Source organism: Cyanistes caeruleus, chromosome 6, assembly GCF_971803275.1.
Source record: "Cyanistes caeruleus chromosome 6, bCyaCae1.hap1.1, whole genome shotgun sequence".
NCBI lineage: Eukaryota > Metazoa > Chordata > Aves > Passeriformes > Paridae > Cyanistes > Cyanistes caeruleus.
In genome coordinates, this window is record NC_141706.1 from 7,031,599 (window position 1) to 7,103,687 (window position 72,089).

The 72,089-nt window shown below is 39.8% G+C and overlaps 1 protein-coding gene and 1 long non-coding RNA gene across 4 annotated transcripts in view; both read left to right on the top strand.

Moving 5' to 3' along the window:
• The first annotated feature begins 497 nt into the window (after positions 1-497).
• On the top strand, positions 498-58,272 carry LOC147652395 (uncharacterized). The gene is made up of 8 exons (XR_015287717.1): positions 498-573; positions 843-969; positions 2,579-2,934; positions 3,692-3,787; positions 3,873-3,925; positions 6,527-6,726; positions 55,882-55,956; positions 57,012-58,272. It is a non-coding gene; the product is annotated as an uncharacterized LOC147652395 (long non-coding RNA).
• Positions 58,273-70,031: 11,759 nt separating this feature from the next.
• The window catches only part of LOC111930550 (uncharacterized), a 211,447-nt gene continuing 209,389 nt past the window's right edge, over positions 70,032-72,089 (top strand). Inside the window, exon 1 of one of the 3 annotated variants that reach the window (XM_086892072.1) lies at positions 70,032-70,423. The gene's annotated coding sequence lies outside the window, so the exon portion shown is untranslated. The remainder of the gene's footprint in view (positions 70,424-72,089) is intronic. The other 2 variants (XM_086892071.1, XR_015287719.1) reach the window with 2 other exon arrangements.

The following is a 72,089-nucleotide window of genomic DNA, read 5'->3' on the forward strand; positions in this document are numbered from 1 at the left end:
CATAATTGCAGATGCAAATTGGCTTGTGCAGCAAATGAGGTTATTTTGCACAATCCAAACCCACCTTTCTACTGCCTGTGAGTGTTTGTGCCTTGGTCATTTGCTGCATAAGTGACTTAGCTCTCTGCTTCAAACAAAAGAAATGCTTTGTAAATACCAGTCCTCATGTAATAGAAAACAAATAGTTGGAAATGAGAATTGTCAGTTTAATGAGATGGATGAAAGAGCTTTAGAAACTGTCTCATTTGTGACCTCTTTGCTGGATCCACTGTGTGAACTCAGAAAAATAATTAGATTTCCTGTGTTGCAGTTTACTAGTCTGTACAGCCTAGATAAACTACCTAGTAACTATATATCATTAATTAATATTAGAAAAATACATCCCTGCTGTTACTGAAGTGCTCAGAGGGTGTCAGAAGATTAATAATATTAATGTCAAATATTATCTCTTAAAAACAAGTAACAAGACAACTCTAGTTTTCAGAGTTGTGTATAAACTTTGCGTATAATATGTGCTTGCCTTTCTTTCCAGACTTTCAGATATGTAATTGCCAGCTTTACTGAATAACCAAGGTAATAAAACCAAAATTATTTCAAATCTTTCAGTGTGATCTGAGAGGACAGATGGCCTGATCAGTTTAAAAATAATTTTTCCTTCGGTATCCATAGATTTTTGCACTACCCATTGTGGATTAGGCTCAATAAAATGGGAGTGTTGTCTGGGCACATTTATTTTCTTAGTAACCTAAAGAAATGTGGATAGGTATGGAAACAGAGAGAAGCAGGGATAGTAGAAAATCTCAGACATCCTCTGACTCTTTGGGTTTCCTTTTATTTTGTAGAAAGAGCTAAAATTCCTTTCCCAAAAGCACTGAAAAATATTCTTAGAAATGGTTCCTGAGGAAGTAGAGATGGTGAAGGCTCTTTTAAGTAGGAAGTCATATCAAAATAGAAAAAAGCCCCTAGAAGGTAAGAAATTACTTATGGAGTGAGATCTTTTGATCATTTATGTCAGTGCTCTCTCTGACAATGATGACAGGAAATCCTATTTAGGGAGAATATTCAAGCCTGGCTATTTCCTCCTATCTAACACCAGGCCTGGATACTTCCTTTCATTTAGTACCCCATTATTCAGAATTATCCTTAAGGTTGTGAGAAGACGCATTCCAACATAATCCTGTTAGCATTCATCATGGCCCTGTTGTCAATGAATCTCTCTGATTCCTTGTTGAATATGCCGATGCCATCTGCCTCTGCAGCTGCCCATGGCTGTGAGATCCAGAAATGCACTATGTAATGAGTAAATAAATATTTTTGTATTTTCTGTTTTAAAATTGTCTCCTACTCTATTCATAAGATGGCCCTTATTTCTAGGAGTACAGGATGTGTCAAAAGAAGCTCACATTCACTACTAAGTAAAACCTCAGTCATATCCCTCCTTGGTCACCTTCTCACCAAACTGGTAACTCCGAGATTGATTTCCTGGCTGGTGGTTCTAACTGCCAGTTGGATCATCCTGAGCATCAGGAAGACCTGCTTTGGACTACTTTTCCCTAAGTGGACAATTTTAATTATTTTCCCTCTCTCGTTTGAACCACTATTTTTTCACTGGAGGTGACCAGGGTGTTTAGAAACTTGGGTTTCTAATTGTGTATTTAGGAGCTGGATTTTCAGCTTTAAAAACATCAGGCTAGTCTTCTTGTTAGTACTGAATATTATTTGAGTTAGCAGGAGTGTTCAGAAAATGACATTTCTGAAAGTCAAGAAATTGTCATTGTACTGAGGAAAAAGTTTTACCTTCTCAGCAAGTATAAATCATTATTATGACTATTACTTAAATCACTGATTCTTATTAATTAAAGATCTGTACCCAGGAATATTCAGCTGTTTTGCTAGCTTTGTCTTGTTCTCTGAAGAAATTAATCTAATGGCAAAAAGTTGAATTTCATCCCATGAAGAACATTGATCCTGTCTTTGCTGAGTTTTAACCACAAAAGAGATCAGAGATACCAAAGAATATATTTTTTGTGAGAGATGAAGATACAAGTCTTCATCTCTTGTTTTTATAATATGGAGATACCATTCTCTATTGTGTTTGAATATTGTGATGGGGTATTATCTGTCATTTTGATTAAGAAGCTTAGTTCATGAAGATTCAAATCAAGAAAAAGGTCGTTTACATTTCTTAAAGCAAGAAAAAGTTTTGTCTCAAAGATTGGGTTTAAAATTTAAAGACAAGAAGCCTGTCTCTGTGTACTTCAGGAGAGATTTAAAGTTATCTGTTATAATTCCTTTATTTCTGCATGATCTCAGTTTTGCATATTTTATGATATATATATATATTAGGGTAGAATTATATTAGGATATTATTTTGTAATTGTTCTCTGTTATGATATTTCATTCACATCTATATTCTTCCCACCTGTTTAGTGCATTTATAACATTGTAGTCTTTATTTTTTAAAAAATTGCACTCCCTTGAAGGTAGATTGGTATCTCTTGTATAAAGTTCAGAGCAGAATCAGTATTTCCAAGAAAAGAAGGGAGAATTTGACATGTTCTTGGTGTCTTCCACCCAGATATTGGGGAGTAAAATCCTCCTGAAGTCTGCTGTCTCGCTCCAGTCAGACAGAAATCATAGGACATCCATTGACTTTGAACAACTCAAGAGTAAACAGCTATTACTTGTGCCAAAATGAGCAAACTATATAAAGATGGACAAATATATCCTGAAGTGTTTTGTCTCTTTACTTCCCTGAACCCTTTAATCAGAAAGCTTTAGCTTTCCTTTAGCACTGAAGAAAATCTTACAGCAGTGTGAACTCCTAACCTGTAAGAGGACATCCACTGATTGTATTTTTGTCAGAGTACAAATTATGGAATTGTCTAAAATGTATATAATTTATTTCTTCTGTACTAATAGACACCATGCCAGGTAGGCAATTTTCTTTCACAAATCCATTTTGTTGTGTTTTACTTGTTTTCACTTTCTTTACAAGTGCTTTACAAGCACTGGGAGGGTGGGGGGGACCTCTGTGTGATGAGGCCAGGATCTGCAATAAGGATTTCTGATAACTTCATGCTTCACACTCAGAGAATATTCTAGGAAATTGCTTATAAATTTGCTTGCGGCATTTTAACACAATTGCTTCAGTCTATGAAATTTGCTACTGCTATTTTAGGTTGCTTTCAATTGCTTATTTTTGAGTAGAACTTATATTAAACTGCACGAATAAGAGATGTTCTTTAAAGTACAATAGAATTCTGGGGTTCTCGCTACTGAAATTCTGGTGTGTTGATTAAACTCTAAATAAAACAGGTGCTAGAGTAATGGCTTTTACAAGTTAATTAATCTTCATTTTCAAAGGATGAGCTACCATTTGGCTTAGGTTTATTATACGTAAGTGTAAATTACAATGTGATTTACTGTTCTAAAGAAAAAGCCACTCCCTAAGGACAGGTCTTGCCAGTAAACTGGCATTGTGGCACATGGTGTGAGCAAATTATGCACACTTCTGGTTGAAAACATTTCCTTAAATATATGTACAATCTGATTAATTGCTTATCCAAGAGATTTTGCTGAGAATATCAGTTTGAGGAAATACCACCTATTTAAATACCTTCTAATCTCCAAAATAATATTGAAATTCCTCTTAAAGTCTTTATAACCTTGATTTTTTTTTCTGTTACAGGACCAAGATATTAACTGTATGTATGTGAACCCTTGGAGAGATTTAATTTACAGTAAACTAAGGAAGAGCTCTTTGACATCATATAGTATTGAAAAGGTAATATATCCCTCTCATCCTCACTGTATAATATATGTACAATCAGGCACCTTTTGGGAGGATTGATCTAGTTTCTGTTTTTCAGATCAGAACAGTCAAGCCTGCTGAGGAGGAAAAAGGTGTGTTCTACAAAATGCAGTGAGTCTAAGCCACAGATTTCTGTATTTTTCTGACAAAATTCAGTAAAATTTTCACTTTAAGCAGAAAGTTGTCCTTTCTTTTCTCTTTGTTGTGCACCCACTCAGTAGCAAAGTCAACTTCATTTGCAAATTGTAATAGTCACACTGTTTTTATTTGATGTGCTTCAAACCTTTTACAAAGTCCCAACTGCTTTCTGGTCCTCATGACATCGAGATGATAGGTCAGAGAGTGGCCTGGATAACTATCTTCTCAGCTGGGAGGTGACACTGCTCATTCCTTTCATTTAGTGAGAGTCACTTGGAGGGCACCTCTGGACTTACCAGTGGCTGCATCCTCAGCTAACCTCATGGCAGTCCTACCCGATCACTGCGCTTGCACAGCAGCAAACTTGGGGCATACTGTTGCCCAGTGCTGGTGTTCTGTTGCCAAGTGCACTTTTTTGGAAGAGAGATGAAATTTTCACAATCCCAGCAGACATGCTGACATTTTGTACCACCGGTGCTCTTTCAAACCAAGGGAGCTTGGAAATGCACTGCTTCACGTCAAAGGGCTATGTCATTTTTACAGCACTAGCAGAACACAGTAAGTGTAATTTGCCTTTAGACAGTGAGGAATTTACTTTTCATGGATACATTCTCCTATTCTGAAGTGTTAAATCATTTCCCATCTCTGTCGATTTTAAAATATCTTGGTTTGTGAACAGTTTTTGTGATTGACTCCCAGACAGAATTAACTTTGATCTCACTTGATCTTGTTGTGACTTCTCATTTCCTCCACACTCCAGGATTTCTTTTGTGTGCTGTCCTGTTTTGGTTCAGTACAATTCTGCTCCCACAACTCCTCATGTTCTTTGCCACAGACCGTTTGTACACCCTGCATTACCGTGCGTAAGGCTCGCGAATACCCGGTGCTGTCCTGACATATCAGTGTGCTTTGGTGAGGTGCAGTGGAGCTCTCTGGGGCTCACAGGAGAGAAGACAGCAGCCTGTCAGATCCATGGCTGTGACCTGTCTCCTGCCCAGAGGTGACTTGTGTCAGGCAAAGAAGGGAATGAGGAATTAGCATATAGGTGGGAAGTATCTTGAAGGTGACCTTGCCAGGATGGGAACAGATGGGAGGTGTTAAATGGTTGAGTTTGTGCAGGAACTGCAGAAGAGTAGAACTTCATTTTCCCAAATGTTTGAGAACAAACTTTCATTCTGTCAGTGACTCCTAGCATTAAACCTCTTGTTAAACAAAATAGAGCTCTTACAGTAAGATCCACCTATTTTTTCCTTTTCTTCATTATCCCCTTTTCCCCCTTTATCCTCTTTTTTCACTCCTTTTCAATACCTTCATTTCCTCAGTTGATTTTTTTTCATTTGCCAAAAGATTTCTTTTTTTCTTCCACAAATCCCTTTCTTCTTTCTCCTTTTGATGTGGCTTTTCTCCGTGTTTCCCTTTCAACCCTCAGAGCTTATTTTAGTCTCTTCTCTGTATTTGTTACATGGAGGAGTGCTATTGAAAAATTAAAAGTAGATTGCATGGGATTTTCTTATTTCTCTTTTTCCTCTAGAGGCCCGTTTCTCATCCCTGCTATTTGTATGAAATTCACCATTCCCAAAAGCTTCCTTCCTTTTCTTCCAAATTATTTTACTTGTCTTTTGCTCTCTTGCTCTGTCCTTCAAGCTCCCCTTCACTTATTATTGCTAGATATTTAATTTCTCAGGCAGGGTGAGTTCTTTGTGGAAGCATTCTGGATAAATACTCCAATCTGTACCTCAGCTCTGCTGACAAACACTAACTTCCCAACTGCAGCTGTACTGGCTTTTTGTTCCATTTTTTTCCTGTTTCACCCCCAGTAGCAGCAGCGAGGTTGGAAGTATTAAGTGCTACAGCCACATTATAACCACAGCCTTGTATAACCCATTAAATATCAGGTCTGTATGACATTGTAATTTTAATAGCAGTCGCTGGCAGCCTCTCTCTGCTTGTTCTCCTATTATTACAACCACCAGTAGAGTTGTTCTACTGGGAAATTTCAAGTGTAGACAAAGCTTTAATCAACAGTAATCTGATCCTTTAAAAATGCAACACCAATTCATTTATTTCTCATTTCACATATGAAATTTTAATAGGTACAATCACCCTTAAGGATGTTTCAAATATTAACATTATGCACAATTACAAAACAGAATCTTTTTTCTGCATGAAGCTATCAGCATCTTTGAACCAAGTAAGTAGTTTTCTGTGCAGACATCAAGTTTACTATCAATCAGAAGCTTATTAACAGCTGTGTTAGTCCTAATTAAGAGCAAAGCAATGGCAGACTTTTTAATTAAGTCTTATTTTCCTAAGAGGAGTCTGATGGGGCTTTTTTTTCTCTTTCTCTTCCCCACCTCCATCCTTATTTACTGCATAAAGTTGGCTTTAAAAATATCTGGAACACAAGATGGGGCCATTGACATGAGGCCAAAGAACCAGGACATATTTCCTTTACAGAATGGCTGTGTTGTGGTTATACTTACTGTATTTTTTTTTTCCTCAGGTTTTGTAAAATAATTCTGAACTCTTTTTTAAACTTTTCTGCAGTGTTTTTAATTTTATTTTCTTTTTTAGTTCTCTGCTTGTCTGAAGTGTACTTCCTGCATCATCCATTTCAACAGAATTAGAAATTAATTTTAGTGTATAAATTCACATGAGAGAAAGTGGAAATGCGTGGCATCATATACACCAGAAAGGCCCTTATCACCTGACTAGACCTCTTTGTGTAGTAAAATATAGTAAATAGTTGTTATGAGAAAGAATTGGCCTCACAGGTAAGCTGAAACTTAGAATTCTCTACAAGTGTTTGATTTTCTTGGTCCTGAGCACTGCCCAGTGGTGTATGTGTACAAGTGAAGGAGGGAGAGAAGTGTCCTGAAAACTCTCTTAATCTGCATTTTCTACCGAGCACTGTTTCAGCTGGAGAACTTCTGTAACCACAAACAGTGTTTGGATTGTTATTTTGCTAAGAGGATAAGCAGTGTGTACATGTAAGAGGGCAGAGTAACCTCCCACTGCTCATGACAAAGAATTGTCAAATGCAAATACTTTTCTGTACCATTACAGGTATAAAATAGCTGAGCTCTGTTCAATCTCTTATTTTAACCTGAGATAAAATGTATTGAGATAAAGCTGGGTGAGCTCACAGTTACACCAAGGGCTCCTGTGAAATGCTGACAGTTTACAAGGGGTGAGGATCTGTCCTCTACAGTTTAAAGATATTAATTCATCACCACATGAGATGAATTTCAGGGTTTACTTCTCTGACCAACCCCTGAGCTCCTGGGTTTGCTCTTGCACGTTTTAGGCAACAGGCTGTTTTCCTTCGGACAATGTATTCAGCAGGAAAATCTTAACGTGTTCCTGGAAAAAATTGCTTCAATGCACATTTTTAGGAAAGATCAAGGCATCTGCCAGGAAGCTTAAAAGGAACGGGAGCCTAAAAGCCATTAAACCTCATGGTGTTGCCTAGCTAGGCTTAATGCTATGGGCTCTGAGGAGCAGGAGTTGTCATTTTCTAAGGGTTTGCAGAGCATTTGTTGCAACTTGAGCTTAGGCTTGAGCCTAAGGCACTGATGTACTGTAAGCACTAAGGTTGGTAAAATCATAGTAACAGTCGTGGTGGCTTTAAAATGCTCTGGCTCAATTATGGCAGTAAATCCAAGTCTAGATATAGCAGCTCTTCATTTATTGGCACACAGGTATGTCATAATTGTCTGCAATATAGTGCGGTAGAAATTAAAATGGCAACACTTTACCTCCTGCTTTGTGGAGCAAACCAGTGAATTTTTATTTTCATATGTACCTATTGTGTGGTTTCTGTGTTGTTTCCAGCACAGGTTCTGGGTTTGTATATTTAGAAGTTTCTGTTCAGTAATCAATACCTGGTACGTTCTGGTTCATTACAGCCACAGGGGTTAATGAATGACTATTGTTTATACATTGTCTGATGTTAAAGCTTAATCCATATTTGGGTCTGATGCCAGCTTTGTTTCCAGGAAGAAAGAACTGAGATAATGGCTAGGCATATTTTAAAAGAGAATAGGGTTTTTATAATGGTTATGGATCATTTTTATACTTCGGTTATCTTGAGTACATTGGGCCAGTATACTTCAGGATTGCCTAAGTCTGATTACTTTCTTCCTCTTAAATAAAAAGCAGCACAAACTCATTAATTTCTTCCACTTCTTTTCTCTGTCTCTCATCCACTTATATAAGGTTTATATTCATATAAGAAACACTAATGTCTTCTGAAGAATACATTTTAAAAATGCCATTTTACTTCTTTAGATTGCAATGGCAGTGTTAAGGTGGGAGCCTTGACATCCAAACAGGATTCTCTAAGGTCCTGTGGACAAGGCAGCTGCTTTTAACCAAATCTGCGTTGGCAGCTGTTGGGAGTGCCTGGAAAAGGTGGTCAAACATTGGAATGGGCTGCCCAGGGAGGTGGTGGAGTTCCTGGAGGTGTTCAAGGAGCAGCTGGATGTGGCACTCAGTGCCATGGTCTGGTTGACATGGTGGTGTTCAGTGACTTGGTGATCGTGGAGTTCTTTTCCAACATAAAAGATTCCATGTTTCTATAATGGAGACCTTGAAAATGACTTTAAAAACAGATAGTATGGTAAGCCTCTGCCCATTTTCCATATTTCTATAAAATATCTCCTTTCCAAAGGTGGAAGTTTGTTTTGGAAACTCCCAGATTGCCAAGAGCTCTACAACACTTACCTTGTACCACTCTCCTATGTTTAGTGGGGATTTTTTAACTGCTGGAATTTCTTTGTTTTTCTGTGCAAGTTACACATCTTAAGGAGCACTATAAATGACACAGTGTTTGTTTGATTAACTACTGTTTTATAGCAAAATTTGAATTAATCTTTAACAAAAACATGTGATAAAAATGAATTTATTTTTCATATTGATACTGTGAAGTAGTGCAGCTTAGGCTTTCATGATTATGCTTACAATTTCCAAGAAAAATAGAAAAGTATTGTTCAAACATTAACATATCCAAATCAGAGCATGCAAATAAAAGATGATGCTTAAAAAAAAATTACTCTGTTTCCATAAGTAGGTGGTTTGCTAATTATCTATAAAGGTACAGGAATAGGGCAGCCATAGCTGTAACTGTTGAAGATTATATTAGGGAATTGTTGGAGGCTTCTTAGCAATAACTAAGAAACATTTTGGAATAGGTGTTACATTAATACCTACTGTCAAAGAAAAGGAGACTGTGGGCTGAAAGAGAAGGAAGTGGAACAAGCAGCACAAGGGTGACTGCCATTACAGGTCTCTGATAAAGGATAGAGACTGCACCTGTCTGGAATGAGGATAGTCAGCAAGAACATCTTTGAAAGAGATAAAAGGACTCTCATCCCCCTTTTCTCCCTTTATTTATTCAGTGAACTTCAGCCCTTGCAGAAAGCACCTGGCTGACAGCTCTGTACCTTGTAGTCCTTGGTGTATTCCCAGCAGGGTGTACACTACTGACATCTACAGCACCAGTCTCCAGTTTGCTCTCCTGACGGGAAATGTGGGCTATGCTTTTATTTCCATCCGTATTTCCATGTCCCATCATGGGCCTGTCTGCCCACCTCTGCAGCAGGGTGGGCACAGGCTGGGGGGTCTGCAAGGCTTGGAGACTGGGCTAAAATGAGGCAGCTCATGCTGTTAGTGCCCGAGCCATCATCCCTACCCTTTGGTGGATGTTGCCACCCCTGAGGCAGTGATGTCTAATCCACTCATGAATCAATTATTGAACTGTCGCATTTTTCAGCCCGGCCTATTAAATTAAACTGACATCAGTCTCATCTCACAAAGACATTAGATAGTGATGAATTTCAGGTACTGTTAACCTGGTTTTGAATTGGCCAGCTAGAGACAGACAGATTCATTTTACATTCTAGCTGCCTGAACTACTGTCATGTCCTATCTTGCTGTTGTGGCTTTTTGATCAATGGCCTTCCTTGCTAACTCCTGAGAAGAAGCAATTTCATTAGAAGAAAGAGAGCATAAGAAAGCCAAAAAGGTCAAAACCTGGATTTATTTTTTCTGTCTTTAGTAGCACTGTGAGGAAGAAGGTGCATATGTAAACAGTGAGATTGGCTGACTGCTTAAAAAAGCTTCACTGAAAGAATCATAGAATGGATTAGGCTGGAATGGACCCTAAATATCATTGAGTTCTTCCTGCCATGGACACCTTTCACTAAACCAGGAGGCTCAAAGGCCCATCCAACCTGGCCTTGAGCTCTTCCAGGGACAGAGCATCCACAACTTCTCTGGGTAGCCTATGTCAGTGTCTCACTGCCCTCACAGTGAGGAAAAAGCACAATACTGCCTATATGGATTTAAAAAGGAAATCTGTGGAATTAATGCAGTCCAAGTTATGGGAGTTTAAATGGAAAAATGGAAAATGGATGGATATTCCATACTGCCAACAGCATTGCTTTATACCTGCAATACACCCACTGTGGATAGGGCCTGCTTGCTCTGTGCTCTACTTCATCCACTGGGTGAAGTCTACTTCATCCACCTGGTAAGTAAAATGTGGAAACTTTTTTATTGTGGCCTGGTAAAATGTGGAAGGTCCTCAAACTGCTCTAAGCTGAACCTGCATGTCTGTACTGCTTCCCTTCTTGGATTCTGCTTTTACTGGTAACTGAAAAAGAACAAAATAGGTGTTGGTTCACTGCTCCAAGAGTTTATCCTCTTTTCTTCTTTTCTCCCCCCAGGACTTGGGGAAAATTGGTGGGTGTGATTCCTTTTGCCTCCTCAAGGCAAGATGGAGTCACCTGTTACAAGGGATGGCCAGAAGGGCAGCCTGAAGGACAGCAGAGTGGGCTGCTGACCTGTGCTGGTGCCCTGTAAAGCCTGTGTTTGTGAGTGCCCCTCTCTTCAAAAACACTTGTCTTTTCATTGTGGGGAAAAAAAAATCAACAAGGAAGTGCTGGCAGATATTTCCTGCCTGCTGGAGCTGCGGATTCATTACTATTAATAGAACTCTTAATTGACTATTTGAGAGCAGCTATAAAAATTGATTAGATGCATATGAGGAAATAAACATGGGTCAGTCTGTAGCGGCACAATGATATGAATTTGATGACCTATTAGGACACTTTTGTGTCTAGCAAAGGATTTTTTTTAATAAACATTAAACACTTCGCCCAAATTCTGCCCTCTAGCACTTCTCCCATCTAATGAATGTATAATGAAAGCAAATATTTGGTATAGCAAAAGAATCCCATTTTTTTAAATCTCATTCCTGTACATTTTTAAGAGGTTAGGTTACTTGACATGTAAAGCGTCTATGAATTTTAAGTGAGGCCAGATTAGTAAGGCTCTGTAGTTGGTCTTTCATCTTAATGTGACCAAGAATGTCCTCTAGCTCACTCTATTTACTAAGAAATTAAAAAATAGCAAATTGCACATCACTGCAGGCCATATGTCCGTTCCTCTCCTGGGCTCTGCACTACAGCAATGTTAATTGACTTGCCCAAACCCTCTTCTCCTGAGTTGTGACCACTGCTGATGAAACAATCAACAATGCTCCTGAGCAGAATAGGGAATGAAAAAACAACATAAAACACTGAACCTCATTCAGAATAAATTCATTTCTGCAAAAAGATGATAAAAATTTAATACTGGCATATAACCTAGGCTTTTAAAGGTAAAATCTTGTTTTAAGCTCACTTAAAAAGAGGGGGTTTCAGCACAGCCTGAAAGTCAGAGACTTTTAAAAGGCACTTGACACTGAGAAAACAAAAACAATAATATAGAAATTATTGACTGTTACATGTTTATTTCTAGTTTAGTGGACTTTGATAAAGGCACACAAAATTTTTAAGGAACCTGCAAGGGCTGTTAGATAACAACTACATATTCTTCTATTGAGCAGATAATTTGATAAATCTGTCTGTAGAAGATAGATTGGATTAGACAAAAGTAAAAAGGACCATAAGCTTGTAGTGTATTAATGAGCTTGATTTTTACCTTTTCATATGAGTCTTCAGAGAACCTCCATTAAATCACAAGCTTTGTTGTTTAAGCCAATTCATAGCATTTTTTAAAAATTGTATTAGATAACATGATCAGGTCGGAACTCCCTGCACTTTCCTTCTTGCACTTTTTTTAAAAAAAACACCTAAAATAGTAAGTCTGGTGGATGTAGAGAAAATACTTCAAATATGAACACAGAAAGGACTCAGAAATGAAAAAGGAAATGTAGTGAAAACTTCATTATCATCAATAGCCTGATCACTTTCTCTAGCTATTTTGTAATTTTTTTATTCCTCAAAGCTGGCAGTGCACAAAAATGGAACACGACTAGGGGAGGCTTATTCCAGATTCTCTTTATAATATTATTTGGTTAGTAGCTATGAAGTTAGAATTTTAATTTTAATACCACTTTTTTTTTCTATGCATGGTCAATCTATCTTTTTACTATGACGAGTTATTTTAAACTACTTAGTATTCAGGATATTTGCAGTTGCAACGAACAAGTTCATTTAAACACCAAATCAATCAGTATTTTCACTAGAGAGAAATTTTTAAGTACCAATTAAGAATGAAAAAGTGATCTACATTCTCTAATACAATATTAATGTGCTGAGAGGAGTGATCCCAACTGCATGAGAAAAAATGCAGCTGTGCATATGCTTGCCTTAAAAAGGGTTTTTTTTGCTTTCACTTAGAATAATTTAATGAATAAAAAGTGGTTCTTTTACTGCTACTAATGAACGGAAATCCCATCAAATTGCAAGGCATCAACACAAGGACATTACTCTTAAACTAAAAGTGCCGTAGATTATCCCAGTGATAATGGAGGCCATGAGCACTTTGTGGGATGGATGGACTGCTCTCGTGGTGCTGTGCTGGAGTTACCTTTCAGCAGTGCATAGATCACAGTTAAGAGTTATGCTAGGTGCTTAATTCTGTTATTCTCTGTTGAAATATCAACCTATCTGCTGGTAATGAGACCATTTAAAAAAACCATAATTACAGAGGCTGTGGGGAAATCACGTCCTTTGGGTTGATCAGGGTGTGCACGGATCTGCTGAGGGGAGTGGTGGAGTCTTGCTGGTGAAGTAACTCATGCCCATGTTGATGAATCAATTGGACATGCAATGATGGGAAGGATTGCTGGCCTGGCTCTGTGTTCCAGTGGCCGTGCTCTCCTCTGGTCCCCACAGTGTGGGTTTTGTAAGCTTTGAATTAAGGGGAGAGCAGTGCATGAAAAAACCCTGGAGGAAGAGAACCTGAGCTTTTTACAGGAATCAGACTTGGGTGCAGGTACCTTGTTTAGGTGGGAATTACATTGCACGGGAAAAGGATTTTACAGGCCTCCAACAACTGGAGGGCAGTTCAGGAGACCTAAAAAAGGAAGGAATCGGTCCTTTAACCAAAGGAAGCTTTATCACCTTCACTTAGATAGCTTTGTTTCAGCTCAACACCCACTTGCCTCTTTAGAGTTGATCTGCCAGGAACATTGCTGAACAATAAGGTGACAACCTCACCCTATCAAAATGACATAAAATACATTTTCTTTTAAGTTGTGTTTGAACTTGTCTTACCATAAAAGTATTTTTAGAGCACAGGCACCTTGGGGGAACATCTGAAAATGTGAACAGAAAAAAAAAGAACCTGAAGTTGAATTGTTGAACCAAAGATTGCCTGGCCTCTCCAAGGATTTCATTAGTGGCTTTCCTGTGAAACAGTTTCAGGAGCCTATTTACAACAATTTTGGTTTTCTTATTCAAGTGACTCTCTTGCATTAATTTGTATAAAGGCTTTTTTGTCCTGTGATATTTCTGTAAGTGTTATCTAAATATATCATTTAAAAGGACTGCTGGCTTAACTAGTTTAAGATAGTATCTTTATGAAATAGACTTTTTTTAGGACAGCAAAAGACACAGAATCTCTTTCTGATTATCTAGGGGGAAAAAAGTATTTATTATTCATAAACACAAGAGTTTGTGCATATAAAACCAAAGCCATTGAAGCTGGCTCGATATACACAAATTGAAATCAATCCATGTTGTCCTTAAAGTACTTGTTTTGCAGTTTTGGCATGAAGAGTTTGCAAGTAAAACAGTAAAGCTTCTGCTCCCTTGCTGGTTTATAAATAGTTTATATATTAGGCATTTAGTATGCGTTTTTTAATAAATCATTAGTTGTCCTGAAATTCAGGATGCTTTGATCTGTGCATGTTTTCACAAATATGTAGCACCTCTAGGATGACCCCAGTGCTAACAGCAAACTGCATGAGAGGGCTTTTCACAGGAATATTCCAAGTTTTTGCAGGTTGGTGGGCAGCAGCCTTGGCTGTGTGCCACATCACCCTTTCCCTGTGCACCACTGAGTGGGTGCTGGAGATACCACAAAAACCACACTAGAAATTACTGTGCACAGGATGAAAATGCTGTGATAGTCCCAGCCTAGCAAGGTAAAGCTTCATCTAAAAGATCCCTTCAAAAGAGAATAGAAAGTGCAGTAATTGGGGAAGGGAGCAGAGTCATGTGGGAAAATGTTTGTAGCAGATGAGTCCTTTCCAGCACTGCGGCTGTTACATTAAAGAGCTAATGTGTAAGTTAATGCTGCCTGAGGCAGGATTAACTTCTGATGTGTGGGGACTGAAGATTGCTAATGGCCTAGCTAGCATGAAAGCCAGCTTGCCTGGGAAGGTGACTTACTGTACTTGCTTCTCTCATCTGGCTGTTGCCTGGTTTGTGTTACTGAGCTCCTGGCACTGCATTTTCACTGTCTGCCCAACTCCTGAGGGGGCACAAGAGCTGTCACCAAATCCAAGGCAGGGCAGAGCCATTGGTGAAGTGATTTGTGCATGAGAACAAATCAAGGTGTATGACTGACTGCTTTCCTCGGGCTGCTCTGCTGGCACAAAAGAGCTTGTGGTGTTTCCCTGGACCAGACTTATAGCTCCTGCCAGCCAGTGAACCCCAAAGAAAATGGCAAATTTGCACCCCCTGGGAATGTGATCCTTGTGTTTAGGTGATCCACTTTGGTGTGCTGAGGCTTTTCAGCAGGAGAGAAGGTGTTTTCTCCATTGATGGAGGGGGTTTGTCAGGGTGATAAATGCTGTGATGGATAGAGATAAGGGCATGCCCTCTTCCAGGCCTAGCCCTAGCTCTTGCTTTTCTCTTCAGCTGAGGGGTGGCTGGGGTCCCTCTGCTAAGTATTGGATGGAGGTAAATTCCTATGGGAACCTGTTCCCCTGTGCCCCTTCCCAGTTTGGGTGTGAGGAAATGGGCTCACAGCATTACTCACACACACCACAAAGTAGACTTCCTGTGGGTGGGAATGCTCTGGGGACACTTGTTGCATTTCTCATTGAATGCTGTCTTTATAGGGATTTAGTCTTTTTTTGCATTTCGTCCTCAAGTGTGCTACTGTGCTCCCAGCTCCTTCTCTGGAAAACTACTTCAGTGTGCTCTGCTGTGCTGAGGGCATTATTTCTTCAGCTCCTGGCTGCTTTCTCACCTCCAGTGTTTTGCTTCCCTTGGTGGAGAGGCAGAGCACCTTTATGCACCCCAGCTGCTGTTGATTTGTGTCTCTGTGCAGTCAATCCACTTTCTTGTTAAAGTGATGATGTTTCAATACAGCTATGTGACTGCCCTCTTAGGATAAAAGGGAATTAAAAAAGAAAAGAGATGGGGTAAAACAAATGACTTTTCCTCCTTTTTTAAAAAATGTGTTAAATGTGGGTGGAAGTGCTTGTATATACTCAACAGTCTTGTACTGGGGTTTTTTCTTGAAATTTTTTTTCTAAATAAGATGTCAACATTTGTAACTAGAAATAGTATTTCAAATACAATATTTTTTTTTATGTGTCATCCTTTTGTGAATATACTACCACTCAGCTGTTGCAGAGGTAACAAGACCTATCAGCATCCATCAGTCTGAGGGTGCCTCTGTGATTGCCATTTCAGAGATTCATGCCTGTTGTGCAGCTTTCAGGCTGAGTGCTGAATGGAATATTTCTTCAGCACATGTGTGCACAGTGGCTGTGTGAGGAGGCAGAGGGGGTGAGTGGTGTTGGTGAGAAAGCCAGGAATTCCTTCAGTGGCACTAGGACATGTTTTCCTCCCAGTGAACATGGGTAACTCAATGCTAATGGGCATTATGCACAAGGGAGAAGATCTATCCCATTGCATGCTCTGGGAAGTGCAATTTAAAGCTTTCCTGAGGCATCTTTAAATTAAATTTCTTGGAGTATCTGTCTTTGAGTTGTTTCACATGCAGAACTCCCACTGACTCAACAGGGTTTGCTGCACAGTGGTGGGAGATTGCTCTTTTGTTGTGTCTTTCCAAGAGATGTAAAAGAGCCAGAGGTAGATTGCTCTTACTGGTATGATAGACAGGTGCTTGCCCGTAGGTGTGGTAGGGATTCACTATGAGATGTGTGCCTTTGGGTCATGTGAATGCCAAAACACTGGAAAAATAAGCCAATGAAAAAAAAAAAAGTCAGGAATTCCCTTTCCTTCAAACCAGAAAAGCCTCTTTTTTAGGAGTGCCCTTGCCTGCTGACAGGAGTTGAAGGAGGGTAGACTGGTCAGATGAGCTATAAAGACTGGATGTTTAAAATGACTAGCAAGAACATATAGATTTGCTGTGAGAAGAATTAAACAAACTTAAACAAAATCCCGATAGCCAGAGGGTGACAAAGAGGTGTGCCCATAAAAAGGGTGGATTCTGTAGTAGCTGTGTCAGGGCTTTGAGCATCTTCCTCAGACACATTTGATATTAGTTGTGGTCAGAGTCTGCAATGTGGGGTTCAGCTGACCTCTGCAGCTGGCCAGTTCCCATGTTCTGGTTTTATCCAGTAGAATTCAAAGAGCCTGGCTACTTTTAACTCTGCAGAAGACAGACTTGTGTGATAGTTACACAGTGCTGGCCAAATCCCATGCATTTGCCTGTGAAATGAAGGAGGCAGCTTGTGGATTGTTCTGCTGAAACCAGAAGCATCAGACTTAACACGTGATGATGGTGTCTGAAATGCCAAACTGCTGCTTTGTGGTTTTACCTTATTTCTTTTTTCTTCTTTAAACACAAGGGAAATTTTGAAATGATATCTTTTTCTTAAACAGATTTGTGAAATCAGTGGGGGTTAATTAAAAACTAAATTTGGAATCTACAAACATCCAGAAATTATTTACACTGTTGTTAATTTCTTCTTTAATATTCATAAGTGTTTTCTGTTAATTAAGAAGAGAGGGAGAACATGAAGAAAGGCTCAGAACAAAAGCAGTCTGCATACAGATTAGGGACTGAGTTCTCAAAGAACTGGACTAAATACATACTGCCAACACTGAGTGAGGAATTTATACACAGTGAATGTGTCTTGCAGCTGAAAAATTGGGCAGACTTGTGTCTTAAACTTACTCCACTGGAATTTGACATGATCCTCTTACCACCATGGTTGCCACTTCCTTGCTTTCTGGCATTGTGTCCTAAAGCAGTTTTATAGAGTCATTGAATGGACAGGGCTGGAAGGGACATTAAAGATCATCTTGTTCCCACCAGCCTTTCACCAGACCAGGTGGCTTAGAGCTCCATCCAGCCTGGCCTTGACTATGTCCAGGTATGGGGCATCCACAATTTCTTTGGGAAACCTGTTCAGCAGGCATAGGTGGTGCACCTCCCTCAGTGAATATCCTTTTCTCATATGTGGAGGTATTTGCAGCCCCTTCCACAACTGGGACCTTCATCAGCTTTGTTCTTTCTAGTTTTTAGGATCACCTGTTTAGCTTCATTCTTACAGTGTATTTGCCTTCAGTGTTGAAACAACCTTCTACACTTGATCTTTTATTTGAGCTGTTTGCAGTACTGACCTATTGGGCTGCAATTTTTTGACTCTGTAGGATGTGGGTGAGCTTTAAATAATGTACTTTAGAATATACTTATGAATAAAAGTACTGTATTTCTAAGCAAGATTGTGTTAATTGTGAATAGCTGGACTTGATGCCTTTGTGGATTCTCAGTACAGAGAAGAGATAGAAAGAATGACCTTTGTTAAAAATTTATTTAATTTAGGATACTGAATATGCCTGTGCCAGATCTGCTTGATGAGTAGAAAAGGCAAACACCTAGATCCCTAAAAACCCCTTTGTGAGCAGGCTGTGTGATTGGCATTCCTGCACTGATGGCTGCTGTCTTGCAGTGCTACCAGGACAAGCCTATTTTCAGGTTTCACACTCTACCATCCCTGCCTAGCATTGTGGCAATCTTCTAAGAATGAGCTGAGGGGATAATAGAAAGCTGGAAGTAAGGAAAACAGCACTTTAAAGAAAAAATAAATTAATTGTATTTCTTACCTCAAATCAAAGGTAGCAAATTTTTTGTTTGTTTGGGTTTGTTTTTTTTGTTTCCTAAGGGTGGAGAATCCAGAATGTTGCTGAGGGAAGAAATAGAATTAAAAAAGAATATGAATTCCCCTGTGCTCCAGGGAGGCTGTTGTTATGCTCTGAACTCATTGTACACAATATTCTAAGCTGTGAGAGTAAGTCAAAAATTGCAGAAAATTTTATTTTGGCAAAGGTTTATGGAAGAAATGAAGGATATAGGGGAGTCTGGAGAGTAGAAGCAGACTTCAGACTGGCAGCTTGAGCACAAGTTAGAGACCTGGGTTAGAGATGAGCGAGCTGTATGTACAAATACATTTCTGTGATCTTTTTGATAGGAAAAAGATCACAAATTGTATCAGAAAATACAGGGTCAACTGTAGCAAGAACACCTCAGGGGAGATGGGAGTTGCAGTAATATCAGAAGACATCTGGTGATGGGGCTACAACAGATATTTTTCCCCCTCAGGGATGATGATGGAACAGTAATTACCAAGAAAACCAGCAACCTGCAGAGAGCAGGAGTGTCTTGCTTGTAGTTAGAGGTGCTGAAGTCTGGAATATATAGGAATCAAAATTTGGTCTCTGAACAACTGAATCTGCAGATGGTGACAGGTAAGCAGGCAAATGGAATGGGGAAGGAGGAGAAGGAAATGAACACTGGGATAAAGTGAATTCCTCAAAGAGCTAATACACATTAGTTATTTTCTTTAAAGGTTCATCAGATAATACAACTGCATCACCCTAACCCAAATTTTATCTAAAACTGAACCCATGAAAAGGAATAGTCCAGGTATAAATTGGTATATTTGGATCAGTCCCCTATGTCACTAAAATTAAAGTGTGGCTGTGATTTTGTCTTCTCTGTTGTTCTCCTAGCTTCTTTACAAAAATATTGTGCTGGTTTAGCTGGTGATTTTTAACCCTTTATGTTGGAATTACAAAGTGTTTGCATGGGTTGTTGGTGTGAAGATGAAATGAAACTCTGCTATAAGTAATAAACTGCAATGTAAAAGGAGTAAAAAAGGCATACACTGTTTGAAGTGACAGTATTTAAGATGCTTGAAGCTCAGCTTCAGTGAGAAATCTGAAAAGAAACTGAGCTCTTGGGACTGCTCAGACACCTCTAAAGATCAGCCCTCTCTATGCTATCTCAAGGAGGTCACTTAAAAGCTAGATTAGGCAAAAAGCTGTCTCCCAGGAAGGCACTTAAAAGTGAATGCCTGGAAAATAAAGTTTGGTACGTGTGTGGCACATGTCTTCAGTTCTGACTCCAGAGGCTAGAACTTACTGATGTTTCTGCCCTTGCCCATACTTTTCTCTCCCCTACAGAAGTAAATGTAGTTTCTTCAGGGATCTTTTGTTGTTTTCTGTGCCAATGAACTCCAGAGCAATCTGCAGTGTCAGAGGCAAAGCAAATCTAAAGGCTGAGATTTCAGTGGGAAATTGTCTATTCCCTCTTCTCCTGCAGGTGCCCTCGGAGCTGCTCATCTCAGTATCAGTTGCTCTATTTCTCTTAAAAAAACCTTCAGATTTCTTGGTTTCTGCTTTGTGCTACTGGAGCCCTGTGTGACTTCAGTAAGTTGTTATACTGTATTTATATGTAGGCATGAAACATTCTTCTCTTTGAATAAGAGATGAAGAAGTGGCAATGAAAATGCAGTTGAAAACAAAATCCTACACAGCTGAATAAATGCTGTCCTTTGCATATTACTGAAGATCTGGTGGAATCAGCAGAAGGTACAGTGGTGGTGAAGTGTTTGAGTGGGTTTGTCCAACCCCTGTGTGAGAATCAAAGAAGGGAGTTAAGTCACTGCAGAACAGAGTTTAAAACCCAAGGATTAAAAAAATCTTAGATGTTGTTTTTAAAAGAAATAAAGCAACAGATACTACTTTTCATTTTGTAGCTGTGGACAGAAATAATGTAGCACATACATTTGTCTGTCAAGAGACCACTGGCTGTTCATTGGTGCAGTGGAAATCTACCATAATAATAAAACTTTCCTGTTTTTGAGCGTTAAAACATCAAAAACTGAGTAGCTTTGAAATGTATGTTTTTTAACTGAGGTCTTTCTAGAAGTAAAATTAACTGCACATCACTATTTAATGCATGAAACCACGATTTACTGTCCTGAGAACTAATTTCAGCTTGCTGCAGTTGTAAACTTGCCCTCAATTAATGCGCTACTAGGCCCAATTCAGAGATGGGTAAAGTCAGCAGGTCTTTCCAATTACTTTTATGGATATCAGATGAAGTCTTTAATTAATGCACCACTGAGTGCTCAGGCTCATTTAAAAATTTCTCATTTCTAGATAGAATGCAGATCTTTCAAAATGTCATTGTACTTTAAAGCTGTTCTGCTCTCTTGGATGAGAAGTTATTTACACTTGTGTGACTACATCTGATATATTCCTTCTTTCCTCACACCATAATATGCCTACAGTATGTGTTTTGATATATTATGTGTATCTTTGAATACATAATATATTACCAGATGGTATGTGATTAGCAGGGTACACTAAAGTAGAAAGATGTCTTCTGCCCTGGGTACATGTACACAGTCTGGTAGTGTACGTATTTAAAGTGAATATTTCAAGATGTATTTTTAGGAGAGAAAATAATCTGTTGGTATATGCAAAAGTTCTGTGTGTGCAGTAAACGAGCTACCCGGGAAAGTTTCCTATCTAACATGTTACTGGAAGTATTGGAAAACTACTTCTGGCTCATGAGGTCAGCCTGGTGAAATTTTGACTGAGAGGACTTAATGTTCAGATGCCCCTGGCATGGTTTCAGCCCCAGGAGCTTAATAGTTCAGATTTGGAATACAGAATAGCTGTTCCTAATTTGTAGAGGATCAATGAAAAAGTGTTTCTGATGGGTTATTGCCTACTTGGGTGGAAGCATGTGAAAGCCATTGCTTTCTCAAAACAAGTAAACAAAATGCAAGCTTTGGAGTTGAGCTCCACCATCAAGGAAAGCTTATGGATATGTTTCATACTCCTGAAAAATCAACATTTAAATCAGAAACATGGAGACAGCCTTGCCTGAAATAATGTAATTTACCATAAGAATTCAGGCTGGTGTTGTGAAGACACCTGAAGCTATGGTCACCTGTTCCTTGCATGGATTTTAGTCACCAGAAAATGAATGTCATTGGCCAAACTTCCAGCTCTTAGCAATAAAAATTACACAGTGAAGAGGAATTATAGACATTCCAGAAGTGCACAGTTTATGGGTCGATTCAGGTTTGGAAGTAGGTTTAGGTTAGTAACTGATAGAAAATTCATGCAAGAGCCTTACCTCACATAAATCAATAAGGCTTCCTTGATTGTAACGAGCTAATGCCAATTTATACCACCTGAAGAGCTATTGCCCAGATTTACAGTGTAAGTATAATTACTGTGACATAGATCTGCTTCGGTTCACTGAGCTGGCAACCAGCAAGGTTTACAGTATTGTGTCTTTGTTCTCACTAAAATTGCCTTTCTAGAGGGTGGTTGGAGTTAGAACCCAGACCAGTTTCTCTCCCAGTCTGCTGTTTTAATGGTATTGTGTATAAAGTGGAAATCCTTGTGGAGTGTGGGGCTCGTTCTTACAGGCCCTGTGTGCTGTTGGCACAGCAGGGAAGGATCATTCCAATGTGGTTCTTGGCACAGCAGGAACCTGCTGACTCCCCAGTACCTGCAGGAGACTCCATGCCTTTCAGCTGTAAGCAGCTGCAATTTATGCATTATTTTGTTGAAAGACACTGCTTGTCTTTGGCCACAAGCTTTCCTGGTCTCCAAAGTATCTCAGCACAGGTCTCTCTCTGCCTGGCTAAAGGCTACCATTCAGTTTCCATTACTTTTCCCCTTTTCCTTTCATGATGTGTCTTCCCCAGCTGTTAATATCAGTAAAAAGAATCAAGCAAGAATTATTAGTAGTAATTAAAGCATGGGTAGCCCATTATACTGGGTGGGCTTGGTGCCTCCAAGAACATATTCTGTACTCAGCTCTGCAGGGGCACCTGGAGTTACTTGGTGCAACCACCGTGATCTCTGGATGTAACTGAGAGCAGGATATGGCAGGAGATAGTCTTTTAAGATATTGTTAAACACATAAAACTTCTGATTTTAAATGGATGAAATGCCACATAACTCAGAGAAAATTGTGCAGGAAGGAAAAGAGCTGGAGTGAGTCAGTGAACAAGCTTTTTGTGCTTGCAAAAGAGAGGAGCTGGTTTCCAAGTGCTCTTTGCGTCACAAATAAGGGTACAATAGTTTCAATGCTAGCATCTAGCAGTCATTTCCCACAGTATAAATGCACCATAACTTAGCATGATTTCTGTGCTCCTGGGAGGCCATACACTTAAATAATAAGGGTGTTCCAGGTCACAGCTGAGATGCAATTAACCCTCAGATTGACGAAATACCTTCCCACCTGCAGGAAGGATTCTCATTTTGAATAGCTTTCCATTAGTTTTCCTGTGGGAATTACACAATATTGGCAGTATTTCTGGAACTAATGTGACAGTGCTAGCCAGGGAGCAGCTTAGCTATAGGTCCTTAATACTTCTGTGGTCACAGGAATTCTGTGGGCTTTTAGTCAAACTCTGTCTTCTGGCTATTGGGGAAATTTTTTTTGCCCTTCCTCAACTGAAGTGATGCCATGTGGCAGAAGAAATGCCATGCCTGTATTTAACAAGGGCTGTGTTTGTGTACATCTGAGATGTGATTTTGGTTGTTTGTTAATTCCTTTTGCTCCCTTGGGTGACCTGTAGACCTGAATATGGTGGTGTTTTAAGCTGACCAAAAATATTCTGATGTTTGAAAATCCATAAAAGAAATTTATTTCTGTCTATCTATCAGGTTATTCCTGATAGATTGAGTAGGCACACGTATAAGAATCTTCTGATTATTCAAAGTCATATAGCTAGGGTCACTAGGAAAAGTTTAGGAATTTGAAAATGGTCATTAATGGTGCAAAACAATTTAATTTTTTTTTAACTTGCTGTGCAATTTTCACCCATGATTAACTTGATGTGTGTCTGAATTCCTTTGCTTCTTTCTCACAGAATTGATTGTGTGTTCTCTGCTTCTCTTCTACAAGGTTTTAGATAAACTGATATATCCAGACTGATTCTGTTTGCTATTAAATTACCTAAATGTTCTTTTGTTTTAGTTTTTCATAACTCTTACTTTACTGTAAACCCACTTCTGCAGGGGGACACGAAATAAAATGAGAGGACATACAATAAAAATTAAACAAAACAGGAAATACTATTGTAGAAGAAACATGGTTATGGACAGGATGCCCTTTGAGTCTTATGAAGTGCTGGATGCTTGAGATATCCAGCATGAGATAATCCCAGGAAGAAGAGCCATGTTCAACTGGAGAATGGATTTGCGATGTCTAATGGTTTGGTTTATTGATACTACTGAAAATTTTAGCATCTGGGCAGTGGAACTTCAAAAGCCACTGGCTAAAGGAAGAGGCTGACTTAAGTTGGTTCTTGTGAAATCTTTAGAAGACATGGGCAGTGGGCTGAGCCACTGATACATGAGGACAGGACTGCAGTGGCTTGGAAGTGCATGTGGTGCACAGGTAAAAGAGCCTTTGTGCAGCCAAGTGTTCTGCATCTCCTGCTTTCCTGCCTCCCCTGCCCGTGGAGCCTGACCTGCCTGGCTACCTGGGACTGTGACTTGGTAGGTGCTGCTGTCACCCACAAGGAGATGATAGGGAGTGCTGCCAGTGGCTCATGTTATCTTTGAAAAGTAAAACCTGCAAGATCCTGTAGAACAAAAGGCAGCAATATGGAGAGCAGTGAGATGTAGCTGCAGTGATGAGGAGAAAAGCAATAGCTGTGAAAGCATCACAGAGGCAGTCTGGCTCATCAGTGCTGTCCTGTGTGTGCTTAGTAAGGGATTATTCCTAGTGACCAGTTCCCACTCTGTCAGATAACACAAAAAAGTGAAAGTACTTAGAGGCATAAAAAAAAGCATAGCAGATACATATTTTAATCGCATGAAAGTGAAAAAAAAAAAATCCTAATTTTCTTAAGGGACCACGAGGTAGGTAGAGAAAATTAGGAGTACTTATTTACATTTAAAGTGATTATTGAATGAACATCAAATTTGGGAAGTCGGGGGATTTGGACCAGATGACTTTCTAAGGTCCCTTTTGACTTAAATAATTCTTTGATTATCATTTTTGATGAAAGCAAGAGGCAATGAACTCTTAAAGGATGTTTTGGCCTGTAGACCCCCCTGCCATATCACACCGCTGAGTCCATAATGTTAAATAAGAAAAAAAGGATTAGACATCAGTATAGATGAAAAAAACCCAGAACCAAACTCCAGTCTTGGGTTGGATGAGAAAACTTTTGCTGAGGGCTGGATGTTGTCAGGCCAGCAGAGCTTGTAAAGCACTGTGAGAAGATTTCTAAAGAGTTAAAAAGGAGTTTCCTTTCCCTAGTGTAGTTGATGTGGGCCATGGACAGAGACAGCTCCTTTGGCCTGTCAGGACATGCTCTGTGGAGGGTGAGCTCATACTTCAGCTATAGAAGATTGGTCTCATAATCACAGCATGGGAACTTCTTTGTAAGGCAGTTTGACTTTCATACAAAAATCATTGGGGGGAAATAAAAAAAATTAATACATACGTTTTGCCTGGATTTAAAATGTGCCTTGTGCACTGGCACCAGATCTACTCTCTGTTGCATGGATGGAAACAGGGTCCAATTCTTCATGTATTCATTCAAGGTGCTAGGCTAAGAAATGCATGAAGGAATTAAGCAGGGAAATGTTGAATTCTTTCCTTGAGGAGGGCACAGCCAACCTTGTTATGCTGCTCTGTGACCCCTGGAGTAATGTTACCCCAAATGAAGCCAGTGGTTTCCTACTTCTTGCAAACTAGACCAACAGATTCTTGAAGTGTTAAAAAACTATTCATCTCTTCTTGAGTAAAAGCAGATTAAGAGAAGAGGGTTGGCTCTTTTCTACAATAAGCCCACCAACCTGTCCTTGTCCAGAATTTATTTCAATAAAATGCTGTCTTCAAGAGTGGGTAATAAGAAGATTATTTTTGAAAAGTGAGAGGAAAAGAAAATAAGCCTGAAACCCACTTTTGTTAGTGCTGCAGTGTGAATTCGTTGCAAGGTTAATAATAGAGTTATCGCTGTCAACAAAGGAAAGAGTCTGAAAACAGACGAGAATTCCAAATGGGTTTGAGTTCCTTGCATAATTGTTATTTTAATTACCATGTTCAGGAAAGGCTTCAGAGGTTTCTCAAACACTGCTCATATCCAGATGAGATTTACCAGAGCACCACTCACAAGCTTTCTTTTGAAAAGTCACTTTCTTGTTTTATCATGTTTACAAAAAACTGAAGTGAGAGTTAGCTATGAATCTTCTGTTATTTGAGTCGATGGCAGATGCTAGGAAGGCTTTGCTTTGTGATAGAGTTAAACTCTCTGGGACTGATTACAAAGAAATTCCATTAGCAATATTTAAATGCCATCCTTGAAAGGCACTCAATAATATGTGTGTTGGCGCTGATCAAGAATAGTACCTTTTAAAAATGAAAAAGTAATGTGACTGTTAGTTTAACATAAAAATGTCAAACTGTGGGCAGTCTCTTGTCAATTAAAGAATCTGGGCTATTCCTAATGGGAATAAGGATGAAGGGGCGGGGGGAGAAGTGGATACTAAAAATTGCAGATGTGCAGAACTACTTAGAGATAATTTGTGCTGGCAAATAACACTGTCAGCCAGTTTGAGAGTAATATAGGCAGCTTGATACCTGTTCTTCCTGAGCCACCTCAGTGATTTCTTTTTCTTAGTATCTTCCTTAATAGCTGGCAAGGCTTTAACAGCAAGCAGGGCTATGGTAATGGTGTGCTGAGTGGAGGTGGATTTGTCCAGATTTAAAGAATGTGCTTGCTAAAGTTCATAAATTGTATTAAAATGGCAAACCTGCTTGTTGCTGAACTGAGGGATATTCCTGTGAGAGGGGAATGAGGATTCTTTATACTTTGGAGGCTGGTGGAGCTGAGGCTCAGGTAGGAGTCAAGGGATGAGGATGTGCATCTTTGTAACCTGTCAGTTCTTGTTAAGGATATGTCTCCATAAATAAAACACCACAGGTTTCAAACTTCACCTCATCTAAAAGTAGCTTCCAAGGAAACAAAAGTCTGTTAGAATTTCACTTGAAGGGAATGCCATACAACAACTCTTTATTAGCTCACATGGGTCACTTTTGGAAGGTCAGTGCCTGATTTCTTTTGTCTTAAATCAGTGTTATTTCCATTACAATTCACACACATGTTTCCTCAGCCATATTTAAACTATTTATTTAGCGTTCCCTCTTTCTTCACACGTTTCAAATCCTTCTCACTTTTTAGAGAGTTTCAAGGTATTTTCTCCAAAACTGTCCCACCTAAAATGAGGCCTGTACAACAGCTGTTGCTGTGGTAGCATGTGGATGCACACCCAGAGCTGTCTTCTGATCTAAATGTCAATTGGAATGGAGGCACTAACATCTCTTTTTTGTGCGGTAGGAGCTCAACATCAGAGTGATGTGACCATGGTCATGCAGGTCTGTGGCAGGCCCTGAAGGTGAACATCCAGTGTGTTATCTGAGCCCTAAGACACTCCTTTCTTTTTTATTTATTTATTTATTTTTAATCTTTGCATCTTAATGACATTTTCTATCTAAACAACTGTCCAAACTGTAAGAGATTTTCTTATTCTTCACACTGGGATCTTTTATTCTTACATTTTTTTCAATTCCTTTAACTATACTAAACTAAAACTAGTAGTAACTAAACTACTTTTAAATTTCTTACCAAACTTTTTAACACAATCATTTGTATCTTTCTCCTTTCATTAATCTGTTGCTCTTTCTGCCTTAATTTTTTCTTTTAATGACTCTTATCCCAACTTCTTAACAGTATTTCATCCATAGATTTGATGGCTTCTCATGTCAGCTTAATATTTTGTAGTCCCTCAGGGCCACCAGTCATTGGCTTGCCATTTTTGACATTGCTAATTGTTATACCTCATTTTATTGCTCTGTCCTTCTATTATCCTTTCCCGATACTTTGCTCAAAGTGCTATATAAATGACTAAAGTACAGTGTTACAGGCCAACTGTAAAGTAAATTAATGGACAATCTTGCTGTGAGGCCAAATCCTGGGATCCTCAAGAACTCTGCTGCAGAAAGCCAGCTGAAATTTGAGGTCTGGTGTCTCTCAGCACCACCACTATCAGAATTTCTCACTGTTAATCCCCAGTATTTTAATTTTTTCTTTTTTTTTTTTTTTTCATACAAGCATGTGTATTTCCCTAAAAACACAGGAGGTGGCACGAATTTTGTATATTTATAGGAGCTGTGGGTATTCTAATGACATTTTCCCACTGTTTGAACGTTGTTAGAGCAGAGGTTGCAAAGTGAGGAGAGGATGCAGCTTGAATGGACACAGGGCAGGCAGTAGGTGGTGCACATCTCTGGCAGATTGGGCTTCTACCCAAGCCTAAAACAATTTTCTGATTTTTGCAAAACCCGTGTAATCAGTAAAGTGAGAATTTTTCACATGGCTGAAACTTTGGACAGCTTTTAGGAGAAGCAAAATGTACTTTGTTAGTTTGATGTAGGAATGTGTGAGCCTTTAATTAGAGACTCTCTAATAAGAGCAGCAGCAGACTTCCCCTCGTGCAAATGCTTTGGAGGAAACTCGTTCTCCTGAGTTTGATGAGTGTGCTTTTTTTTTTTTCTTATTACATTTTGCCTTTAAAGAGGGAATAAGTGTGTTTATTAAGGTGGTTGTATTTACTCTCAATGCAATGCATCAAGCATCTATTTATTTGTAAGAAGTCTGCTTTAGCAGAGAGTGTGCTTGTAGGAGAGCAGACGTATTGATTAGACAGGGTCTGAGGCACTTTACTGTCATTACAGTCGGAGCAGATTTGATGTGGTGGACTCTGTGTCTATAAGCACTGTGCTATGCATGCATATCTTGCCCACTGCATGTTTAATGGTTGCTGTTGGAAGTGATTTTTTGCTCTTGCATGGCATTGGTATTGGTTGGATGGTGGTGTCTCCTCTTCCTCTCCATTTGTTCTGTCAATGGTAATAATTAACCAGCTCTGATTTCACTTTTATTTATGTAGTGATCTCTCATGTATCATAAATGGGGTCTCAGTATCTGTACTTTTGCATGGAGCGATGCTCCTGGAAGCTCTGAAATTTATTGCAAACAGCTCTTAAAAACAAACAAACAAAAAAAAATCTTTCAGTAAAGATGTCCCAAAAACATTTAGGAAGGAAGGGTTCAGAAGTCTGGACACCAGCACATGACTTGAGGGACTTGAGGGATTTTTGTAATTATTTTGTCTGTGATGCTGCACATATATAAGGACCTATCTACAATCTGTGTATGTTGCAGCTTTCACAGATTATAGTAAGAGTAGCATTCAGCACACTCATCTTGTTTTTTTAACTTTTGTTTATATTTTTGAGAAATGCGAAAGAAACTTTTTTTCCATGAAAAATGAAACATTTTCTGTATGGCAAGCACTGATTTGCTGCTTCCTAACAAACTTGATGTTTCTGATGCACAGTGTGAGGGCTTTTTTTTGTTTTGTCTGTTTGCTTTTATTTCTTCCTTTGCATGTTTTTTGTGTCTGTTTGTGTTCATTTGGGTTTCTTTGTTTTTTGTTTTGTTTTCATTTGGGTTTTCATTGTTTGTTTTCAGAGTTTGTTTTTTTTTAACAATAAAGTTTGCATTCTTCTCTTTGGAAACCAGGAGCTCTTGAGTTCATTTTTGGGAGACTTCTGCTTCCTTTCCCTTCTTGCCCTGAACACAGCATGAGCAGCAATGTCAAAAACTGTTACTCATGAACATGAGAAGAAATGAGTTGGAGAGGTGGGGAAATCAGAAATATAACACTGATTTCCATAGGTAGGAAACTTATTTCTCCTTCCTTGTACTGATCTGCAGCATCAGCATCAGAAATGGAGGCTATGTCTCTTGTCTTCAAGAACCCTCACCTCATTTTTGAGAGAAGTCTGGGTGATTTTGAAATGTATGGTGTCCTATCACAGTGCAGTTAAATTCTTGTCAGCAGTCTTAGGGGAAAGTTTGTAGACAGCAACAGCAAAAAGACTCTACAAAAGCCTGAAGAGTTTTGGACAGCTTTCTCTAAATCAGAATGTGAAGGGGAGGCTTGAAATTTAAACTGTTTCCTTTTCAATCCTTTATTTGCAAGATGTGTGTGGATTTCCGTCCCAAGAAGGTACCTGTGTCACTTTCTTCCCTTGGCATGCCTGGAAAATTGGGTGCAAAGGTTCTGTGCTATCTTTCCAGCCAGGTAAGTGCCAGTACTTGAACAGCTGCAACTTTGCAACTTCTGTAGCAGAACGGAGGCTTCCTGCATAATCAAGGCTGATCATAGAATCAGGGTTGCTCTTCTGGAAAAGTTTCTGCTGTAGAAAGATAAACACATTTGTTTTGTTCTTCAGGGAGTGGAAAATAAATGTTTTTGAAGTCAAGAACATTTTAATTAACAGAAAAAGTAGACTTACACTAGACATATTAATATGAGTGGGTGTTTTTTCTCTATCCCAATTATTTCCTGCAAGCATTTAGCTGAGGAACCTAAATTCTTTGGTATAAATTTCAGATTGTAATGGTGGGTGCAGCATCCTCACTGCCTAGGTTTCAAACACTTCAATGAAAGAAGTGTGAAAGAGACATTGGAAAATAAAGCAATGATAAAAACAATAGTCTGGGGAAAAGTAAACCCTGCCTTGTTATTTTAATAACCAGTGCCACATATTGAAGCAGAGGAAGTGGATGCAACTGCCCAGAAAGCACAAGGACAGACCCAATACTTGCTTTTTCCCTTCTGAAATTCATTCTTTAACCATGTAAAATTGCCTGCCTTGGACTGAATGTTACTCTAAACCAAACTCTGACTATTTCAGTGTGTCTGGGGAATGTAGTAATTGGAAGCAGATTGTAATGATTGCAAATTGCTATTCCCAGCATTTGTATCCTTGTTGTATTCTGGATCTTCACAATACTAAAAAAGCTAGTTAATCAAGAAATGGCATGCAAGAGACTGGACAACAGAAAGTGGTCTTAGCCTTAATATATCTTTTTGGTAAATACATTGCTTATTCTTTTCTTCTTTCTCCTGCTGTGGAAATTGTATTTATTCAAAGTGTTAATACTCCTGCTTTGTTGATCTTGAGCACCAGGGTAAGGCCAGGCAATTGTGCCACTCCCATGATGAGGAGAGCAGGCACAGCTGCTTCCTTCAAGCAGGTGTGGCCATTTCCTTGGAAGATACAGGGAACTGGGGAATTCTGTCTGTCAGCTTTCTCACCAGAATCCTTCATCCTTCCCTAAATGATTTTATAGCCACATTCCTCAATTTAGCCAACCTGCCATAGGCAGAGGGACCAGAACAAGTGGAAAAGGCTGTTCCATATACTATAATCTTTATTAAACTGAAATATCCTTAAGGACTTTGTCCTTGCTTCACAGGCAGGTCGGTACCCATGACTGTGGGGGATTTTTGGTAGCAAAATTCCAAGTTGTGGATGTGTCTGAGCAGAAGGGGGTGTGTGGAAACCCAGTCCTGGGAGGTACCTCAGCTCAGGCTGTTACTGTGCTTACACACGTAGTTAACCTAGTAAAATTGAGACTGCTTACACATGGATTTACTCCAGTAACATGCCTTCAAATCCAACTTGCTTGTTTGCTCTTTCTGTGCCTGGCAGGACTGGGAGCCCTCCTGCAGCTGCTGTTTTTCTCTCCACTTTCTCCCCCACAGGCTGGTGGTGATTTTCCCAGGATGGAGTTGCTGTTGAAACCTTTTAGTAGTCTCTTTGCTGCTAGTTTCTCCCAGTTTACCTCACCAAATGTACCACCAGGACTAATATTTTCCCCTTTGGATGGAAAACCTTGTTTTTGGGGCCTGGCAGGTGCTTCTCAGGCTGCCTGAGGGGTCTGCCATGCTCTGGAATGTTCTGTGGAGACCTACAAGCTTGGGGAGGGCACCTTGGGCACAGCATGTGGCTGACAGCACTTCTTCAAAAGGCTGGAAGTGTTGGGAACAGCCTGGGTTTGGAGGGAAAGGCGTGATCTGAGGAAGCAAGGATTAGGTTTTGAGGCCCCTGTGCCACTGTGGGAGCGGGGTCTTGATGGCAGTGGGACTGCCTGTTAGCAGGGATGGAGTGAGGGCACAGGCTGGGCACTGAGCAGTGCCAGAAGGGAAAGAGATCTGTCTGGCAACAAAAATCTCTGCTCCCTGGCTATGGGATGCTGGTGATGGGGTGTGCTTGGTGATCCCAGGAAAGGGAGAAATCCCCTGAGCACAGTCCCACAGCAGTGCTGCGATTGAAACTCCAGCTCACTCAATCAGGCTAATACTTTGTCACTAGATGGCCTATCCTTGCCATTTCTTGGATTAAGTTTTTCCTTATGGATTTTTCTAAAATGTTAAGCTTCTTGCCTTTTCCTTTTCTCTTTTACTATAGTGTTTTTGAACTGCAGCCATGGAACTGCTTCTCTGCCTTGGGCCTCAGGTAAATGGCAGCAAGTGCCGCACTGTAGGTCAGGGAGCAGGCAAGGGAAAGGCTTTCTCCTGGCAGAATTGTATTTTATTCCATGGGGAGACAACATTTCTTTGCAAAACACTCCTCTGACTTTAAAATAATACATAATAACTATAAAATTACCAAATGTCAGGTAAACAAAAAGTTATTAAGAATGACCTTATTAGTTCTATCTGCAATTCGCAGAGCGAGGTAATTGTCAAGCCTCACTGTTATTAGGTTGAAATAATAGTTTGGGGACCATCAACATTAAAATTTCATTATGATGGGACAAAAAGGCTCATGTATAATCAATAGTAAGAATCCATTATTATTGACTTGGAATGAATGAAGCATGAACACATTTGTGCAGATATGAACAGTTTGCAATCTTTTGAATAATCAAGAATTAACACTACACAGATAATGCCATTCTGGGAATTGGACTCGAACTCAAATTGGTACGTGTCTCTTTGTTATAAAGTCAGATCCACCTCCCTGGGTAACTTCCATTAGGCATTTTCTCAAAATGCTTTCTACAGTTTTGTATTCCTCAGCTCTGGTTCATGAGGGAGGTGGGCACGCAGGCCAGGCTTGCTTTGGAGCATGCTCTGCTTGCTGTGTTTGGTGATCCTGCTGGGAACAGCACTGCTCTGGGACACGATGCAGAGGACACAGGTGCCTGGGAGCAGGTTGGAAAGGTGCAGTTGCTTCCTGCCATCATGAGCCTGGCAGGGCCATTTCAGTGAGGCAGTGTTGCTGCTTGTCTCGCAAGCACCAGGCTGAAATAGGTGAGGGATGGTGAATGCAAAATAGAGAAGTACAGAGCCAGTGGTGTGTGCTGGGGATGTGGCCAAAGCTGTGGTTGGGATGTATGACATTACCTTGTCTGTGTGCTGAGACAAGATGTTCCCAGCATGTTCTGTTCTGTCTCTGTGGGATATGTCATGCTGGCAGTATTGCTGGGCTCTTTTTTTGCACTGATGAAGTGAACCCAAAACGCTCTTCATTATGTGCTAAATCTGCTGCATTTAAATCTTTTTCAAACTGACTTTGAATTTCTATGTACTGAGTGCATTTGAAAGGTGTTATTTAAGGGTATTGTAACCCTCTTCCATACTAACAGCTGCCTCTCAGCATTGTCTTCTGGCTGTGGTTTACCTGCTCCCTCATGCTGGCTCCCAGCTGCTCTGACATCTAAGGTGCTCTCAATCTCCATTGACTTAGACTGCATTTTTACAGGGAAGAAGGTTTGGGTTTCTCCAAACCTGCCTCTGCTATTACAGTGAAGAAGGTCAAATATGTAGTGTTACTTGTGGGTTATGGAGTGTCCTCCAGTGCTCCTACTCCCACATCTTTCAAAGTCCCAGTCATGGAGCACTACAAGGAAGATTCTGACCATCTGCTCCAAGTATACAGATGTGCAGTCTTAGAAGCACTCCCTACAATTGCTGGTCCAGTCAAAGAGCACTAGGAGCAGAGTCTTCTGGAAACCTGCCTGGTTTTTTTCCTGAGGCTCCATTCTGTAGCATGCCCTATTTCTAATGGAATTGGAAAAGTCACCTGATGCCTTAAAAAGAAGTAAAGGGATCTTGTGACTGTGGCACTTGACAGGCTCAAGGAGACTTTCTGGGGAATCTGGGAAATATTTCTTTTTTACCTGTGAAATGGAACCAATTATTTTCTTAGTCAGTGGAAAGAGAATTATTATTTATTACTTGCATTGCAATAGCACTAAGGGCTGGTTAGGCTAAATGCCCAGAAATAGAGAAAGTCACTTAATGAATTAAGTGTATTTTTTTTTCCAAAAGCACTCATAATACTTTGGATGGAAGTGGGAATGAGTGGTGTATGGCAGTGGCACCTGCTTTAAGCCATTAGAGTGAGTACAATCATGAGAGAACATGAGTGTTATTTCCTTTCAAATTTACTAACAGTGCATTTCTTCTTGCCAATACTTAACTTTCAGATGCCTTTCAGGGATAAGAAAGGAAAACAACTGAGAGACAAAGGGCAGTACAGTGAGGCAGAGGGGAAAATCTGACCTAATCCTAGGAGAGAGTGAGGATTATGCTGGCTGATTTCCAGGGTCCCCTTTTCCAAGGGGGCTAGAAGAGGGGGAAACCCTTGGCCTTTCCAGCAAGGAAGATCCAAAAATTTTAGAGCATATGGATATATATATATATATATATACAATTTGGCCTTAATTCTTTAAACCTGTCTGAAATTATGGGCATACCATATGTTTTGTAATTTTGTAATTTCTCCCTGTGAGAGCAGAGGTTATGGACAACCTGAGATGTTTCCAGTGAGAAAGATTGAGGGGAAACCTGAAGAATGGAGACACAGTGAAGATTTTTTTCCTGCTGGAAGGCATGAGCCTCTTCTTGTTCTTTTTTTTTTTTTGCTTGTTTTTCTGTTGATACATCATGTAAGCCATTGATATTTCCTTTATTTCCCTAAGGAAGAAGAACAAGGAATAAATAGATATGTATTTATATAGATACGTATATAAATTTATCAAAAAGGAGGGAATTTATATAATTCTTTTGGTGCTGAGTTTAATTTCTGAAAATGTTCTCGAATTTTTACTATTTTTTTTAAAAGTGAGAGATACGTGCAGGGCACATAGAAACATTAAAAAGATTTTACAGAGCACATACCATAAATCAATGAGTAAGTTGTTCAGAACAGCACAACAATGAATATAACGGAGCATATATAAATCTAGGGATAAGGAAACCTTTTTTCTAATCTTGTCAAGTCTCCTGCTGATTTATAAAATAGGTGAGTAGCCAGCAAAATCATCAAAGTGTGCCCAGAAATTATACAGTGGTCTAAAAATACAATACTATTATATTCACAACACAGAGTATTCATCACTGATATGGTTCCATAATTATAATTGTTAAACATGAGTCCTCCATACCAGATCTGATACTTTATTAGAGTGATTGATCACTGCAAAATTTGTCTACAGAGAAAAATCCTATTTTTCCCCAGTGAATTGCATCAACCCATTTTCCTTTTAGTGCTAACACTAGTTTCAAGTACTCAGTTTCAAGGCTGACTTCTTAGAATAACTAAGTTTTCATTTAAGTTAAAAATTTAAAGACAAAGTCTTTCAAAACTTTTTCAGACCTAAAACTATGAAGTACTATTGGCTATAAACTTATGGATCTTGTCTTCTCCTTCTTTTGGATCTGCTTCCCTGCTATGCTGCTTGGATTCCTTTTGGCTTCCATATGTTTGTTTCCATTTGTATGTAAAAGTTTTTCTGATACCATACATTTAATATCTGGGAAGGACTCAACATATTTGAATTCTCTTCATGAGAAAAACATTTAAATTCTGCCTTTCTTGCAATCTGTTCCTGAAACTTTGAGGCAACTGGTAAAGGTGCAGTGCATTCCATAATGAGTAATATTTCAAATAAAAGCATTTTCTTATGATCATAATTGTTTTTAGGTAGTATTTATAAGGGAAAAATGCAGTGCAATTTCCAGTGGTTTAAACCAACCATGAGAATGCTTTATGCTCATAAACTGCATTTCACTTTAAACTGCTATGGATACCCAAGAGGCCATGAATTTGCATACATGCATTTTAAACTCTGCATTTTCTTTCCTTTTATTTATTTTTTGTGTGTGTGTGTGTGCATGGTGACTTTTTCCTTGCTGAATTGCTGCCTCTTGTCTCTGGCCTTTTTTTTATTGCTGCAGCATACCTGCCACAAAATAATTGCAGGTATGGGTAATGTCCAATTTTATTCCTCCTCCACCTTACCAGTTGGAGAACACATAATACTGCTGAAGAGACATAAAGTTGGTTCTGTTAAGGCATGAGCATGTGTGAACTCAATAGAAGCCATTTTTGTGTGACCTCCCCACTAATGCAGCCCTTTGGATTAGAGAGGATTTCTTCTCCTTAGCAATAAAATAACCTACTCAGAGAACTGTTGGTACTGCTATTTCTGCTTCTGGATAGAAGCCAGAATAATGACAGAAAGTGTAAGTTGTTACTTTTAGGTGGTTTGCTTTGAATGGGGCGAGAGATATATACCAATTTCATCCAGCCCAGCAGCCTTCATATTCAAAACAAATAATGACCTTCTCTTTCTCCCAGGCAGTGTCCAAACCCAGACAAAACCAATTGGCTTGTCCAGATGACACTTTTAAGGATAATTCACATCAACTGACTCTTGTCATTAAAAGGAGATGGGGCAATGAAATCTATTCAGTCTTAGTCTGTGCAAATGGTTCTAAAGGTTTTGTAGTCACTCCAGTGAAGTTGGCACATTTGATGTCTATCAAAAGAAGAGGTGTGAGCCATTGAGAAATGAGTCTCGTCTTTGAAACAAATCTGTTAATTTTTTTTTTTTTTAATTTAAGTGCAAAAAGCATCTTAAAAGATTTAACTTCTGTTTCTTTGTCACTTTTATAGCTCCAAAATGCTAGACAAGTGTTCCTGAACTTCAGTAAAACTCTGTGAATGTTACTGAATTTTGAGTGGTGGAAGGAAGATTCTGATGAGAAATTCTTCTGCTCACATCAGCTTCCAAAAGTTTTGGTCCTCATTTAAACCTGCTCCAGTCTTTGATCTGGCAGATGGACTGGAAGTCTCTTGGCATCTGATATTAAAGTTTTTTTAATTTCTGCCACTGTAAAAATTTTCTGAGAAGACTATCTTACTTGGCTGCTTTCCCTTCTGCTGTTGGAGAGAGCAGGTTATTGAGAGACCTCGACTTTAGATAGGACCTGGACTTGAAAACCATGTGGGATGTAGGGAGTGGAAATTTCAAAGCTGAGCTTTCCAGAGCATTTTGATTGCTGAGGATATTGTTGGCCAAATCTTTTTTGTTGTTGTTGTTTTTTTACAGGCTTTTCTTACCTAAAATGTATATAATTCTGTAGTAAATCCTTAGAATAGTGCAGTCGCACAAACATTTCAATTTTTACATCTTTTAGTTACAATTCAATGAAAAATGATTTTGTCTGTCACAGGTAACTACTTTCCCTGTGATGTTTGAACTTCCATTATGACACTCATTAAATCATGTAATATGGAGAGTTCTTTGTAATTACATTTTGACAAATACACATTTCATGTTCATGACATTATACAAAATAACTTGCCTTTAACTCTTCAGTTTCTGCCTTGTTTTCATTTCACTGCAGTAGGGTTTTACTGTTCCTGAACAGCTTTCTTTTCATGGAATGTATGTAAAAAAAGAGTGCAGTTTTATAACTTATATGTTAGTGTTTTTCATATATACAGATCAGTCTTTGTGGTTTCATTAAAACAGTCAGGAAAAGCATGAATAGGTGCAATTTTGCCATATAATAGTTTTAGTTTATGTCCAATTTTATTTTTTTTTTTATGGAATTGTAATGGGGATTGATTAGACTTGATAGTCTCAGAGGTATTTTCCAACCTATAGATTCTATGATCAGAACCTCCTCTTTGCATATAAATTCTATTCAAGCAAACCAGTGTGAGTGGAGTTTGTGTGTTCCAAGCAGGAAAGATTGCCACTGATTGAGACAGGTGATACATGGAATCAGCTGAAGCTTACCTGGTGTTTGCCCATCTCTGGAGAGTGCTTGTGTTCTGTATTTAATCCTTGGAGAATTAAAAGGAGTTCATTCACCAGCTGAGCACAAGGATAGATAAAACTCTGTATGAGCAGAATCCCTTAAATCCTTATAAAAGGAGAAGTGAAATAGTGTAAGTTGCCTCGAGTATTCAGTGTTGTTTCCAAGCATTTTCTGCTCACCCAGATCTGTTGAACTGTTCTCTAACTGGTGGGGATTCACATAATGTTTCTCCCCCATTCATTTAGCAGGAAAATATTGTTGTTGCTTCTCAGCTTCTAGGTTTTTAAGGCTGTCCCTTGGCTTGTGCTGATTGCCTTCCACTCTGCAGATCATTCACAAATGATGCCTGATACCTCTGTGCTGACAATGTATGAGAAATTCTTGTGTTCAATGCTCTGTGTTTGGTTTTGAAATCTTTGTTCCCAGAGAACCAAGTGTTTCCCTCAGCTCTGTCCATTAACAGTAGACCACATCGTATCATATTTATTTCAAAGACCACGGGAATATTGTTATCCAAACTAGCAAAATTGGAATACGTTCAATCCAAAGAGATTTTCCTCTCTGCATTCAAGGCATCAAAATTTTTCTTCCATCAAAACATAACAGTTGTAATGAATGATATCATAATACTGAGAACTGCTTAAGAGCTTCCACTTTAAAACTGTAATGGGCCATGCCGACAGAAGAGGAAAAAAAGGCTAAAAGCATAAATTGAAGATAATCAATGTGAATAGACCTTACCCATTGTGCAGTTTGAATAGGATAAGCACATATTATCTGGCATAATTGGTTCATGTGATTTTCTAATTGAAGAGAAGAAGTAATTAGAGCCTAATTGAAGCAAAGTAACACAATGTCTGTCAGCGTTTCGCCTTCTACCACACATTATATTATTACCTGTCATCTTTTACTTTAGTGGGAGTGAAAAAATGAGGAAAAAAACACCAATATGAAGCCTTTGGAGTTTACCTATCCAAAGCAAAAGTAGACACTAAAGAGAAAGCAAAATAGGGCTGACATTAACTAGGTGCTTCTAAACTAGGAGTGTTCAGTTTGCCCAATTAAGAAATTAATTGCATTTGGTAAAATGATATTATAAATTCAGTCCTATTAAATATTAGAAAAAGACTACTTAGAACTGGTTGCATTTGATTCAGGGCTCTGTACTTCTGCTTTTCATTTCTAAGTGAAGAACTTTGCAGTGACAAATAAAATGGTTGCTATTTTTGGCAAAATGGTGGAAAACATCATTGCAGCCCTTTCTGCTTTTTTTTTTTTTTTTTTTTTTTATGGACTACATTATTTCAAAACTGTCTAACATGAGAAGACCAATTGCTCTCAGTGCAGAAAACAGAATGTACTCAAGAAGATGTTTGAGAGATGCTTTGAATAAAAAGAGAGGAATTTGCAGGTTTTCTCTGTCTTGGGAACAAAAATATGCTTTAAATATTTTCAATTCCCAGAAGAGAGAAAAGAGCCTGGATGATGAATCAGTTTTTATCACTCTACACCCATAAATTCAGGTGTAACTTGAAAACAAGTTTCTTGAGACAATATGCAGTAATCATTATTAATGAAAGGTGATATCTTAATGGAATAAGAGGTTGCAATATGTAAAGAAGGAATAATATTTTTGATAAAGAAGTTGTAACTAATCTCCACTCCCCTTGTTGCTATCATGTATTTAGTGTTGAGTCTCTGCCAGTGGAGCAGCGTGGTGCAAATTGGAGATCAATCACCTTCATATGGCAAAGCCTCTCAGGTTTCTTGCTGGCCGCCCTGACTTTAGTTATTAACCTGTAATGTTGGTGACAGATCTGAAAACTTTTTGGTGGAAGCAGTGAGAACGGCACTGTGAGACAAACCAGCTAACCATGATGAGAACAAAGCAGCCAGTTCACAGGCAGCAAGTTCAGGAGGGCTCACCTGGGCATCTTTATAGAGTCTAGAACAACTGCAGACCAGAAAGGCAGAGGGATTGTTAAAAGGATTTTTAAGATTTTGTCTTTGAGGGGCCTAAATTGACTAAATTGAGTAGAAGGGAGTTTTGCTTTTTGTCCTGATGCTGTTTGAGATTTCAAATAATACATTTCACAGTAGAAACCTGTTACTTGTGAAATCCATGCTAATCCACCTGCCTTGGTGCTGGGTAGGTTTGTAATGCCCACTAGAAAATTAAATTTCATTGAGGCAAGTGGGAGATAGAGGAGGCAAGTCTGAGGGGCAAAAATGGGTGAAGGTGTGCAGCCTTATGCTTAACTTGAGAACATATGGTTGAGAATGGGATGGTTTTGCCTGGAGCTAGGCAGAAAATTAAAACAACAGTTCATTTAAAAAAAAATAAAAATTAAAGTTCTCAATTTTTTTTTTTGTTGTTCCTTAAAAATACTGAAAATGCCTCTGTTTTGTGATTAAACCTGAGGCAATTCCTAGTTCTGCTCATGCCCTTAAAGAAATAATTTTAATGGAAAGACTTTGTGTGGACTATCTTTTTTATTTGTTCTCTGTGGTCACAGCTTGCTGGGCAGCTGCCTAATATATCCCGGAAAGGCTAGAAAGATGGGGCCCATAGACATTGTCCTCAGTTTGGTGCTTTCTGTAGGGGGTTCTGGCATTAAAACCAAGATATTGTGGGCAGTGAAGGAGAATAATAGTCTGATGATGAGTAAAAGCCAGAGCTGCATAAATTGATTATACCTGAAGCTTTGCCTGCCAGATTCCTAAGGCCAAGGAAGATGTGTTCATTTGGGAAAGCTGACATAACATTCTTCCCTTGTGTTTGAATTTGGCTCACTTCCCACAAGAGGAAAGATTTAAGTTAGGCTCTCTAAATTCTTGGAGAAACTTTGAGTTTAAATTTGGAACTAAAACTTCAAGAGATTTGTGGCCCTTCATGTTCCTTTCACCACATAGCATCCAGAGCCTTCCATCATTGCCATCAGGGTTACCTTTTAGCTTTTCACACATATCCACTTTCCCATTTTCTGATGTGACACTGTGGGTAGAATCTGTTACCCTCCCATCTGCTGTTGACCACCAGTGGGGCCAGGCTCATTCCTGAATGTCATTTACTGTTCTGAAATACACGATTAACAGCGAGGCTGTAAAAATGCTTTGCTACATTATGTTGCTTTTTTTATGGAGGTGAGAAAGAATTACATTTTTTAAATAAAACAGTTCATATGAAAGTAGATATTAAAATAGTAATGTCTCCAGATGCTGACACTGTCAGAGGTGCATCCATTCAATTTATCAGTCCTTTAGCATGAGGGCATTTTTTCCTCTCCTGTGTTGAGTAAATGTGGTGCATTTTGTCTGCATGGAATAAAAATTGAATGTAATGACATGCTTTTCACAAGCTGATGAACACAAAGGAATTAAATCTGTCACCTGGCTGGGTGGGAATTCCCAGTGTGAGAAGCTCTAGCACTGAGCCAAGCACCTGACTCTTGCATCACCTCCTGTTTGCTCTGATGGAAGGCATATGTTAGCAGGTGAGTGTAGGACATGGGCTTCCCAACCTGGCCAGCAAACACATCTTGCCAGATAATTGCTAATATCAATTAGCCTCTTCTGCCTGCCTGCCCCCTCTGTGCAGGGCACAGAACCTCCCTAGGGACTGAGGTGCTGCAGCAATCTCTCTGACAAGCAGTATGGGGAGGTGAGCAGGGATGAGATCTGCAGGCTCACTGCTCACCCTCAGCTTGCATTAAGCCCGTGTCTTCCCTTCTGTTGATTAAATTAGTTTGATTAAGCCTAGCACATATGACTGCACGCTACAGTCATACATCCTGGCTGATTGCAATGCCAATATGTGTATAGTTAAATTCCCTTTTGCTTTACTTAAGCAGTGTGAAACTTTGACTGAGTTTTATCTTTAATAGCTCCGCAATTTATGTTCATTGACAACGGATGCAAAGCAGAATGAAATTCAGATAGTAGTGAGCAGCCTCTCTCAATCTCTGTGCTTAATTAAATGGTTCTTCTCAGGAACACTAAATATGAAAATCTCGTTAGCACAGGAGACGAGGCTACTGATGGATTATGTAGGCTGTGCACACTGCGAGCGAGGTTCTGATCTTTGTGTACAGTCTTCTTTTTGTTTGACAATGCATGTCAATAAGTTTTTACCACCGGTGCCTTCAGTTCTCCTTGAGGTATGCTGTACTGATGTTGGAATGTGTGCTTACTTTAAATGCATCTCTGCACTGCTGGCCTCAAGCGTGAGTGGAAAAGTGTAAAGATCAAACGGGTATCATCTGAACATTTTTCATCTAATTCTTGCAAAGCCTGAAACTCCATTGTTGAAGACATTAATGTGGAAAGAGTAATCTCCAGCAAAGTCAAAGGCCAAGCTGTTTTTATTTTTCAATACAATGAGCCTCATTCATTTGGAAATTGATGGAAAAATTAAATTAAGCATTTGCATGCACTGTAGATTGATGGAGGTCATGTTTCCAGCTTGCTTTACAATTATTTACATTGCAGACATCCTCACAAAGCAGATAAATACTGTAGGTAATAATGCTTAGGGCAGATGTGACAATGGGAGTTATTTGAATGTATCCATGATATTTAAGATGTAGTTTTTGATTTTAAAAATGCCAAGAACCAAACCTGTGCCTTAGGAGCAGCCTTTTGCCCCTACAGATTGTCTTTTCTTGCAGCTGTTTCTTATGCCTAGGGAAGGCTGGAAGTATTTTGTGCTTACTCAATTACAAGATGTATAGTTTGACCCTGTTTTTTTGTTAATAATTGAAAGAGGAGAGAGTGACAGAACCTAATAACAATGATTGGATTATAAAGAGCTTCTTTATGAGTCTTTCCTGTCTCTCTCTCCCGGTGCAAAAATTAAGAGGAATCAAATAAAATTAACAGGAAACAAACTGGATGAAAAGAAAAATGAAAAACAGAGTTTCTTTGCATCTCTGAAGTGTGTGTGTGTTGTGTGTGGAGAAAACTTGCAAACATATGTCCTGATTTTCTCTGATTGAGTACTCACCTTGTAAGGCTTGAGAAGTACAGATTCTGATAGTATTGCATATTGTTTGTCATGCTGAAATAAGTGTACTAATTCTAAATATTCTGGGTTTTTTGAGGCTTGGGTTAGACCTCTAGGAGTAGAATTTCAACCCAGCCTCTAATATGCCACCACAAATTATACTGAGGTACAGTAATATATTTAGCCATCTGTATGTGATAGACTTGTGCTAACAAACAAATGCATGTGCAAAAAAAATGAAAGCAAATATTTGAAAATCAAGCTCTATCTTATTCTGCAGTAAGGTTCCATTTGCATTTTATATTGTGGTACAGTAGCAAGTTAAAATATGTACAATACATCAATTGCTTGAAAAAAAAGTGTTTTACTTAAGGTACCATTGTTGAAGAATGATAAAATAGTGAAGTGAGGGAGAAAGAGGAAAGAGACTCAGTGAGAAGACTACTCAGTGCAAAACAGAATTCAAAGTAAATGTGTTTACCTGTGTAGACATGTTAAATGTGTTAAAAACAACTGGGAGGAAAATGTTTAGGAGTGATGAACCAAAGCTGAAAACGTGCTACAGCATTTTCTTCAGCAGTCCTGCCTAGAGAAGGAAAAGGGGGAAAAAAAATGCCTTGAAAACATCAGAGCTCTATATAGCTGCAGAACATAAGGCAAATGGATGCAGGCAGACATTGCATGAATAGGGCAGGAGAAAGATTCAGAGATGTTTGTATGTAAGATTCAGGCTGGAACTAATCTAGAATCCTACTGTGCAGGAAAACTATAACGAGAGATGCTTAAAATGCTGAAAAAAACCCTCACAGAATGTTATTATTAACAAATGTTGTTCTCAAATAAGATTAATTTCTACTATTTGTATACCTTTGTTTAATTTTGGTTTCCTGACACGAGGACCTCTTGTGTTTTGGCTTTGAAGACTTTTCTTATCCAAATCTGTTACTCATTTATGTACAGACTGCAATCACAGTTTACATCTTAACCTCTTGCTCAGGTGCAGATTCAGCTGTACATTAGTGATCATGTAGTATCTTCCAAATTTTCTTTATTCTTGAGCCTCTTCTCATTTCTAATTTATTAATAGTGCTTTTGGACTGTGGATATTAAAACTAAAGCCTGTATTCCAATACTAATTACCTTCATGCCAAACTAAGGGAAGTAAAAGTTTTTTATTCCATCTTGCTGTTTGTTCCTTTCAAGCATTTTAGGACCAGATTCTTGGCAGCAGTGTTGTGTAGGATCCATACTTGGCTGATGATGACACTGAAGGTCTAGTCACACCTTGTGCCCCACAGTCTGCACATATACACACTGTTCCCAGATAAATTCCTTTAATGGTGACATAAGTATGCTCAGTGGAAGCTGATTGTTCAGATTCTCTGCAGCTCCAGGAGGAGTAGGGTAAAGATTTTTGGGGGGTAAATGTTTCAGAGGGTAAAGATTTCGGGGGGTAAAGGTTTCAGAGGGTAAAGATTTCAGTAAAAAAAAAAAGTAAGGTGATGGAGATCTTAAGCTTAAAAAGCTGAGAGTTTTCTGTGCAGGAAGGTGATGATACATTGCCTCTGTGTCAGTGACTGCCTAATTACCATGCATAGTTACTGTTAATGACTCCTTTCCAGACTCCTTCTGCTCCATTTCAGGCCAATTTGGCTGTACAGTGGTGCCTCAGAACACCACGAGGGAACTTTCAAACACCACCCCACCAGCAAACACCTCTGAGCTGCCATTTCTGCTACAAGTGAAGGAAACAAAGGTTGTTTAAGAAATAAATAACACAACCTTGTAGGTAATGTTACAAAAACTGATTTTGGCTTCGTGCACTTCCAAGGATTTCCTGCTTTGTCTTCCAAGACAGAAGCAGACGCTTCTTGTGAATGTGTTTCCCTTCCTTGATTTTTGTGAGGTGGAGCCTTAGCTTTAAAATGCAAAATTAGGATGGTAAACTGTGTCCCAAACTTCATAAAAATGAGAGGCTTTAGTAAGATTCTTATTGGTTCTTTTGGAATGTCTCACACTGTGACTGCTGTTGTTAATGTAACTTGTCTCCTGTACACCCTGCTTTAAATCTTTAAAGAGAGAGGCTAAAGACTTTCCCCAAAGGTCAGGTGTTTTCTGCAGTGATGGACTCCAGAAATAAACTGCAGAAGACTGCAGAGTCATGAATAGGTGTGATCAAATGCATTTGGACTGCTGTGTGGCAGCTTCATCTGGTTTCCTCCCTGTGTGTGATAGTCTTCCAGCCCCACAGAGGGCCATGTGTTCAGCTGGTCGGTATAAAACACTGAGTAGCATGCACTGAAAGCAGCTGGAGGTGTGAACTCCTTGGTACTTAGCTCCCGCCTTTTGTCAGATTTGACTTCAATAGTAACTCAAATAAAGAATGCAAGTCTATCGCCTTTGTTGTCTCTGGATATGAAGTCTCGTTGCAGAACTCTCCTGCAAGCAGAGTTACCTTACACCCTTCTTGTCCTGAATTATGCTGGAAGGTATAATCTTTCAAAGAAAATAGAACAGGAAATGGACAGAATCTTTTTCCCAAGCTCTTTATTCTTGATATGAGGTTGCATTAACAGCACTTTGGGACTGCATTTAAAAGTGTGGCAATTTTCATGAGTAAATAGAAAGCTGGACAGAGTTGTCTGTGAACTGACTTTCAGTTTCTCTTATTTTATTGTATAATTTAAGCTACATGATGAAAGGCAGTGTGTTTTATTTACTATTTCATATTTGGCAGTGGCTCAGAACAAATGCAGCACAATTTGAAAATACACTTTAATGGGTTTGTTATTTTCAGAAAGTGAAAGAACCTGCATCTCAGAAGTTCAGCCTCTGCATTAATGGATGCCTTCTTAGAAACAGGGAGATCTTTGTATGATGTTTCAAAAACCCTAAAAGGGCCAGGGGGATTGATAACAGATATAGAGGGTATGCTCATCAGTATATAACTAGGCAGTTACAAAATGAACAAAGTCAAAGAGAATATATTTGTAATCATAAATTCTAAAAAGCCAAGGAAAAAAATTGGTTTAGATATATGTGAATGAAGAATCAAAGTTGTTGCATCTGGATTTATAGCATTTTGTTTAATTGCTCCCAACATGCTGAGAAAGCTAGAATAAAACAAGAATACTATTGCTAGTGTTCTTGGGCCTTTTCCAGACACAAGTCTAGGCAGCACTGATCTTTAGTTTCCTTTAGAGAAATATAACCCTGGAGTCAATTACTCAGGATTTAGATTTAACCTAATGCAGAAGAGAACAAAATGTGTCCCCAAATGTGAGCTAAATGATACTTAAAAATACTCTAAATTTGGTAAAACCATGCTGTCTTTCATCTCCTGCATTATTAGCATTACAATCATGGGGTTTTTTTCATATGTTATATGCTACTGGAAATTTATGGCTGGATCTGGCTTTAATTTATTGTTATTTAACTTACCTATATCTACAGGTGGCTCTAAATTTGGCCATTCTGTGTTGTGTTGTTTTTATTTCAGTAGCTGTTTTTACTTCATTAGCTGTTTTTCTTTTCTTTCTTTTTTTTTTTTTTTTTTTTTTTTTTTTTTTTAATGGACCAAAAGATAAAAATTCCAGTTTCCCGCTTAGCACTTTTAAGTCTCAAATTCCCTTTCTCTGTTTCTCTGTTACTGACTGGAGTTTTTCAAATCATTCTCCTCTCTGTCTTGATCACTTTGTTACCTTGAAATACAGAAGAACCAGTGATCTTTTTTCCCTTTGACTTATATGTGAAGGCTCTGGGGACAGCAGAGGAAATTATGCTGGCAGCTTAATACAGATCCATCAGTAAGACTCGGTATTGATAGTATGCATGGAATGAGTCTATTAAAAAGTCAAAGAATAGCATTTATGAAAATACAGCATTTACAGCAATATTTTGCCTTAGCATCAACCAAGAAATATATTCATGTAGAGCGACATAATATTCAGTGGAGTGGAAAATAGTTTATGTAAAATTGTCCTGACTATGAAATTGTATCAATACACAGGGAAAAAGGAGATTTTTCTAAAGGTAAGAAGCAAGCTATTCTGTTGCTTCATGTAAAGGCTTTTACATGTGATAAAAATTACTTTAGACAGCTAAGCAAAAAAGCTAATTCACAGGAATTACCAAAGAAAACAAGTCATAGGCACTGTGAAGAGAGGTTGCATTAAGGTCAGGACCTCATAAATGATCGTGACAGAAAATCGTATGCTCTTTTTGTCTGACCTGCATGAAATATCCATGTCTGCCCTAACTCATAAATGGTATTAGGTCTGCAGTCTGACTCAGTCATAAACCAGTCTCTGATAATCCTCTGATGGATGGCAATGATTCCCAGTGATGAGAAATTGATGGTCTGGTGTTTTGGGTACTCCTCGCGCAGATAATCTCTTCCCACGGAAACAAGGGAGTGCAACAAGGCAAAACTCTTCAGCAAATGGGTTTGATTCCTGCCCAAATCTTTCAGCTGCTGGGGATGTGTGGGAGGCCAGAGATGTCTTTCAAGGCTGAGTTCTCGCTGTTCTCCCCAGTGCCATTGGAGATGTGGCTCTGAGGTTCTCGTCAGCTGCTGCCACTGGTCTTCAAGAACATAAAAAGGAAGATATAGAGTAGTTAATGCAGCCTCGGGCTTAAGCTGTGTGGTTGTCAGCTCTATTCACTTGCTTTTTCCATTTTGACTGGGCCTAGAGCCAGATCCCCAGACTTTCATCTCTAAAGACATGGTGCTGGAAGGGCATGGATGCAAGTGTAAAGGATTATGCACTCAATTACTTGCAGCCAGATGGTTTCTGTGAACCACAAAATCCCTTCCAAAAGGAGGGAGGGAAAGGTGGGTGTGGTGGTTTTTTAAAATATATTTTAGTATCAATGATCATTGTTTTATATCTGTAATTTTTAATACAGTGGTCTCCAAAGAGATTTTTACCATTAAAAAAACCCAAACAAGCAAAACCTAAAATCATACCTGTACCTTTCTAGTTGTTAAGATTCTGTGGTCTACTGCAAAAGCTACAACTGTCAGGAAGTTCTGAGTTCCAGAATTATGCAGTTTGCATGCCCTGTTTTTCACTTGGCCTTTGCCATGGATAGTTTAGAGTAGATAATTTTACTTGGAAATGCTGGTTAGCTTAGTGTGGAGCCAGCTTTCCAAAGTTTAGGACAAAACGCTGTGATTTTATACAAAATACATAGTTAATTTCTTTCTGGGTTTGAAAACAAACCCAAGAAGTTCTTTGAACTTGAAACCTGTAGAAACTGCTTTTCCCTGTTGTATCAGCCATATAGACAGGAGTGTTTTCTACTGATGACTTGTCTGTATTCTCAGTCTTTCTTTGTTGTGTGAACATTTGCGTGTGTTATTATGTAGCTTTGTAAGGTATTTGACCTATGAATTCTTTGGGTTACACAAGCACAGAGTCCAAACTATTCCTCAGTAGAGTTAATTTTGCAACGTTCTGATTATCTCAGAAGGTTATATAAACTCCAGAAATATCTCTCATGTTGGCATTTTCTCTAATTGACCAATATGCGGGAAATCAGAGGTGCTCAGTCTGAGTTATCTGTGTATATTGGAAATCTACAGTGGCTGTCTTTCATTTCAGTGTTTTTCTCTAAACTTTGCAGTTTCTTCTGCTGGCTAAAAGAGGAGAAGTACCTGTACAAACACCAAATACCTGGGCTAAATGTGAGAAAGGCTTGAGGGATCAGCAGTGAGTCTTGCTAAAATGGTGGATATGCTCCATGGAGATGACAAATACTAACTTAGTTTTTGGTAGAGAAATAGATTGCTCAGGAAATTTCTAAAGTTTTTTATTCTGAATTCTGCAGCCTTGATACAGGAATGTTACCCTCCATGAGCTGATCTCTGGGTGCATTTAATAACAGGACTTAGAGGTGGCTGTCTCATTACACTGCAGTGATTTTCTGTTCTGGGCAGAACACCTGGACATAATCTCTGTTTGAAACTGTGCACTGCAGCTATCAGGGCTGGATGGTTCAGCAGTCAGCTCATTGTTTTAATTTGAGACAATATCATCACTTAAAACAGAGCTTTATCATACTGCTTTAAATACTGCACACCAAGCATTTAGATCCAAGAAATCTTTTGTAAAAATGTAATAATTCTTTACTGGCAGCTTAAGCAAAGGGATGGGGAAGTGGACTCATTGTCTGTGCCCACATGGCACCAACTTTCATGTTATAAGAAGTACTATTATAACTTAAAATTTGCCTCCAGTGAATGCACATTCTTTGCTCCTGGATATGTCTGTATAGTGCAAAGTAATTTTTTTTCTTAAACATTGAATAGGTTTTTATATATATAATTTCCTTCATCACACATACTTTGTGGATTTGATATTATTACGTTAATATGACCTTTGCTGTACCTAAAAGTGCAGAGAAAATGCAAAATTCTCTTCCCATTTATCCTCATCAGTTTGGTCAACAGAGAGCAATGGCTGGGTTATATAGAAGCAACCTAGACTGTCTTTCCCTTCAAAGGTCTCAAGTCAAAGGCAGTTTTAGTTAGGCAGGTGTGCCAGTCAGTAGAGAAATGGATTTTTTTTTTTTCTTCTTTTTCCTTTTTTTTGTTTTTAGAGGTTTTTCATAGGTTAAGAGGGAAACAAAACTGCTTGGTTTGTAAGAGGGAGAGGAGAAGAAACAGGTGAAAATATGGACACAGCAGTTGTTTTTTTTTCTTGGACAATAAGAGTAAGAGGCCTGCTTACAACCTCAAAAATGAAGTGATGGGACTAGGCTGGAGTATTTAGAGTGAGCTTGATACAGCCATCCTTGGGAGCAGGACAAATGATGTTGTAGGAATAAAGGTGTCTCCACAAATTGATTACATAAAATTTTCTGTAGAAGGGAAGGTGGGGAATGGAATCAGATCAATAACATAGTTAAGATCTGACTCTTCAGAGTTGCTCAGCACTCTGAATTTTTACCAGTCCCATGGAAACCACGTCCTTCGTCTGGTAGCTGGGGCACTTCAGAACATTTTCGTGCTCTCTGTTATTTACGAACCCACAGACTAATTATGATGATTGCAAGGAGCCTGTTTGGTGATGAGTAACCAAGGCTTTGAAATAGTATGGAGAATTATGAAACAACCAGGAGAAAAAGGTTCTTCATACAGAAAAATTGGTATTAGCAGGATGTATAAAAAGTTGTCCCCAGAGAAAAGCTAAGACTGATTCAGTCTCACTTTAACCTTCTGTGCTGAACGCAAAAAAAGCTTAAGGTACAAACAGATTGGGAATTAATTGGAGTAATTAACGTTTTGCGATTGCAATGACTTCTAATCAATACTTTATGCAAATATCTGTATTGATGTGCTGAAAAATGGGTGCTAGTTGTATTTGGATGGGAAAAAAAATACAACCCACTTTAAAGTCCTAATGAAATTCAAACCTTACAGCTCAGGTAAAGTCCTGACCACATCTTTTTCAAGGTAAGAGAAAGATCCTTTTGTGACCTATTTAATTAAAATTTCTCTGATACAGCTGCTGACTAAACTCCATGAAATGAGGTGGCTGGAGGATGGAGCACATCCTCCTGCTGACTGTTCCCTCTTCTAAAACACTGTTTTATCATGTTAACAAAGCAAAACAAAAACTGTCCTGATCCATCCTGATCTGAGCTTGCCTCACTGAAACCCCTTCCTGTGGCAGGTGTAGTCTGGGGGACTTCGTTCAGATGTCAGAGAAGTGAATGGGATATCAAGAAGCTTTTCAAGGCCAGGATGAAATGGATAGAAGTCTTTTTTAAGACAAATGAATGTAATCTGACTTCTTTCTCGGTCTCTAGAAACCACCTTTGAATTGTTCCCCAATTTTTTTTCCTTCTTGAAGTTGTATTTAGAATGGGTAGTTTAGTGATCACAAAGGTTAAATAGGAGCTGATAGTATTTCCACACTCCAGCCTTCAACTTTGTGGTAAACAACATCTTTAACACATCTTATTTGCCAGTGGTTCTGTTTCTTTCCTCTTTTGAGCATGAATTGGAGATTGGGAAGCATAAAAATGCAGTCACTGCCTAAGTCAAACACTTCCCAAATATCTATTTACATAAATGATGGAATTAAAAAGAAAAATCTTTGAGCCTTTGTGTTCAGAAGTAGCAGGAGTGCCTTTGAAATTGTGGTTTGTAAACCCTCAGACATAAGGAGGCCCGAAATGTTGTGGAGTTAGTTCTTGATGATAAGAAATCATCATGCTTCTATGGATGAACTTCACCATCTTAAGGGGTTTTTCCAATCTAAATGATTCTAAGAAATATATTTCAGTTCTTCAGTTTGGATGTTAATTGATGTCTTCTCACAGGAGACAGGGGGCCATCAGTGACAGGCATTCCTCAATGCAGTTTGAGGACTGTGACAGGTCAGCATTGAGAGATCTTGGAAAATGCTGTGTTGGGATGGCTACATAATTGTCTTTTGTGATAAGGCTGCACTTGACCAACAGAGAAGAAAACTGTGACAAAGTAAATGAGCAAGCATTTTACATATACAGTGTTGGTCTTGTTTTTAGAGATGGAATAAAAATGCGTTTTGTTTTGTTTTTTGTGTTCTCAAAGGAAAAGTCACGCTACTGTTAGGAACACTCAGAGTGCTGCTGGGGTTTGTAAATAATGCTATGCTGGTTTTGTAAAACTTGCAAGCCTTTTGGCGAGTCATAAGGAAGCATTAAACTTTTCAAGAGAGCCTGATAAGCAAATTCCCTCAGTCCTCAAAGAGGAGGCAGTTCATGCCAGGTATTGGCCAAAAATAGCTGTTGGGATTTCACACAGTAAGCATGTGTCTCATCAGCATTCTGCAGCACTGCCAAAGTTTGCTACAGCATGAAGGAGAAAGAAACAAAGAAACATAAGGAGAAGGGGGGGAAAGGAAGCTAATGAGAAGAAAAATTGCTTTTTAGCTGTTCATTGCAACTATTTTGGTTTCCCAGTGAACCTGAACAGCATCTTAGGTGATAATGTGGGGAAGCTAGCAATTTTGGCACCTGAGCAGGACATATTTGCAGTTTGGGCACTCTGGAAAGAGCTAGTTAAAGTATTTGCTGAACAGTGACAGAATGGAGTTTCTGTACTTTCCCAATGTGTTGCTGAACTGGAACCTTATTGAACTGGGACTCCAGTAGTGAAAGTGCCCCCAAAATTGTGGGTTTTCACCTCAGACTGCCATGGGTCATACTCCCTTATTAAATGAATGGTTCAGACTTCAAATGTGCATCAAAATCTATTTAACTGCTCTGAGAGTATAGAACACCTTGAAGTGGATGTAAATGCCACAAGGCCTTCTTAAATGACTGTCAAACAAGAGGTAATTCTGTTTGTATTATTTGGTGGGGTTCTTTTAGCACTGGACAGCACAAAGTGTAGTTGCTTAAGGGAGATGTTCAAAGGAAATTTGAGAAGACTCTTGCTTGGGTTGGCCTTCATGTGATAATTGCTTCCACTGAGTCATTTAGAGTAGCAGACAGCTACTCCTCCTCTGAAGAGCTTCCCTCTCCTTTGCAGCTGACAGTGCTCTCCATGGTTTGCTGGGGCTGACAGAAAGACTGCTGAAGTCAAGGTGTTAAACTCCAGTCATCAGGAAGATGCCAAGGTGTGTGTCACACCTCTTGAAGATGTAAAGCTGAGAGGTTCAGAAAGTCACTTAGCAGGACATGGGCTGCCGTTCCATTTTTCCAAAGGAAGCAATCCCTGTGAGTCGTTCTCTGTGTAGCTACAGCTTTCTCTGCACACCTGTTCTCTCACACTTCATGTTCTACCAATAGATTTTGAATTAAGAGGTTGGAGGCACGGTGGTCTCAAAATATTAAGTTAGCTATTTCAAAAACAAGCATTGCCAGTGCCCTATCATACACTGAGACCAGTCTGCCATGCAGTCCTCATCACGTAATGAAGAGTCTTTATGACCTCTAGGAGAAACCTGTTTGGTACATGACCTAAAAGACCTAAAAGAACATGAAACAAATGTTTGGGAACATTATTTGACCTCCAGTTTCCAGAACTGCTTGTCTGCAGGCAGTGGAAGTATTGTGCTGCTTATTGCAGGAAGAATAACTTCATTTTCTGGCTCTCCTGTGTTGTGAAGGTCCTTCACAGCTACAGCTATGATGTTTGCTATCACACTGTGTCCTTGAGCGATGGTAATACAAGTTCTAAAGTTTTGTATGCACTTATGGTTTAAGGAGGATCTGACTGAAAGCAAGATTTACAGGCTCCAAAGCATGTATGCAAAAATTCAGTTGCTCAAGGGGCTCTTCTGCTTTGTCCTCAGCACAGCATAAATTGTCAGGAAAGATGGGATCCAACTGAAGGCTCTAATGTTTCAGCTTTGTTGAAAGGGAAAGTACAAAAAGCTAAAAAACCTTTTCTGGGGATGGCTTTGATATGGCTAAGGAAGTGGAGACTGCTCTGTATCTACCTGAATTCTACTTCTGAAAAAGATGAAATGAAATATTTCTACCCTTTGTACCGGTAAAAGACACAAAACTAAAATCTAGGGAGTCTCTATAGGCTTCAGGAATATTCTTTAGTCCATTTACCAGCTTATCCTCTTATTCGTTTTCAGACTTGCTTTGTATTTGGCTGAAAAAAAAAAAAAAAGTGGCTTAAAATCAAAATACTTTAAATACTGTGCCTCAGTAACTTGCTGTGTGTGTGTTGTGTGCTACTTCCCTTCCAGAGGATTATGGCCACATGAAGGCAGGCTGGAGTTTCTGCTGGGTTGTGTCATGAAATGTCTTTACTTTCTGTAACACTTTTGACCACCGGAAAGTGACTTTTTTTTCTGTCATGCCTTCTGCTTTATCTTTAACGTGAAAACATGTAGAAAGTATTCTGAAGGCTGGGAGTGGGGCTTCTAAGCCTTTTTGGTACTTTTAATGTCTCTAAAACAATGTTGCTAGGCTCCTATTTATTCATACAATGCTTATCTGTGCTGTCATGAGAGCCACTCAAGAAATAATAGCCATATTAATGGCATCAACACCTTTCCAAATCAATTAATCCCCTTCAATTCTCTTGGGAGGAGGCAAAAAGGAGGGGTAGAACAACAAACTCAAAAATGGACCTTTGAAAATAATTAGCTTGAGACCATAATAGGAGAGAAACCTGACAATCTGTTCAAACAAAGAGTGTTTTGTAGCTTCTAGAGAGGTGCCAGGCTGGGACATGGTGGTTATGGGGCAGCAACTGGGATTGTGAGTGGACATTTAGCAGACAGAGAAGAGGGTTTCTTGTGTCCTGGCATGGGGCTCACAGAAGCAAATCAAAGCAGTTGGGCAGAACAAGGAGTTTTAGAGAAACTGCATGTTTGTGTTCTGTGAACATTTGTTTCACTGGGCTGCAAAGGTGAGAGGAACCACCAGGCATTGCAATGGAGACAAACATGAAGGAGAAGCAGCATTTGGGAGACCTAAAAGCTGATCTCCCTTCTAGATTCCTCATAGCTTGTAAGCATGCAAATCCTTCCTTCTACTCTTCTGTGCTTTGACCTTAAATTGCAATAGCAGTCATGAAACCTTCACAGTTCACTTTATGGTGTAGGTTCTTTTATTTGTCTTTAGTTGGGCTCTGGGAAATAATTATGATTAAATCACTTTTACTCTACAGCAAACCCCCGTCTCCATTTATCTCTAAGAACTCCTCTTTGCACCTGTCTTCTAACAGTGCAGCTGGACTGAGTGCATTTTTCCTTTCCTCTCTTCTGATGGGTGAGGGTCAGAACAGACATTTGGCTAAGCTGGTCCAACCCCTGGTGGGAGTCCTGCTGCTGCACAGGATTCCCCTCCCACTTCTACGAATTTGTTGCCAGATGTTTAAAAAAAATCTCAGACCTCGTCCTCTCTCCTCAGCAAGAGTAGTCACTGCATCTTTGAAGAGGTTTCAGTGGCCTGAAGAAGAGATATTTAAGAAGGCTTGGGTTTTTTGCTCCTTATGTAGTATAAAATGAGGCAGTTATGGCAAAATTTAGGACTTTATAAATATTTGGTCATGTAATGAAGATGTTACTCTGTGGACATGATTTTCTGAACCTGAGGGAATTTCAAGCTCTCAGGGGCTAATCTGTTCCCAAGGGAAAGTCTTTGGGAACTTTTCTTTCTCAGGGTCTGTTGTGAAAAACACGGTTTTGGTTTCCCAAAACAAGACACAGATGTTCTGAGAGTGTTTTTCTCTTGTCCCACCAATGGGATGAGGGAGGTGTTGTTCCTTTTACCAGTCAGGATAACCTGTATCAGAACACCTTATAAAAAGGGTTGAAAACCCCGAAATAAAGGCTTTTGCCTCCTGAAAACCTCTAGCTGCTTGTGTTATCAGAAACCTCGCTCCATACTTCATGTCCTCTAGCAACATCACTCTGTTCCATTAGCTAAAGGTGTGTGGGACAGTTGTCTTCATGATGCTCAACGTCCCCTAACAAAATATGCTTTGAAACGTGGAAGTTTATTCAAAATTTCTGAGTGATTGTGGCCATTACCTGCTTTACTGCTTTAGTGGCAGTTAAAGTCTTGAAATAGGTTTAAAAACAATAACAACAAACGTGAGTTTTTTCTTTCTCCTTAAGTGTTTAGTAAATTATTGTGTGTTTTTCTTTTTGTAACAAATACGTGAACAGATCAAAGATGATTAAATACTGAGGTTTGCTTCAGAGAAAAAGAATATTAATACGGTGGACTGTGTTAGAAATGGATATCTTCTGATTGATAATGAAATCAGACAATGCAAATCAAGTGAAAGAGAATTAGAGCTGATGCCTGGCAGACTAGTTGTTTACAAGATTCTTCTGTGTGCTCTAATGTGTGGAGTATTTTTGCCAAGACTTACTAAATGATGAAATGATACTGCAATTAGGATTAAGACTGGCAGGGACATTTGTTAAAATTCTGCTATTTCTTCTCCAAAACATAATCAATTAAAAAAAAAGGCCTTTGAAAATAATGAGAACAAATGAGAAGTCAGGAAGTAGCCAAGTAATCACTTGGCTGGTTCTGTTTAGAGAAACCGGAAAATTCTTCCCAGTCATAATTAAAAATTAAATTACACAAATTATGTCCTCTGTCCTGCAAGTTCATGGGGTGGATGTGCCTGAAAGAGAGAAATAGCTGTGAAACTGCCTACTTCTCTGCAGGAGAGAAGCCGATAAAGGTCAGGTTTGACCTTCTCTATAACCAAAATCAACATGTTCTGAACAAAATTATTAAAAACTGCATTTACTGCTCTAACTATTTGCTATCACCAAGTGAGACCCTTAGAGCTAGCTGACAATTCTAAAACTAATCACAGATCCAATTATATGCTTATAAATATTATTATCAAATTATTGATTTGCATAGCCTGAGCACACAAAACATCAACCTGAATTAATGTCTTGTTGTTCCAGGGATGGTATGAGTAGAATGAAAAAGGCAGACCCAAGTAAATACTACAGTCTGAAAAGGCAAATGTGATACCCCAGGTAAGTAGAGCAAAACTCTGAAAGAAACCAGGTGGCTGAAGAGAACATAGGTGAGTTGTTAGATTTGGTTTGGTGTTTGTTTGGTTTCTTTTTCTGTGTGATTGAATGCTGGGAGGATGAGGGTCCCACTGGCACATCATTCCCTGCTTTTCCAGATCACACAGCTTCTCTTAAGGACTGAGCAGCCTGCCTCAGTCAGTAATCAACTTTTGAGTTGTCCTTACAAGGACACCTTCTGAAAAAAGCAAACCCCCAGTTTTCTATAAAACCTATAAATTTTAGTAATTAGTCCAGAATTTGAAGTCAAGTTCTCGAAAGAAAACAAACAAGCGAGCCCCCACCCCTTGCCCTGCAATTCTCATCCTTGACACAAAAAATTGAAGATTCAACTAACTTTTGGAAACTTGACTTGAACCAAATTGCTTATTGTAAAAATGGGAGTTTAGAGCATTTTAAAATGAGACTTCTAAAAGCTCCTTAATTTCATGGCTACTAAACTTCTATGCAACGCTTTTGAGGCTAGGACAACTGGCAACAAGATGGATTATTCCATTGACACAGTATAATAGCAATTAAATATACAGTGAAAGACTTTACAAGATTCTGCCAAAATTACTGAAATGATACTGAGCCAAACTCGTGACCAGTGTAACTCCATCTGTGTCAGTGTTCCTGCTCCACCTAAGCACAGAGAGATGATGAGTCATAAGGAAAAGTGTATTTTCAAGGGAAGAGAGGGAAAAAGGGTAATTTTTTAGTACAAATACGAAGCAAGTTTCTAAAATTGTGTTTGACAAAAGACAGTGTTCTTTGATATTTTCCCAGCTGGTTAAAATTTAACTAGTTTCAGGAGAGAGCGTACAGAGTTTGGTCAGAACTAGTGTAGGGAGGGGAAGCTTTTCATAAAGAATTGCTAACAAATGGGATTCAACACTCAAGAGGCTCAGATGGCCTATTAATTCTGGTCCTGGCTTTCTTCCAAAACAACTGTGCTTCTCTTAATTCATGGCTAATTTCTATCAGAGATACCAAGAGACCATTTCTTTTTTCGACAGGAAGCATCCGCATTGCTTAAATGGATTCGTGCGAGGGGCTTTAGCGAGCAGACATTGATTGGCTTCTCTCTGGGGCCCGCTGCAGGCCCGACGGGTTCTGCTTTGACACAGGCAGCAAATGAAATACGACCTCCTGTAAACGGGCCTGAGCTTCTGGGCCTTTGTGGAATCTGGGAGCTAAGGACCTTTTCAATCCCTTTTAATTAATGAAGTGATTTGACTTGACTGAGATTACACTTGCAGTAATGAATTAAAAAGTAATAAAAAGAAATCTCTTAACAAATATGCAACAGGGAACGGGGACCAAATTCAGTGAGCATCTGATCCCCACTGCATATCTCATTTCTGTGTGCATTCAGATCGATAGTTTTAAAAGGGAGGCTCTTATTTTCCAAGCACTGGCATCTGCATGCTTCATTTTTTTCAAGTGCTTTTGTACAGAAGATTAAAATTATGATGATCTCATATGCCTGGGTGATTATTTTAGTCCTTTCTTATCTCTGTTGTGCTATGTCTCTCTATTCCTCAAGATTCTTGACACCTTATCCCAGTCACCTCTGCGCTGTACTTTTCTCCTGTGGTATGGCAAGTTTTTAGCTGCACTTTAGTCCATACCAGTGAGCAATTGTCACTGTGTATATTCTGAAATGGGAATGCAGTCACCCAATGTCACTTCTGATGGGCACATAGTGAGTGTGAATCTGTGCCCAGCCCAATTTAAATTATTCCCCTCTGTACTGTCTGAAATCACAGTTGCATTTCCCCCAATCTCTTTCATTGTACTATAAAGTGGCATGCTGTAGGAATGATCCTAAATTTTCTTGGAGAACATCACATTCTGACTCTGATGGGTATGTTGTAATTTTGGAGCTATTACTCACTGTCACTTGCTTTTTTTTTCCGATCTGTTTTGAGTTCAGGTGTGATTTAAGTCAGTGCAAGTCTAGAAAAGCTCCACAGTAATAGTGTGGGGCCATCCTGATCTGAGAACTGTGGCTTAGGCTTCTCCCTGATGTCATGTTTCAAGGTGTCTGAAGTGTCTTTCCTACCAGCTGAGAGGGTGTTTCGTTTAAACACCTGATTGAAACACTCAAATCAAAGCAGTTGCTGAAATGGAAGGAAAATATAGGTTGATGGAATAAATGGATCAAAGCCTCTGTATTCTTGGTTGAACTTGTAATATCTAGGGGCTTTCAAGCATGCCAAATGTATTTAAGTGCATAGATGAGGTTAGCTAATGAAAATCATGGGGAAAACTTCACTCCAAGAGTTACAATGGTATATTTGTGTTGTGTGTTTATTCATGGACACACACAAAATACTGTGAGAACAATGCAGGGGCCTTGGAGCCTTCCACTCACAGGATTTCCACTGTGAGGGAATTGCAAGGCCACCATAGTAATCCATCTACTTTATTACATTATAGGATGTGCTTGAAGTTCAGTAAACTCAGTTTTTAATCACAACCAGTTTTCTTCCTCTGCTATAGCATAGATTTATTCCATTTTAATTCTTCTTTTTAATTGTCTATGGGAACCACTCTATTTGTTTCTGCTGTAAAAAGAAATACCATCAATATAATGTTGAAGTAGAAAACTTAAAATTGTCAGATTTCTAAAAATTGTTTCATCATTTGACAGACTAGAGCTAAACAGGGGTACAGATGTCAAAAAGGCCTTCTGTATGATCCACTGGGAACTCATTAAAAAGCAGTTACACTTAGATGCTATTAGATTTTTAGGATTAGAAGGATCTTAACATGTAGAAGAAGAGGATTTAGAGTGGTAAACACTGAGCAGTAATGTAGCAATTGGTTAAATAACAAAGCAAATTTCCATTACAACTTCACTTTTCAGCATTTACAGCTTGGTTAAGATGCCACTTAATTACAAAAATTTGTAAGAAATGTCTCCTTAATTGCTAAGGTAGGGGCAGAATCCACAGAGAGGTGGTTATCATCTACTTTAATCTGTTATCTATTGCTTAAAAATTAGGGACCTAAAATTAAACCCCCCTGCTCTCTGGAGAAGTTTTCTTGCAGATTTAAGTTTGGAACCACAATAGCTTTAAATGCATGTGTAGACTTTTATATTAATTGGAAATTAGAAGTCATCAGTGAATGAACAAACAGCTGTTTTTATTAAATGTGATTGTTCTGGCCAGGGATACCCACCTGATACTCTGAAAGAACCGCTCACGGCTCATGAAGAGTTAAACCTACCAGATGCGGGGTTCTTCACCACATTTTCCTTTGAAACTTCTTCCCGCTACTTTTAAGCCCACACTACTCATTTGGCGAGTACACTTTGGGAAGATTTAGTGACTCTCTTATTTTCACCATTATTCTACAGCAGCTGCTGCAGCTCGGAACTTGAGTTACTGCGGAGAGCGTGCGGCCAACGCGGCTGCGGTGGGGCTGGCAGCAGGGCCGGGATGGATCCCGCTCCTCCGGGATGCTCCGGTCCCTCGGGCTGAGCGGGGCCGAGCCGGAACCCGCACCCAAAGTCCCGTGGAGCCGCGCCCGAGGGCGAGCGGGTGATACCCAGCGGGTCCGGGGCCGTGCGGGGTCCGGGACCGAGCGGTGGTGGCGCGGCAGCAGGTGGCAGCAGCGCACCGGGGATGCGGGACAGAGCCGGGGATGCGGGACAGGGCCGGGGATGCGGGACCGAGCCGGGGATGCGGGACCGCGCCGGGGATGCGGGACAGGGCCGGGGATGCGGGACCGAGCCGGGGATGCGGGACCGAGCCGGGGATGCGGGACCGAGCCGGGGATGCGGGACAGGGCCGGGGATGCGGGGCAGGGCCGGGGATGCGGGACCGAGCCGGGGATGCGGGACCGAGCCGGGGATGCGGGGCAGGGCCGGGGATGCGGGACAGGGCCGGGGATGCGGGACAGGGCCGGGGATGCGGGGCAGAGCCGGGGATGCGGGACAGGGCCGGGGATGCGGGACCGAGCCGGGGATGCGGGACAGGGCCGGGGATGCAGGGCAGGGCCGGGGATCCTGGACCGAGCCGGGGATGCGGGACCGAGCCGGGGATGCGGGACAGAGCCGGGGATGCGGGACCGAGCCCGGGATGCGGGACAGGGCCGGGGATGCGGGACAGAGCCGGGGATGCGGGACAGAGCCGGGGATGCGGGGCAGGGCCGGGGATGCGGGGCAGGGCCGGGGATGCGGGACAGGGCCGGGGATGCGGGACAGGGCCGGGGATGCGGGACAGGGCCGGGGATGCGGGGCAGGGCCGGGGATGCGGGACCGAGCCGGGGATGCGGGACAGGGCCGGGGATGCGGGGCAGGGCCGGGGATGCGGGACCGAGCCGGGGATGCGGGACAGGGCCGGGGATGCAGGGCAGGGCCGGGGATCCTGGACCGAGCCGGGGATGCGGGACCGAGCCGGGGATGCGGGACCGAGCCGGGGATGCGGGACCGAGCCGGGGATGTGGGGCCGCCCGCGGAGGGAGCAGCAAACTGGGCTCAGGCCCCCGAAGGGAAGTTTGATCTTGGATGCCAGGCTTCCCCTTGGAGAGATGGCGTTATGAGGGTGGTTGGAGTGGTCTTGGTCGTGTGGGAAGGGAAGGCAAAATAATGTATTGATGTCTCAACTTAGAAATGTCCGAGTCTGATAGCTTTATTAAGCTTCTGCTTATAGCTGTGTGGTGTGTGACTAAAAGAAGAAAATCACCTAGGAGGTATCTCTGAGGAGGTGGCTGGAGCACAGGAGGATGGAAGCTGGCCATAGGTTACAGATATAAACATGTACATGCACACCTTCACTTGCATGTGATGGTGGTACCTCAGTTTAGTTATCTTAACACCCCGGGACCATGAGCTCACTGTAAAGTAGATATGTTCTCATTTTCTGTAGGTAGATCTGCTGGATTTGGCTTTCAGAAATAGTTGGAATTAAATGGAAAGTATCCTCAAGAATAGAGATCTCAGGAAGGGAGGGGAAAGAAAGAAGAGATGTATTTATTTGGCAAAATGTAAAGAGGTCACTGTGGTTGGCTGCCCACCAGAGAAGGCAGTGATAGCAGGAAGTTTTCTTAAACTTTGAATAGAATCAAGTGGAAAATAGAGGAATGATACTGAGGAAGGTATGTGAGTGAGACTATATTCAAACACCTTATCAATAGCTAGACAGTCTAGATATGTGGAAATCACTGTTTAAAATAATGCAGAAGGAAAGATCCAGGAGCAACACAATGGATGAGTAAAAATCTATTTTCTTTTCCAAAATCTGGCAGCAGTGGGAGAAAGAGGACTGTGAGGCAGGAACAAAACTTTATGGAATGGTAAAAACTTTAGTGTAATGGAAAGAAAGATTATATGGAACAGAGAGTTGAAGGATTATGCTGAGAATGAGAAAGGGCCAAGAGACAACTGAGATCTCTTTCAGGGGAGCTGGAAAAGCCGCAGAAAGAATTTGAGAGGGCAACCCTCAAATTTAAAGTATATTCCATCCTCATCAGTACATTAGCAGGTGGATTGCTGAGCTCAGAGAAGCTGGCAGAGTCTGGCATTTGGAAATTAACTTCCTAGTTGGAAATATGTGCGTATTATTTTCTAATGTGGAAACTTGGGGCTCTGTGACCCATTTACCTCCAGTTTCCCTTAAATCAACTCTTTGGGTGTCACTGGTTTGATATTGTATCTGAGATTTATTGGTGAGATTTGTGCTGTGCTGCCATACTCCGGTTCCAGTGTGCACTGTGTTCCCTGGCAGTACTCATTTCTATGATCCCTCCAAAGTCCTATGAGGAGGTGATGACAATATTTCATAAGTTTCCCTCCGTGGATCCGATAGTGCTTTATGAAAGCCGTCAGCATCCTGATTCTCCCTGTGTAAACAGAGGCTCCGTGCCAAGGATTAGAGGGAGACATGAAAGACGGGTCCATTTAGTCACTCTGCAGCATGATGGTCTGCATGTGCATGATTTCTGCATGTGCAGAAATCCCTCCTGGAAAATTTCTGGCTTGGAGTTTGCCAGAAGGTGCACCCAAGGAAAGATGTCCGTGCTGTCCCCAGGCTGTGCTCCCCTTCCCTGATGGAGACAGCTCGCTGGGCTGTGCAGCTGGGATCTGGCACACCCATCTTTGTGACGCCTGTGGATTATGCACGTTTGCTTTGATTGGAAAATGAAAAATAAAATGGAAATTCAGAAGAGCATAATTTCAGAAAATAGTATATCATCCTAAATGCACTACTAGGTCACAGTGTTTAACGCAGCTCTTACCTGTGGCAGTATTTACATTATGTTGCATCTTCCCTGCCTTGTGCCATGTGATCCTCTCAGCACATTGCCCTCTAGTATTGTCTAAATAAATACAGGACGAGTCAGCTATAGAAATTGAGTTATTTTTACTATTTTCATGTAATAACTGTGAGCCCTGCAGGCCTAGTGCTGGCAAAATACCACAGATTTGTCATTGGGAAGCAGAAATTTCTGTATAATTTCCCAAATAGAATTTTGGTCCCCTCTGCTGCACTGAATTTGTTATTGTTGCATGTTTTTCCTGGTGTTTCTAATGAGCTGTTAATGAGCTGCTAACTATGTATGTAAATTAAATGGGGTTAGACACTGAAAGGTTATCAGGAAATAAAGTGCCATATGATACTTCAAAAAGATATAAAATAAATTAGTGTATTTAATTTTGCTGGCACAAAGCTGATATTTAATAACCTATGGCCTCAATTCCTCTAAATGATGTTAATTTAAAACATTTTCAATCTGTACCCCGAGTGACATAGCAAATAAGTTCTTTCATTCCCCCTTTGTCAGAAGATGTATCTGTAGTGTAGGTGTGGGTTCCTCTGTGCCTCAACTGAATGATCAAGTTATTAAAGATAATTTGAGACCAGTGAAGCTTAATGTAAATATTTTTTGTTATGATTTAATACAGCAGGTTAAGGATGTGGCCATGGTGAATGCTTTGGCTGTGGTGATCTTTTGAAAATTATGATACTGACAGCTCAGCTGTCTTGCTTGTCACTTGTGGCTGTATTTTAGCATCCCAATAACAAAGTGTTGTGGAGCAGGCTTTTCACAACAAGAGGTGCTGTGGTGAAGCCTTTTTTGCTGAAAGCCTCACCACCTTGCAAAGGGACAGCACAGCCTTTCCTTTAGTGTCACAGCAGAAAGGTCTTGAAAAGCAGGTGAGGCACAACTCTGGAGTTCCACTAATGAAACCAAGAAATCTCCTGTAAATACTAATATTTCCATTAGATGTACTGGTATCGTAGGACAAGGAAAGGATCTGTTCCTTGTGTCTGACTGGGCAGGCATTAGTTAGGCTGAAAACCCATGCTTTAATTCAATGTTCACCTGAACCTTGTAGATATGCAAAGCAACCAGGCATCAGCTCTGGGTTGTAATGCCCTGAGTGTGGTAGCTACAAAAAAACTCCAGGCTAATTTTTAGTTTGGGCAATTAGGAAGCTGAGAAACAGTGCCAGAGTGAAAAATCTAGGGTTCTGCATCACAAAACGTAATTTAGTCATTTGTTTGACAAGTGTAGTTTAGCTTAAATAATGTAGAATAATACTTCAGAGTATGCTAGCAAATGTTCTGCAGTATGTATTGTGAAATTAATGAGGTTGTGGTAATAGGAGATCTCACTACCACACTTTGCCATTATATGTTTGCTGAAAAGTAGGACAGGGCACAATTCTTCATGGTGGCTGACTCGTGAAGAAGTCTGGTTACTCTGCTAGGAATTTGCATTATCCTGCCAGACTTCAGCCTAAATGGGTATTTGCTCCCTCATCTTGAGTACTACAGTTATGTACAAAATGTTGAAATCTGGCTTTTCTTTCTCATGATTTGAATGTTTATATTTTTTGCAGAATATTATGCTTAGATTAGTACCAGCATTTAAATTGTCTTGGAAACGAGAAGAATCGGTAGACTAAAAGAAAAGCATATAACCATTCTGTTTTTGCTTCTCGTAATTTCCCAGAGTAGCTGCAGGACTTTCACCATATTTTACTGCCATGCCTAGCTCAGAAAGATGGGCTTGTTCTGAATTTCAGTCAACTTAGAGATCTGGGATAAGATCCTTAACTGTACTAAAATACTTAATGCAACTATCCATTGTGTCACTGTGTGACACTGAAAAAAAAGGCAATTTTTTTTTTTTTTGTACTGAGCCATCCTTGCTGCTTGCAGAAATTAAGATGTATAATTTATGTTCATTTCCCAGAAGATTGACAATTCTGTCCTAAAAGCCTGTAGGGACTTTAATACTCCAGAGTCAGCACTCCAAAGACTAGTAACATAAAGCAGCACTCCACTGCAGACAAACTAATCCTCCAACAATGTTTCATTCAATCAAAAAATGTTGCAGATTGGAGGTGTTATTGCAAGCCTGTGTTTTCAAGAGATTATTGTGAATGAACAGTATTTTCCACTGAATAGTAACAGCAAAACAGCCTACTCATCTAAATGTATCCCATGATAATTTTGTCCTAAATGAGCAAAGATTGGGAAACAAGCAATTTTTTGCTTTAACCTTTCTCCCTTTGAGTATGCAAACAAAAGCTGTTTTGAGAAAAATTAATATTTGTGGTTTAAATTCCTAAAGAGAAATTTATTTTACATTAAGTGGCACCTTCCTTATCTTTGAATAAATAAGAAAAAAAAAATACCGAGAACTTTTGTTATAACACATTTGAATTAATTTTGCCAAATGTATGTCTAGATACTTTCCCCATGTCTGTGGTTTGTTTTGCAGGATCAATGCCTGATGGAACCAGTACATGCAGTTTTCTACAAATTTTGCATTTACAAAATGTGCTGCTTTGGACAAAATCTTGCTTCTGAAGTCATGATTTTAGTGGAGTGCCCATATCCCATTTTTCAGATGCTCAGCTATCTGCTTTTGTGTCTGAAAGCATTCATGTGTGTCCTGATGATAGAGCTGAATATTTAAAAACCAAGATCTGTCTGCAGAAAGAGAGATTGTGGCTAAAGCCTCCATGGCTGAGGCAACAGGTCAATTCCCAAATTTACCATTCCCTTCATTAAAGGCTTGGGTCTGATCCCAAGGGGCTCTCAAAGGGTGTGAGTGGCACAGCCTTGTGCCAGTCTTAGGACAGCTTGAAAGTTCCTTAAATCCTCCCCCAAAAAAGCCATTGGTGAAATGCACAAAGATAAATGATGGTTATCTTTGATAAGATAAAGATATTTGCCTTTAAAATTGCTGTTTTAATTTTTTTTTTTAATTTAATTTAATTGCTGTTAATTTTTTTAAATTGCTGTTGCCATTTTTTTTCATAGCAAAACTCAAGTCCCTGCAAATTATTGTCAAATGTGGAGGGGCTCTGTTTGTGTCCCCCTTTTTCAGGCCTGTTTGTGGAAAAATGGGCCTGTTCAGGCCTGCCATGGTGAATAGCCAGATGTTGGACTGGGTAGCTGTCACCTGAGTGCTTTTCCACTGTCCCATTGGTCATTCCTAAAAGAAAAATCCCAACAAGGTAATGAAACCTGCTGAACTGTTAATCCAAAATCAGGGACGTGTTAGTGCCCTGTGAAATCCACATTGCCAAATAATCTAACGACACAGTGGCTGCTTCACTTATGGGCTGCTCTTTATTTCTTTTTATTTCGTGTCTTCTTAGCAATTAAATGTTTTTGTTTTAAGGCTCAGAGCCTAGCTTCACAGAGCAGAGGTGAAATTTCAGCCTAGATTAAGAAGGTTTTTGCTGTGAGGTGCAGTCAAGTACTGCAACAGTACAAATGAACACTTACAGCTTATTAAACAGGGAACAACTCCACTGATGCCCACAATCCCACCTGGCATTTTATGTGGCTGAGGCTGAAGATCAGGGGATAAAGGTGTGATCATAATGAAAACAGTGGGGGGAGGGAAGTGCTGGTGATGGAATGTTTGTACTGGTAATTGTTTTATCAAGAAAACAAAAAGAAAGTGGGGGAGAAGGAAGAAAAGAAAAAAATAGTGTATCAGGAGGAGATGTGTGTATTTATGAACCAAAGCCGCCTTTCCATAAAGTGAGGGGGGAAAGGGTCTTCTAGCCAATGGAGGTCATTCCATGCAGACCTCTAAAGGAAAGAGGATTTTTGAACAAAAGAAGGGGGGAGTCTGTTTCTTACACTTTAATGATTTTTTTCCTTCTCATAGATAGGAACTGGAACTCCACACTATTAGCCACAAATGGCATTTTGAAATGACTTTTTTTTTTTTTTTTGGGCAAACCCAAAAGACATTGCTAAGATTTACATTTTCAAATATATGCTGACCTTTTTTTCCTCTTTCTTTTAGTTCATTTGTCATCAGTATGTAATTGAATCAATATATTTCCTGATCAACCCAAAGATTGAATAAGGTCATGGGAAGCCATGTGTGGACATTAAAAATCATTATTTTACTCAAAATGAGCAGAGATGGCATAGACCATTCAGAGTTCCAAATGAAATTCTATTAGATTCTATTACACTTTTACAATTATAGAGACGTTCCAATATTACAAGGGGAAATGAAGTCATAATAAAAAAGCCCAGAGGTGTATTACAAAGAAATGGGCATACTATTTTTCTAGTTAAAAACTTGATGAAAGGAGCTCTGCTACTTTTCAGTTGCTGAGATGTGACCTTGTTCTTAAAGAAAAAAAAAGGCAAAAAAAATACAAAAAAAAAAATACCAGGAGCCAGTTTTCTTCTACCCATTTACATTTCTTGTTTCACAGCGTGTTTCTGAGGAGGACAGGATGTTTAATCTGATTTCAAATGTAAAAATATTTATAGGCAGATGCAATGAGATAGGTCTGATATATTTAAACACAAATCATTTTAGTGGCTGATACTGGAAAAGTAGTTTTGGGGAGCTGCTTGCCTGTTTATGGAAACTGGAAAGATAGGAGCTTTTGGCATGTAAGAGACATGAATCTGATCATTTTATATGCTTTCCCTAACTGTTTCTCTTTACTTCATCTCCCCACCCTCATTAGTTTGGTAAAGCTGAAAATCTTGGATTTGTGGCAAACTTCAAGAATTTTTTGGGAAACCCAGAACTGGTGTCTGAGAGGGAGCCATTCCTGTATCCTGGGAGAGCAGTAGTGCAGCTGAGGATAAAGTCACTGCAGAGTTCTAAAGGCAAGGTCATTGCATGACCAAGGACTGTCTCATCTTGGCATTCCATGGAGAAGAGTGGAGGTTGTAGAATTTGGACTCCATTCCAGGTCTGCAGGAACGGGGGAGAGTTTGTGTGTCATCTTTTTTTGAGATTCAAGCAGCCAGTTCTGTACTTAAATATAGTGGCCTAGGTGATAAAGAGTTTCTCTACCACTGCATCCAAAGGAAAAAGGCAAAGTATTGAGACTGTTCAGAGACAAGTTAATTGAAAAATGAAGCAATGAGATGTTGCCCGAGGCACACAAGGAATAGAGGAAAATGGTGCAGCATATTCCAATCTCCTACCTACATAACAAAAAGTTACTGAGGAAATACAAAACTGAGGAATGCAGAAATAGAGCAAGCATAAAAGTGGAGTCCTACTCCTGTAAGGTTTCTGGAGGTCTGCTAAGAAAACCTGGGTTGTACTGGGAAATGCTCTTTGGTGCCTATGTGGATGTGTTTATATACAGGATTCTAGACTGACACAGGCTGCAAAGGTATCTCAGTTTCCATGGGGGTATGAGGAAGGAAACAGGGTCTTCCACACAACTTTTCTAGTCTGTAAGCCAGATGGAAACTCTGAAGGCATCTAATAAACCCTAGAATAATGTCTGTTACCCACCACAATAAATTATAGTCATTTTCAGAAATGAACACTTCAGTGGAGTATGTGAAGGGGTGAGATAAGAAGCAAAATCTCTTCTTTCCAAGGTTTGGGACACTAGCAGAGATACTCTGGAAGAATTCCGAGTAATAAGGTCACCACTTGTTTCCTTTTTGCATGGTTAAAGGCAGAAACTGTGTTTCAAGACAGAAAGGAGTACTTGAAGAGCCCCCTGGTAATGCCAATGGTTGGATCCATTGCTCCAATGGCTTGGAGCATTAATCTTCCCTAGTGTTTCCAATGTTACCTTTGATGATATTCCTTCAGTACCTGAGCTTGTTTCTGCAAGTTATGAAGTCACCTAGGTCCCTCCAGGTACTTTTCAGACAGTTTACACAGACAAGTCAACAAACTGTGGATGGATTTCCAAAGGTGAGTGAGCCGTGCTGCTGGATGAGTACTTTCCGTGCACATCTATGATTCAGCCTTCATTTAAAATCATTGCATAAGTGGAATGAGTTTGTAATTTCAGGACATGGGTGGCAAGTTTACTCTTGGCTTTCTTGGAAGCTACCAAGAAATCTGTTTAAACATGCAGTGAAGGATAAGCTCTCCAATTTGTTCCACTGGTGTCATTAGGGCTTTTTTCCAGACACTGCTTATGGGTGTTTTAGAGGAAATATCATGGAATCATAGAATGGTTTGGGCTGGAAAGGCACCTTAGAGAACATCTAGTTCCAACCACACTGCCATGGGCTGGGACAACTTCCACTACACCAGGCTGTTCAGAGCCCCATCCAACCTGTCCTTGAACACTTCCAGGGATGAGGCATCCACAAATTCTCAAACCTTGTTTCAATGCCTCACCATCCCACAGTAAAGAATTTCTTGTGTCTATCTAACCTTAACCTACTCTCTCAGTCTGAAGCCCTTCCCCTTGTCCTGTCACTACATGTCCCTGTAAAAATTCCCTCTCCAGCTTTCTAGTAAGTTCTCTCCAGGTACTGGAAGGCCACAGTTAGGTCAGCTTGAAACCTTTTCTTTTCCAGGCTGGACAAACCCAGTTCTTTCAGCCTTTCCTCATAGAAGAGGTGCTCCAGTAGCTGGTGTCTTGGTTCTAGATAGCAATTCTGCATTGCTATTTTGACCTCTTAAAGTGCAAACCTGTTTGTTTGTTTGTTTGTGTTTTTGTGGGTTTTTTTGTTTGTTTTGTTTTTTTTGTTTTTGTCTTTCCTGTGCACTGGATGGGGATCCTTTTTTTCACTGGGGGAAGAGACTTCCTAACAGGTTGGTGGATTTTGGCATCTCTTCAGGACTTGTGCAACCTCCCAACTTTCAATCAAATAGTTGCAGAACACCTTCTAGCAGTAGGTGTGTCTACTGAATATGGGGCAAATGAATACCAATCCAGATTCTTTTATGTCTCTCCTTGTCGTGGTTTTAAACCAGTAACTAACAAAAAAATTACTTATTTCTTGCTGTGAGATATGGATTAAAACAAGAGCAAAACAGGCATAAAACTTAAAAGGAATAAAGAAAGTTTATTGACAAACCACAATAATAAGAACACCAGAATAAACTTCCAGAAAAACCTTTTCATCTCTTATCTACCCACTATTCCCTTGTTCACATGACAACAGAGACAAAAACTTTGGAACTTTGATGGTTAAAACAGTCCCAATTCCTGCTACAGTCTTTTCACCAGTCTTTGTAGAGAAACAGAAGTTTCTTCCTGTTAATTTATAGAGTTTTTCACAAGAAAACTATTTTTGTTATAGTTTTCCATTGCTCTGATGTTAGTTTCCCAGAACTGCTGTTATCAGAGTTCACTCCTCCCATCTCACATCACTCTGAGGTGTGTATGGGCCATGAGTCTAGGGATGGCATTTTAAGGATGAGTTATTCAAAGGCAAAAAGTCTTCTTCATCTGTTTCTGTGAGCTTCACCAGAAAACAGTTTTCTCATTGCCTCTCAAGGCTTCAAGTCTTCCAGCATTTCACTGTACCATAATTACTACTCAAATTTACACTTTGAACACTTTATTCCTCTCTAGATACTGTATCATGAATTAAAGGAGTTCTTTTCAGGACTTCATTGTCCATCTCTGTAGTTTTAACAGAAAGATATTTCAGCTTAATTAAAGCATCTTCTTATTCTGTACCTTTTCTGAAGCTTCTTTTCTTTCCTGTCACTGGTAGTTTATAAAGTCTCTTTTCATGTTGATCACTCTCTTTCTCTCTCTCTGGATAAAAAGATTAATCCGCAAGTCTCATCTGGGTAATGACAGTGTTAAAATCTTGCCCAGGCTTTTGTAGATGGTTCGGTGATCTCTGCTGAACAGGAGCTGGAGCCGTCTGCGATGGAAAGTTCTTCATAGCTGCTCTGGAGAGTGTGGCTGTCTCTGCTTGCTGCAGGTCCAGAGCCTCTCTCCTTCTTCACTGGGCAGTTTCTAGTGAATTTAGTTACAGCAAAACCTGCAGCCGAGCCAGAGATCGGCCCGGCCTGGCCCGGAGAAAACCTTCCCCAGGCCCCCCCATCTCCCGGCCGGGAGACGGGGCAGGCCCAACTCCATCCCCGCCCGGCCGCATGGCCTGGGCAGGGACGGGAGGCCTGGAGCTCCGCCACCCTCCACAGCCAGGAAACAAAGAGAACCCAGAGAGCTCTGCTTTTACACTTTAAGGTAGGGTTCACACGTTGATCTCACCTTTCAATGGCCAAAACTGCTGTCAATTCTCAGCAATGACCAATAATTGGTCAGGAGAAAAGACTCTAGTCAGTCCCCACCAACTCCAACTTCCTTAAAGGTAAAGTAACTCCATGACACTCCTGGAAGTGGTAATCCTGAAAATATATCTTTACTTGTCTTCTTAAAGCCTCTTGCTGGGATAAACGTATTTTGAACTTGCATATACCTTACAAGGTCCTGTGAAAGGAGTTAGTACAGAATGCAATTAGGAGGAATAAAAATCTCTTAAAGGGTTGTGTAGTCTGTACTAAATTAGGCTGAAGTCACCTCCAAAGCAAGAGACTGATCTTGAATCTTGAGCACAGATTTCTACCTGCTACCTTGAGGTTGTGCAGTGAGATTTGCTTTAGGCCCGTTGTGTAATGAAAATATGTGCAAGTGTCCTAGCAGCTTTTAAATGGGTAAGTAATAATTGATGAAACAGTCAATTGCTGGAATGACCTCCCCACACCCTCCCAGCAGTTACTGAGACATTAAAGTGACAGAGATGGGATCAAGCTAACAAATGGGAATGTGCATTGCTGTCTTCTCTGGATGATTTCCAGTCACTGCAACTATTTTGAGGCCAGAATATTGTGCAAGAATTTTGAAAGCAAATGCCTAATGAAAAACTGAATTTAAATGTCATGACTGTTTAGTGGGATTTTTCTCCTATAAACACTTACAGTTTTGCCATTATTACCTTCTCTGTTTGTCAGTATGTTTTTTCTATATGGATAAAATGGAAAAAACAGCAGGAGAAATTAGAGAAGATGTATCTATTTCTTTTAAACCAAAATCTTTGTCCAGTTCTATTTATTATTCATTCTTTCCAAATGTTGACCACAATAATTCATTTTGGCAGACACCTTGCAAGAAAGTAGGTGACTATTTTGCACCAGCTTCACAGAAGCTGACTGATTTGAAGGGCAAACTTTGCTTTCCTGTCTTGTACTGCATAGTACCTGCCCTCCTTCGTGAGGAGAGCTATTTGAGTTTGACCTTAAATGATTTGTTGAAAGCCAGAAAAGCAGTCAGTGTTAGAGTGGAGGAATTTTGGCTTCTAATCCAGAGTTCAAATGACAAAACCATATATCTGATAAAATGAACCTTAAACCTGTGATACTGCATACCATACAGCACATTTAAAATGCATTTACTTCCCCACCCCAGGAGCTTCAATAGCTCCAAAATAACTTTTAAAAATAAATTGTTTATTGAAAGATTAAGGGCATTTTATTGACTTTGCAGTTATGGCCAATTTCACTGCATTTTTGTGGCAGTGTCTAGTCACAGATAGTCTCTTTGCTACGTGTGATGGTTTTATTATGTGAAAGAAGTCTACCTACTGTTTATCCATCCCTTGCTCTCATCCTCACAGTCTCCCAAGTTCCCCCAATGCTTTGTATGTCAAACTATCTCTCTGTCTCAATTCAAATCCCTCCTTAAGAGATGACTTCTGTGCAGATTTCCTATAATGATTCCCCCAAGATATCCATACTGATTTGAGACAGGACTTTCATCTACTGTGGCATGTGTGGTTGATGACACAATTTCTGAACCTAATACTTCTGTGCTCAGAAGAGTTTTGAAAAAATCTTTAAGAAAAAAATCAAACACT